The 72,089-nt window shown below is 39.9% G+C and overlaps 1 protein-coding gene and 1 long non-coding RNA gene across 2 annotated transcripts; both read right to left on the bottom strand.

The window, feature by feature from the left end:
- Positions 1-17,739: 17,739 nt before the first annotated feature.
- On the bottom strand, positions 17,740-22,949 carry LOC145072305 (uncharacterized). The gene is made up of 3 exons (XR_013690972.1): positions 22,689-22,949; positions 18,050-18,724; positions 17,740-17,963 (listed from the first exon to the last, which is right to left on the bottom strand). It is a non-coding gene; the product is annotated as an uncharacterized LOC145072305 (long non-coding RNA).
- Positions 22,950-23,454: 505 nt separating this feature from the next.
- LOC145072304 (ABC transporter C family member 3-like) lies at positions 23,455-29,593 on the bottom strand. The gene is made up of 8 exons (XM_079018706.1): positions 27,078-29,593; positions 26,912-26,998; positions 26,219-26,824; positions 25,684-26,143; positions 25,382-25,596; positions 24,300-24,605; positions 24,144-24,207; positions 23,455-24,042 (listed from the first exon to the last, which is right to left on the bottom strand). The coding sequence occupies exons 1-8, from the start codon at positions 29,439-29,441 to the stop codon at positions 23,690-23,692; spliced, it is 4,455 nt and encodes a 1,484-aa protein (XP_078874832.1). The 5' UTR covers positions 29,442-29,593; the 3' UTR covers positions 23,455-23,689.
- Positions 29,594-72,089: the final 42,496 nt, after the last annotated feature.

The following is a 72,089-nucleotide window of genomic DNA, read 5'->3' as shown; positions in this document are numbered from 1 at the left end:
CAAGGTTGAGGTTGTGATGCAGTGGGAAGTACCAAGGAATGCAATAGAAATTCGTAGCTTCTTGGGCTTAGCAGGCTACTATCGGAGATTTATCCCGGATTTCTCCAAGATTGTTGTGTCATTGACCCGCTTGACCAAGAAAAATGTGACTTTTCGGTGGGGTGCGGATCAGCAGATGGCTTTTGAGACGTAGGTTATGCAAGGCTCCGATTCTAGTACTACCTGAGGGGTTAGATGATTTGGAGGTGTACTGCGACGCGTCGATCTCAAGGTTAGGTGCGGTACTGATAAAGAGGGGGCATGTTATAGCTTACGCCTTGAGGTATTTGAATCCTCATGAGGCGAACTACCCCACTAATGACCTGGAATTAGGGGCAGTGATGTTTTCCCTCAAGATTTGGAGGCACTATTTATATGGAGTGCGGTTTATATATATACCGATCACAAGAGTCTGAAGTATCTGATGGATCAGAAGAACCTTAACATACGACATAGGTTATTAGAGGAAGCGCACAAGTCCAAGCTCTCTATACACCCAGGAGCTACGAAAATGTATAGGGACTTGAGGCTGAGTTATTGGTGGCCCTACATGAAGCAGGAGATCGCCTAGTTCATGGAGCGGTGCTTGACCTGTAGGAAGGTCAAGGCCAAGCATCAGCGGCCACATGGCAAAGTTTAGCCACTACCCATTCCCATGTGGAAGTCGGAGGAAACTACCATGGACTTCATCACGAAGCTACCCAGGACGGCGAGGGGTGTAGACGCTATATGGGTGATTGTAGATAGATGACGAAGAGTGCCCACTTCATTCTGATTTCCGAAAGCATATTTGCGGAAAAGTTGGCAGATATATATTTACGAGAGGCGGGGGCTAGACACGGGGTGCTGGTGTCGGTGGTCTCCGACAAGGATGTCCGGTTCACTTCCAGATTTTGGAAGAAATTCCATAAGGAGTTGGGCACTCAATTACATTTCAGCATGGCATACCACCTGTAGACCGACGGCCAAAGTGATAGGACGATCCAGACGCTGGAGGACATGCTTAGAGCATGCGTGCTGGAGTTTGGAGGGAGTTAGGATACATACCTCCCACTAGCAGAGTTCTCGTACAACAACAGTTATCATGCTAGTATTGACCGATCCCCATTTGAGATGTTATATGGCCGAAGGTGCAGGACCCCAGTGTGTTGGGACGAGGATGGACGAGGGTCATGGGGAGCACTGAGGTAGTGCTTAAGACTACCGGATTAATTCAGCATGTGTGTGACCGGTTGCAAGTTGCGCACGGCCGTCAGAAAAGTTATGCTGACTGACGGCGTTCGGATCTCGAGTTTCAGGTGGGGGATTTTGTATTGCTGAAAGTGTTTCCCTGGAAGGGGATTATCAGGTTTCAAAAGAGGGGCAAGTTGGGGCCCCGGTTCATAGGCCCGTTCAGGATCACAGGTCGAGTGGGCAAGGTGACCTATCGTTTAGAGCTGCCAGAGGAGCTTAGGCAGATTCACAACACCTTACACATGTCTTAGCTTCGGAAGTGTGTTGCTGACGAGTCTGCGGTTATCTCCTTGGATGACATTCAGGTGGATGGGAGCCTGAATTATGTTGAGAGGTCGGTCGTCATCTTAGACAGGAAGATAAAGGGGCTTCGGAACAAGGAAGTGAAATTGGTAAAGGTGCAATGACAACACCGAAAGGGCTCCGAATGGACTTGGGAGCCGGAGGAGGAGATGCGGGAACATTACCCCGATCTGGTTACAAGTATGGACTTCGGGGACGAAGTATAGTCCATGTGGGGGAGAGTTGTAACACCCTAAATCTGGTATGTCTTGAAACCCTCAAGAATTGCATTTTAGCATAATTGGTCCTTTAAGTATGTTGGGTGTACTTAAGCGTACGCTTAGCGTACTATGCATGAATGGTCGCAGAGGAACTAGAGGTATGTTGGGCGTACGTGCCAGGGGTCGAAAACCCTAATTTTCGGACATGAGACATATTTAAGCAACCTTAAGTCCCTTGGACTTAACCCTAGAGAGCCTCCACTATGTTAGAACGTCCTTACACTCCAGAGAAACTTGTGAGACGATTTTGAGCTTTGAAAAGTGCATTTGTGACTGTTTTACTGTTCATTCCAAGAAAAAGAGGTAGTTACACAAGCTTGGAACGAGTTGGTGCTTCAAGATCCTGCATCATAGTCATATTGCAAAGCTTCTGGAGGTATAAAGCTTGGATCTTTCATATTAAATCTCTAGATTTAGCTAGGGTTTTCTACCTTGTCCCTTTTTGGTTGATTTTGGACCTCTATTCTGAGTTAAGCAACTCCAGAAGATGGGAAAGACAGATCTGAGGTCCCTTGGTCCTTTAGAACCATAAAAATTGAGTCTTGATGGAAGTTTTGGCCTCATGCGTGGGTTAAAGACCTTGGAAAGGTCTTAATGGAGGTGTTGGGTGTATATGAGACATGCAAAGGCATAAAGTTGCCAACTTTATGCCTTAGGACGTCTTATTAAACTTAGATATGGCTTTTGGACGTAAAGGAAACGAGTATTAAGCACTTAATGGAGAAAGTACTCAAACTGGTTGTACGCTGGGTGTAACCCAGTGTACGCTGCGGGTAGTCCTAAATCCCAGTACGCAGCGCGTACCAGGATGGTACACCGAGCGTACATAGTGCAGATGGGCCGAATCTGTTTTGGCCCTTTGAAGCTATTTGGGCCTCATTTGATTATTCGGCGTGGTGTATTATGTGAGTTATGGGTTATTTTATCTGTTATGGCACATGGATATATTGGTTGGGCCTTATTGGGTCAAGAGGCCCATTAGTGATTTTGGACTTGGATTTTTGGCCCATTAGCAATGGAAGGATAATTGGGCCTCATGGATGGGTTTGGAGTTTGGGTTTTCCTTTGACTAATCTAAGGTCCTAACGTTGATTAATATTATTATTTAGCTCGGGAGGTTTTAGACTATTAGAAGAGCAACTTTTGTATTCAGTAGACAAAGGTGAGTATCCTCACCATACCAATGGGTCTAAGGAACCAAGGTCGATCCATTATGTGATCATGATATATGTGTTAGTTATTTTGTGTTTGATATGCTATGTGATTGTGTGTTTTGTATGGAAGACCATGGGAGAGCCCATGGCACTTGGATGTAAGACCATGAGGAGAGCACATGGCTTTCTTATCAAAGACCATGGGAGAGCCCATGGCACTTAGGTGTAAGACCTTGTGGGGAGCCCACGACATCCTGGAGTAAGACCCTAGGGACAAGCCCACAACATCCTTATCTATGTATGCATGGCTTATGTGATATGTGTGTAGCTTTAATTAGCTAACAGGATATGTGTATGTGTAGTGTGTGATATGCTATGCAGAACTCACTAAACATTTCGCTTATAGGTTGTTGATTTGTTTCAGGTACATCTGAGCCCAAGGGCAAGGGCAATGCGTGATGGCGCGGTGTGCTCTCTCTCTCTCTCTCCCATTGATACATTTTAGGGACACTCTGATGTTTTTGAATAATATTGTATTGAACGTGGTTTTGAAAACAATTGTGTTTGGATTTCATGATTATGCAAATGTATTTGACTAATTAAAAATGAAAAATTTTCTTTGTAAAATTTGGGTCGTTACAGATCACTAATTTAATTCTTGATCAATACTAAATAAATAATATGATTTCATATTAATATATTTGAACTTATAATATATTAATATAAATCGTAACTATCATGTTTCTCATTTTGTCTATCCAATTGTTCCGATGCCATGCAACCCAAATGGACCATGCTACTCTCAGGTCGAGTACATACCAATAATAGTTATGGGCTTAGACATCTAATCCAACGCTTAATCCATTAAGACCTTCTACAATATACATGGAGAAAAATTAACCAATGGGACTTCATTTTTATGACTTAGGACCCATTCTAGGGTCTGAAAGGACAACTTAAATTGTCAAGAACATGTCATGCTTAAGATGAGACATTTAGGAGCAAAAAGTACATGAAATCAACACATAAACAAGATCTAGCAAACTAGCCATCAAGGTATAAACTTTATACCTTGAAATTATAGATAAAGGTGCAAAAATTCTAGATCCAAGATTTGCTTCAAGCTTCCAAGCTTCACCACCACCTTTTTCTTCTCTTGGAGCACTCAAAAACTCACACTCAACCTTCTGGGGACTCAAATGTGGCTAGGGTTACGACGAAATACTTTTTCTGCTAATGGAGGCTGAAAAATAGGGAATGAATGAGACTTAAGTATGCTTAAATACTTGCCAAACCCTAAGAATTAGACTTTCCCCATTTAGGAAGTACACCCATGCACGTGTATTAACCCTTTTATTGAAGTTGTAAAGTTAGAACTTGGATTTGGATCCCATTGAGCCATGCAAAAGCTCAAAGTTAACGACTTTATGAATTAAGTCATGATTTGGAACTAGATTTGGGCATTGGACGTTTTGGCTTAAGCGATTAAGACCTTTTCTAAGTGGAATGGGAGCAGGGTGTGTATGCAGGGTGTACTTCCTAGTACGTAGCGTATACTAAGTCAAGCCGATGTACACTGAGTGTACTCAGTCTGTTGGGTTTTTCTTGATGTGTTGACCTTTTTGACCTTTTCCATTGATGAGAAGTTTTACCAGGGTTAACCATTGGATATTATGGGCCTTTTAGGATATCGGATCTTCTCGGTTAGGCCCATGATGGGTTATGGGCTCAATTTGGATATTTGGGCCTTATGGTGCCATTTAAGGGATTTGGACTCATGATGCTAGTGGATTGGACTTTGGATTTTAGCACAGAATGGAAAGGGGTAAAATAGACTTTTACCCTGAAGGTTTGGGCATCGATCTAGAACTCTTGTTTGGGTCGAGAATCAATTATTGATGGAATGTTATTTGATCCTGTTAGTGCGAGGATTTCGGTAGCAGTAGCTCGAGTGTTCGGTTATCTTGGCTTGAGGTGAGTCTCCTCACTGTATCTATGGGTTGAAGGCACCAATATCGACCCATTGGCTTATGTATTGTTGAAAGACCAAGGAGTGGCCCTTGGCATTGTATGACAGACCCATAGGTGGATCCTGGAAAATATGTATGAAAGACCAGGGTTCGCACCCTGGCGGTTAAGTAGAGTTTTAGTTGTAGAATGTATGCTTGATGTCTTTGTGATGCTTGCATGGAAGACTAGGAGATGGCTCTTGGTACTTGTCTGTGAGACCTAGGGTTTTGGCACTGGGTTGACAAGGAAAGACCATGATATGGCTTGTGGCATAATGACAAGACTATGGCCGGTACATAGCATTCTCTATTGTATGTATGGTATGAAGTATTTTGGGGAACTCACTAAGCTTTGTGCTTAAAGTTTATTTTTTATGGTTTCAGGTACTTTTGGCTCGAAAGGGAAGGGCCTGGCTAGATCTTAGCATATACACCCATGTTTTTCCGTAACTTTGGGTTTTAGGATTGTACTCCGGCAACTATTTTAATTAAAATACTTCTAAATGTTAGAGTAAAAGATAATCGGGTGTTTTGATTAAATTAAAAATAAAATTTTTACCTTGAAACTTTGGGATGTTACACTGAGTGTGACATGCGCCTACTGGACCAATAAAAACCCTTCAAATTTCATTCATTCTCCTTACAATTCACTCCAAAATTCTCTGGAAACAAGACACCCTTTTTATCCTAAATTTTTGGAGTTTCTGAGTATTTTAGTTGGGATCTTGTGTATCTAGGAGTTTGACGAGAAGGAGTATCCGGTTCGGAGTTCTGCCTGTGTAATTCCTGATTTTAGCTAAAACAAATTTTAAGTTAAACTGCACTTACCTTGCTTCAAGTGTAACTTATGTTTAAGTTCATTATCGTTATTATGAACCTATAAACAAGATTTATAAGTGATTCCATGTCATAATACTAATTGATCTACTTACGGGAATGATGTATAGGCTAGATTTAGTGAGGTGCTTAAAGTGACATTTCCAAACAGTATATTCTGTATACCAAACGAACGCTACCTTCGATATGATCTTTCATAGTTATTCCTTACTTGATAGATCTTAATGTATACATTGAAATTATTGAGGAATCTAGACTATCACTAAGGAATATAAGGATTAGACTTAGTGATAACTATATCTAGGTATTTCCAAAGGAAAATATAAGATGTTCGGCGGAGCGCTGCCCAAATCACCAGTCATCCACTTTTAACAAGTGAATGCATAGTTACTTTCAGTTTACACATATATATCAAGTATTTAAATTTTTTAAATGCCCTATGTGCTTATGTGTTCCTAATTAATATCTGTACTAAGTGAGATAATGATTTTTACTTGAAATAAATCATATATGTATTTTTATCATATTTATATTGTATTAGGTAAAAATGGTAGAAAGAGATATGAGATAATGTTGAGAGACCATGCCCAACATAGTACTACTATTCCAATGTGACCAATGCCCAAAAATGTACTATTATACTACTGAGAGCAGACATCTAGCAGAGTATTGATGATGAACACAGACTCTTCTGGACAGTCCAATGGAACACTAGCAGACTCGCAATCTATATGTGTTAATGAATCATATTATCTGGGAGTATGGATTGTGTGTTCATTCGAGTACTTTATCCTCCCTCATGGTTCCCTTATTGACATGTATTGATAAGGAATCCTCAAGATAGTATTGTCTATCTATGTTATAGAGATCTTTTAGGACAAGTCCCTTGAGATTATCATGTTACGATGAAAGAGTGAGAATAACAGGAATGGGTAACTGGGATTAATCTATTTGTTGTGATATATATATATATATATATATATATATATATATATATATATATATATATATTAAAACATCATGATACTGTGGGTTGGAAACCTTATGTGCTCACCAGGCTCCCGAGCATAACCCGCTCAGTTTCTTTGAATCACAGGTAGCAGTATTAAGGAACATGGATAATGATGTTTGGATCTGATGAGAGATTCATGGATATGTAGCCCATTAGTATACTAAGATGTTGTAAGGCCTGTTAAGACAGGTTTATGCTTATGTATTGTATCAGTTATGACATCCCAAGTTGTAAATTTTTATGAAAACGATTTCTTCGGAAATGCTTCGACATTGATATTATATCACATTACAAATGTTTTGGGAACAAATTCCATGGTAACAGCGTGTCATTGGAAGAACTTATAGTCTCGCAAGTAAGTTACGGGGAAGAGATCTGTACTGATTTGCTCATGGAACCGATGTTAATTGAGATGCGAAATAAATTAAAGGTTTCTAGGAGGATATGTCGGGGTATGTCGTCGATCATGGGCACATACACTATAAAGGTCGTTTAGTTGGTTTGCAGACATCCAAGTGTGTATTACAACTCTATCATGTGTGTCATAGAGGGGTAAATGGGGGACACGAGGGAATGCAGAAAACTTATCAATGCCTCGCCAGAGAATTCCTTTGGGTGGGGATGAGAAGAGATGTGGCTAGATTCATTTTTGAATGTGTTGTTTTCAACACAATAAGCATTCAAACTTGGTTCCGACAGGTCTATTACAACCTCTAACATTACCAAACCAAATATGGAGGGTCTGTCAATGGATTTTGTAAAAGGCTTACCAAAATCAGCGGGGTATAGTTTCATTTTTATGGTGGTGGATTGCTTGAGCAAGGCAGTCCACTTTATTCCTTTGAAACACCTATTCACGGCAGGTTCAATGGCGGCAAATTTTATTCATGATGCGGTGTATTTTCATGGAATACCCCACACTATCATATCGTACATAGATAAGGTGTTCGTGAGCTTGTTTTGGAAGGAGATCTTTAAGCTTCAGGGTACCACTTTGAAAAGTATTACCGCCTACAATCCCCAAACGGATGGTCAGACGAAAGTAGTGAATAGAAGTTTGGAAACTTATTTGAGGGTTTTTTTGTCATCACAACCGTAAGAATGGGTGAAATGGATGCCTTGGGAAAAATATAATGGGTTTTGAGCATTCTAACACTCCTAAGCTGTACATGCAACCCTAAATACACTGGAACTATGTTTTCTCTATTATACATGCAAACTTGAACTTTCCAAGGTATTACCCTAACTAGCATACAAAACTTTGATACTTGGGTAATAAAACAAGTTAGATAACATACCTTTTCTTGTAGCTTGTTGGAAACCTCGAACCTTTTGCCTTTAAGAGCTTAGCACCAATAGTATGAATGCCTCAAGTGGAATCACAACACATCTAGAACAAAGGATAAATTGAGAAGAGATTCCTTGCACACACAAATCGGCCAGCCCTCTAGTATTCCACTTAAGTGCCAATTTCATGAGCTAGAGGAATTCTTATATAGTGTGGAAAACTAGGGTTACACCATGTAAACCCTAATGACTTTCCATATCCCTCGTGCTCCATGGGTTAAAACCTCCATGGAGCATCCATGGGTTACCACATTGGTTTAGCCCAACATGAAGAACTATGGATCATTGTAACACCATGATTTCCAAAAACAAAATTTTCATTTAAATAATCAATTTAATATTAAAAACACTCGTTAAAATCTTATTCACATTCGAATTACAAAACATAGTTTCATTTTCATTATAATAGAAGACCAGGATCCTCCAAAACACAACTCTTTCTTCGGTGTGTACAATCGAACCGTTGCCATCCCGCGTCACTGTAAGAACCTGAAACAACATAACATAAACAACGTAAGCACGAAGCTTAGTGAGTTCCCCAATATACCTTACGCACATACGCCTTCCGGCCCGGACCTTTCGGTCCACATAACATTGCCTTCCGGCCCGGACCTTTCGGTCCACATAACATTGCCTTCCGGCCCGGATCTTTCGATCCATGTGTCTCAGGGGACTTCCGTCCCTGCTGGGTAAACCTTCCGGCCTTACCCACGCCGACCTTCTGGTCCATCACACATCATATCGCCTTCCGGCCCATAACATATTCGCCTTCCGGCCCATAACATACATAGCACATATAACATATAACATACCACATATAGCATACATATCACATATCATATCCGACCTTCCGGTCACACAGTCAAACCCTTCCGGGCACAGTATAGTGAGAAGACTCACCTCGCGAACACTGGAAGATAGCAACTCCTACAATCCCTTGCACTTGATCCTTCGAGCTACAAGCTCCCTGTAACATCACATGTCCCTTATTAATACTTCTATCTTCCACGTTAACTGACCCTAAGAAGTCACACCAGTCAACTCTGGTCAACAGTCCATTGTCAGCTCGACTGGACTCGGCGAGTTCCCTGGCGACTCGGCGAGTCTGGTCGTCCTTCAATCCTCTAAGATTTCCCTTCTACTCGTCGAGTATCCTCTTTGACTCGACGAGTCACTCCTGGAAGAATCGCGGGGCCACCCCGACTCCACTCGCCGAGTCCGAAGAACAACTCGGCGAGTCCCAGTGAATCTTCAAGCTACTCGCCGAGTCTGATCATCCGACTCGGCGAGTCCACGCCATGCAGTCGATCAAACTGCTTCCTGAGATACATATTTTCCCGAAATACACACTCATGGGACTACTGGACCTCTAATCATCCTATTACTAGGGTATAAACTTTTGTATAACAACATAATAATCCATCAAATCACCAAATGGGTTTCATAAACCCTAATTCCATAACACATCAACATAGCAGAGGATAATTCGAGTTCTTACCTGAATAATGTATCCTCTGTGTCCCCAATCCTCAGGATGTGACTCCCTTGCTGCTCCTCTAGCCAATCCCTTCTCTTCCTTGCACAACAATTCTTCCAAGATCAACAATGGCCCTAAGACTTTGCTCCAGATGCACCCACTCGATTTAGGGTTCTTCCCAGAAGGCTAAACTGAACAATGACGGCCAATGAGTGCCTCTTATACGTCCCAAACCTGAACGGTTAGGGTTTCTGCTGAACAGCGTCGACTCGCCGAGTCCATACCTGGACTCGTCGAGTCCAGTCGCGAACCCGCGACCAAATCTGCGACCCTACTCGGCGAGTCTTGCTCCAACTCGCCGAGTCTCCCCTTTAAAACACCCCAAAATGCAATTTAACAATACTTGAGATTTTGGGCTGTTACAATTCTCCCCCACTAGAATTAGACTTCGCCCTCGAAGTCTCACTCTGAAAATAGCTCTGGCTGTTGCTCCCGCATCTCATGTTTCGGCTTCCCTAGACACTACCGATCTCTCCCGAGACCGCTACTGAACCAATACCAGAGGTACCTCCTTGTTCCTCAGAACCTTGATCTTCCGATCTCCGACGGCCACTGGCCTCTCGACGTAACACAGGCTCGCATCCACCCAATCGTTCTCTAGTAGAACCACTGCTGACTCATCCGCTATACACCTCTTCAACTGCGACACATACCAGTGCCATGGATCCGTCCCAATTCCGTTGACAGCTCCAAACGATAGGCCACCCTTCCTACCTTCGCACCTTCACGAAAAGACCCAACATACCGGGGCCCCCCATTTACCCCTCTTCCTAAATCGAAGCACCCCGTCAGAAATATGAAGTCGCTGACCTGAATCACATACTCGTAACGGCGTCTGCCTGCATAACTTTCCTGTTAACTCTAGACGATCACTAACTCTCTTTAACCTGCTGAGTCTGCTTTGCCAACTAAAGTACGAACTCTGAACTGCTCATCACTCTCTGTAATCGGAAATTACCCAAGATGCACTCTGCTCCAAATCTCAACGATCACTCAACCCATAAGGGTTAGGAAACCCTGAACCACCGCATCCCCGATCCAAAGCCCACCTTGCCCATTCCGGACTGACTGAGAGATCCGTCCTCCCTCTCAGATCAACTCTCACAAGTTCCCTCTTGCCATCACATACACCTACTGAACTAGTCCCAGCACCCGCAGGTGGAAAGACCCGATACACTGATGATATCCTCGAACATCTCCCAAGATGAACCACTACATCCACCCTACACTCTGATCAGATTCACACTGAGAATTTAAAATTTTCTCTCTCCATGCATCCCTTCTGAGCCTCAACAGACATCCCAACCGGATGGGTTCCTACTCCACTGCCGCGAACACGACGCTCAAAACCATACTCGAAATACTCTAACCATAACTCTGCTCTGCAGCTTTCACTTTCGTGAACTTGCACCCCTTCGGAGTTACATATCCTCCTCTTTTCCTTTTCCACGGAACTCTCTTGAACATAATGCCACTCCAGCCGGTGCCACGGTGCTCGCCCCAAGCGACACCACCCTGTTTGCGTAACTGCTATTCACATACTCTGGTTCTCATTGCAGGGGCTCTCAATCCCATGCACTCTCTTCACTCATCGAAATCACTGCCTCAGCTAAACAAGATCAATAACCCGGGGCCAGACCTTCCAATGCAATCACACTGCAACATACGCGATCCGCAAATCTCGAGCTAATCCAGCAATACCAACAGAGTCTCCAGTATGACTGGACCGACTCTCATAACACATACTAGCCACTCGAGGCTATATCTCTGTGGGTCCGTACACCCAAACTCTGCGAACCCTCAGGTTCTAACTCTGGGAACCTTCCGGTTCCAGCTCTAGAAATATGCACATCATAATCCCGTGGGATTAATGCAGTACAACCCATCACGTACCTCAAACGTATCAATACTCTGATCGCGAAATTCCGATTACTTACTCAAGCTTGATCCCGACCTCCTCTCAGGCCTCCACAATCAAATGCCCTAGGTCTGTATCTCGCCCCGCATACTCAACACTCGCTCTCGTCGGCCTATACTTTGCGCTGACAAACACTGCTGAATCCCAACAGCTAAGCACCCTTACATACTCATCGATCTCCCGGAGAATTTTACAATTCTCCCCCACTAAAGCACTGACTAACTGCCACCGATCGTCATTAACGACCTTGCAGAACAATCCTGTACAAAGAGAACAATTACACACTGACTGCTTCCCACAAGCACAAGCAACCCTCAGCAAAACACACCTCCTCCCTGATCAACCCACTCACAAGAATCTAGTCCTTCAATCATCCACTCCCCGACTGTAGATGCTACCCGACTATCAACCCAGTGCCGCATCTCCACTAACAACCCCCACGAACGATAACCAACTGAATTCTCAACAATAACCCATAACCAAACTCACAATCTGCCCAAAGGATGAACACCACATCGAAAACCGCACAAGACTACTGACACTCAAACACCAATTATAACCATACCCAACCATCAGGGAATAACGAATGCCAAAGCGAAAACCTGAAGCACCAATCCATAACCATGCCAGACCCGCGAAACAACGAATACCACATCGAAATCCATACAAGATACCAGCACAAACAATACGACAAATCAATGCCAGACAATTAAGACATCATGAAAGCATCATACACGCAGCTGTCTCCGGCACTGCTCCGTCTCCCCCTGTCGCACGCAGATAAACACGACCCTGAGCCCTCTGGGGCTCCGCTTCATCCTGTCCTCCTCAAATCCCAAATTGGCACTGACTGCCGACAATCCCGTGCACCATGCCCCTCCTTTCCGCACTTGCGGCATGCACCACTGAGCCAACAAGCTCCGGTGCCATCTCTCTCACACTTCCCACAAGTGTGACCGCTCCGATCCCCCATTCTAACGTCTACGGTCATGGACCGTTTCGGCGCCGACTGCGACTGCATCGGGGCCTGCCTCATCTCACGCAACTGCAACTCGACCTCTAACTCACGCCACATGGCGGCCTCCTGCGATACCAACACGGTCTCGCGCCTCTGCGCAGACACGAACTGTCTGATACCCCCCCCCCCTTGAGCATGCTCGGATATCGGGACATCTAAGCCTGCTCCGAAGCGAACTCAGAGCAAAACATCGCCCTCTCAATAAACATCCCGGTGCTCTCAGTCACCGACTCTAAATCCTGCTTCAGCTTAAGGAACTTCCGAGCCAATTTCCCCTTTTCATCCCGCGGAACATAGCGAGCACTGAACATCCCTCTGAATTGATCCCATGAAACCGCAGCCCTCTGCGCATCGGAAAATGACCTCGTGGTCAATCTCCACCAATCCTTCGCCCCGAGCCTCAACAGGTTCAGAGCACACCCCACCCTCTGATCAGCAGGGCATAAACTCGTGGAGAAACACCCCTCCATGTCAGATAACCATCTCATAGCAACAATCGAGTCCTGAACTCCATCGAATGTGGGAGGCTTCGCATAATAGAAGTCCCGATACTGAAAACCCCGACTAGCCCCTTTCTTTGCCGTTGCTACAGCCGCTGTAACCGCCGCGGCAGCCGTCTCTGCGAAAGCCGCATATCGCTCATCAAACTACTTCAATCATAGTGGTCCTGATCGACCCAAACAATTCTGGCGACTCAGCCCGCAACAATGCAGCAACCTCATCACGCAGGATCTCGCGAATCCTCGCATCCCGCTCGCTCGTGCTCGTCCGATCGATAACCGGATAACAAGATAGCCACAAGCATCATCCACTACGAACCATGGTACTCATCCCATGACGTCCCTTCTCAACATGCTTCGGTGTATGGTACCTGAACCATAGCACCACTCCTCAATCTGCTCCAAGGTATAGTACTCGAACCACAACATCTATCTCAATCCGTTCCGATGTATGGTGCCCTGACCATAACATTACTCTGTATCCGCTCCGATGTATGGTATTCGAACCATAACATCACTCCTCAATCTGTTCCTTAGGACCTTCAGAATGCCCCCTGTATCAAGTATGGGTCCTCTGCTTTCAGTAGTACGGGCCCATACTACCTGCCACATCTACCCATACTTTCCACACGGACCATCCCAGAGTTCCTAAGTAGCTGATAAACCTGCTCTTTCACCCATCTCATCGCGCGTGCTCGCTTTCCAGCGAAATCTTCTACTCTACCCGCGCACTCATCTGGCTAGGTTTACTCCCTAGTCCCTTCCGCCGTCCTCCCACTTCTTTGCTATCAGCTGCTGAAGAGTTCCTAATGATGCCAGCCCTCTACCTCCTGAGTATCGTCATACTCACTTAGTAGCTAACTCCCATCATCGACAACTCCACAAAGCACAAAGCAAGCAGCATTCGAGCATTGAAGCATACATAGGACTCCCCATCTGTGGTAGCTCCACCTTCTCGGCTCATCCTCGGAAGTACCTCTGTACCCCGTAGCTTTACCCCGTGTGCGTTCCAACTGGATACTCTCACTCATCACATACACACAAAAGCATAACGCACATATAACAGCAAACCCTAGACTAAGGCATCACAAATCAGGCCACTCTAGTCCTAAGATGTGAAATACCTAGCCTGTCTCTAGCATGCAATAATATCTCATAAAGTGCATAATAGATATTTCATAATACAAAAGTAAGGGTATTTTGGGAAATCACCGTGTGGCTCTGGCTGATTGTACACACTGCTCTTTCTTGCTTTCTCTTTGAACTCTTATTCACTTTTAGAAAACCATTTATTTGGAAAACTTTTTCTTACTTCCTCAGTTTGAGTCCAGATTTACCCGTAGGCGCGTCCGAATCCCTCAAACCAAGGCTCTGATACCAATTTGTAACACCATGATTTCCAAAAACAAAATTTTCATTTAAATAATCAATTTAATATTAAAAACACTCGTTAAAATCTTATTCACATTCGAATTACAAAACATAGTTTCATTTTCATTATAATAGAAGACCAGGATCCTCCAAAACACAACTCTTTCTTCGGTGTGTACAATCGAACCGTTGCCATCCCGCGTCACTGTAAGAACCTGAAACAACATAACATAAACAACGTAAGCACGAAGCTTAGTGAGTTCCCCAATATACCTTACGCACATACGCCTTCCGGCCCGGACCTTTCGGTCCACATAACATTGCCTTCCGGCCCGGACCTTTCGGTCCACATAACATTGCCTTCCGGCCCGGATCTTTCGATCCATGTGTCTCAGGGGACTTCCGTCCCTGCTGGGTAAACCTTCCGGCCTTACCCACGCCGACCTTCCGGTCCATCACACATCATATCGCCTTCCGGCCCATAACATATTCGCCTTCCGGCCCATAACATACATAGCACATATAACATATAACATACCACATATGGCATACATATCACATATCATATCCGACCTTCCGGTCACACAGTCAAACCCTTCCGGGCACAGTATAGTGAGAAGACTCACCTCGCGAACACTGGAAGATAGCAACTCCTACAATCCCTTGCACTTGATCCTCCGAGCTACAAGCTCCCTGTAACGTCATATGTCCCTTATTAATACTTCTATCTTCCACGTTAACTGACCCTAAGAAGTCACACCAGTCAACTCTGGTCAACAGTCCATTGTCAGCTCGACTGGACTCGGCGAGTTCCCTGGCGACTCGGCGAGTCTGGTCGTCCTTCAATCCTCTAAGATTTCCCTTCTACTCGTCGAGTATCCTCTTTGACTCGACGAGTCACTCCTGGAAGAATCGCGGGGCCACCCCGACTCCACTCGCCGAGTCCGAAGAACAACTCGGCGAGTCCCAGTGAATCTTCAAGCTACTCGCCGAGTCTGATCATCCGACTCGGCGAGTCCACGCCATGCAGTCGATCAAACTGCTTCCTGAGATACATATTTTCCCGAAATACACACTCATGGGACTACTGGACCTCTAATCATCCTATTACTAGGGTATAAACTTTTGTATAACAACATAATAATCCATCAAATCACCAAATGGGTTTCATAAACCCTAATTCCATAACACATCAACATAGCAGAGGATAATTCGAGTTCTTACCTGAATAATGTATCCTCTGTGTCCCCAATCCTCAGGATGTGACTCCCTTGCTGCTCCTCTAGCCAATCCCTTCTCTTCCTTGCACAACAATTCTTCCAAGATCAACAATGGCCCTAAGACTTTGCTCCAGATGCACCCACTCGATTTAGGGTTCTTCCCAGAAGGCTAAACTGAACAATGACGGCCAATGAGTGCCTCTTATACGTCCCAAACCTGAACGGTTAGGGTTTCTGCTGAACAGCGTCGACTCGCCGAGTCCATACCTGGACTCGTCGAGTCCAGTCGCGAACCCGCGACCAAATCTGCGACCCTACTCGGAGAGTCTTGCTCCAACTCGCCGAGTCTCCCCTTTAAAACACCCTAAAATGCAATTTAACAATACTTGAGATTTTGGGCTGTTACAATCATAAGCCCACTTTATAAGAATGAATGATTTACCAAATCAATCCCTAATATTTAATTAGTCTCTTTTGATCCCAAAATTAATTCAAAATTAATTCTTGATCAATACTGATTAACTAATATGATTACATATTAATATATTATAAATTATAATATATTAATAAACCATAAATAACTTCTTTTCAAAAGTCATTCCTATCAAATTGTCATGATGATATGCAACCCAAATAGACCATGCTACTCTCGGGTCAAGTACATACCAATTATAGTTATGGACTTAGAAACTAATCCAACAGTCTCCTCATTATCATTTTCATGAGTCAGAGAGAAACCTTATGACACTTAGATTTTATGGTGTATGTGTTCCTATCCATGTGAATTTGTCATAACCATAATCACAAGACAAGGTTAGTGACAAATCCATACTCATATGGACTGAACTTGTTCAATCTTAATTTCTTGCCACTTGGCAGCATAAGGGCCTACCATTGCTTCCAAGTAGTTATCCAAATAACTGAGAACTCATAGAACCCACATGCATAGTCAACTTTAACTAGAATGGACATAAAAGCAAAAATATGTCAACACTATAGGTTACAAACCTCAAGTCGTGTGCTAGTGTTTAACAATAGGTTTATTCTTGATTAGTTCTTGAACCTTTCAAGATCTTTAAGACTCCCACTGACCTCTTGACATATAAGATTCTCTTGTCATGATCCATTCCTTAACAAACAAATTTTCAAGAGATAGTGTGGATTCTTATCAAGATTAACACCTCACACAATTGGCCTTAGTTGGTCTTTGTTTTATCCAAAACATCACAACTTACCAATTTCAAATGTACAAGAGTAAAAAAAACATATTACTCTATATTTGATAAGTGTTATCTACCTTCTTAATTTAATATCACTCAACACATAATCTTGGAGTATGACTCTAAGACTTGTTTTTGGAACGAAGTATGACTCATCTTCTTGATTTAACCATTTCAACAATTCAGGATTCCTCTTATTAGCCATACAAGTGCACTATGGTGTCCTTAGAGGATCAATTGTGATATGGTTTTACATAATCATTAAGATGATCATAAAACATGATACTAAAGTACTCTCCCAACTTTTTAGATTGGAGAAACTTTTATCTTTCTGCCTAATTTGGTTCTTCTTATTTGTCCTGCCATACATTGAAACTTTTCTAATGTTCCATAATTATACTTAAACTTGTAAGCATAACCATGCTTACTAAACTTTAGTAAATCATGACGAATAGTCGTATCGATCTTTGTGGTGGATCTTGATCAGCGCACACCTAGTATACCCGATCCCATAGTCCTTCACTTGAATCACATATACATGTGAACAAGGAATTAGTGTTAATTTGCCAAAGATGAAAATTCTCATTCATCATACAATAAACTTTAGTAAATCATGACGAATAGTCTAATTGAAACTTGGGTGATGAGAATTTTTACCTATTTGGAAAATACCTGACACTACCACAAACGAAAGATCAAATTCATATTGCTAACATAAGAACATACAAACATCAATTTTCACAAATGTCATTGTAAGGAGATAAAAAAATAAAAACAAAATTTTATTTATTTATAAAATGCGGAAAAACTTTTCCTTACAATGCAATTACAAATGAAAACTATGTTATTACATATTTCCTAGCAATCTATCATAACTCCTAAGCAGCAGCTTAAAAATCGGATCTTCAAACAATACGATTGAAATCCATCTTCACGACCAGATTCAACATTCTCTTCCTTTAAGCTTCCTTCTCTCTGCATGATCCTAAAAAACATTAAAATGCAACATTTTCACATCATGTATTAAGAATCAGCAATTAGGAAATTAACAGAGTCAGACAGTAGACTTACCTGAAGTAGAGTCAAACTTTTCGATTCTACCTTTTCTCATTTCAGGTAGTCAGGGCAGCTTCGCAACCAATGTCCCTTCTCTTGGCAATAGAAACATATAGACTCTTTGGGAATGGTACATGGGACAATCTCATACTTAGCCTTTCTCTTTCCCTTGGAAAGAGAAATCTTTTCTGGACTTCCAATGTTTCCATTGTCAATGTCCATGGAAGTTTGGGGAGTGAATCTTCCAATCAAATTTGCTTTTCCAGTGCGCCAAATCATTGTTGATTCAGCAGCAACAAGCAAATAGGTATGATAAAAAAGGGTCATGTCGTGGTCTGTCACATAGTAGTCCTTAATGAACTCACTATATGAATCGGGAAGTGATTGAAGAACCCAGTAAACCATCAACTTCCTCGAGACAACGACACCCAATACATTCAGCTTATCAGTATGTGACTTCATCTCCAAGACGTGAGTACACACAAGTCTTCCATCTAGATGTTTCGTTGCAGGTAGGGCTTGAGTGATCTTAAAATTTTCAATTCCTTGAACTTGTGGGTTAGGGAGAATTATTGGAGGAGGTGGAGGAAGTGAAGTATGACTTCCACGATCCAACCGCGGGACATCATCTTCAAGAGGAAAGCTTGTTCCAAAGGATTTGGGAAGACCACAATTGTCTGAACTAGACATCTACAATGGGAGAAATTCAAGTTAGTTGATTTAGTCCTTAATATAACACCCAAATGAAATATTAAGGCTAGGACCCAACATAATATTATACAATTTGGAAGAGGGATGCTGTAATCCAAACTGCAAAAGTATTTGAAGGTAGGTAAATGACAATTTACCAATTTCCACCACAAAAAACGAAAAAGAATTTTAGGTGTTAAGTGAATTGAAACTCCTAGATCCTTTGAGATTCATTGAACAATTCAATGGCATGTTTAAATCCCGATTGTGCCCTTCAAGTTTGTGACTGGGATGTCGAGGATCACAAACAAGGTGTGAATAAACATGCAAATTAGCTTGGTACACCCAATGTTACAACCACCTAATCAATGTGTCGGTTAACCGCACACGCTCCATTGATCTATGACTAACATCAAGCTACCCTTTGTCACACACTGTCAGTCCAGATTAGTGTGTCGGTTAACCACACACGCTCCACTAACGACTTAACCAGGTGCAAAGTGCAATTTCATGGGTTAGCACGATATTCACATTTTCCTAAGTAACTATGATTTGGGAATTTATAAGTGTTTAGTTACTTTATATTTATCATCATACTTCTAATGAAAGGATAATTAGAGTCCTATCCTACCCATTTGGCTAACGACCCTCCAGCAGTCAAGGAAACGGTGGGTGACAGTGGACACCCATTAAACTGTCATTTTATAGGCAATAACCTTATACCCCCCTTATAGACCAGCTTCGTGAATGAGGCCTACTAACGGTAACACTGAATTTACTCTTATACATATCTATTAAACCTATAATAGTATAATAGTATAAGAGTAGAATTTTAAACTTTAAAATTCTAGGGTTTGGAATTAAATGTTTCAAAAGTTAGACTTTTAAATTTACAAATTCCAAAACTTGAGGGAAAGTTTTGTAACTTTCAAAACTTTTTGGAATCCATGACTTGTGAGTTTAATAAAGATTTTATGAAAAGACTCTTGACAATCCATAACTTAAGGAAAAATTATGGAGTTCATAAAAATATTTATGGAAAAAGACTCTTCAAGTTCATAACCTATAAGTTTAATGATCTCTTTAAAAGAAAAACTTTTCATTTTCCATAACTTGAGGACAAGTTATGGAATTCATCAAAACATTTAGATCAACTAATGTAACTTACAAAAACGAACAATTTTGTCTATGATCTAAATCAAACTCATAAGAACAAGACAATTCATATCAAACAAATTTTATGTAATTAGCCTAACCATATAAACAAATACAAAACATGAAACTTTAACAATTATCTTATAAATTGGATAAGCATGATCATTACCACATTAAAAACGGGTTCATAAGTTCAAAAACAGCTTAGGGTAATGATCCTAGTCCAATTCTAGCCAAAAACATCGAAAAACTGCATTCTGGAGCACTAACTCGTCGAGTGTAGGAGTTGACTCGACCAGTTGAATGAATTTGTGCTTGGACTCGGCGAGTCCACTGTCCAGAAAGCTGAAATTTGACATTTAAAGCATTTCCAAGCAAGTGGAATCAAGTATAACTGAAAACAAACCTAGGCTCTGCTACCACTGATGGGTTTTGAGCATTGTAACACTCCTAAGCTGTACACGCAACCCTAAATACATTGGATCTATGTTTTCTCTATTATACATGAAAACTTGAACTTTCCAATGTATTACCCTAACTAGCATACAAAACTTTGATACTTGGGTAATAAAACAAGTTAGATAACATACATTTTTTTGTAGCTTGTTGGAAACCTCGAACCTTTTGCCTTTAAGAGCTTAGCACCAATAGTATGAATGCCTCTAGTGGAATCACAACACATCTAAAACAAAGGATAAATTGAGAAGAGATTCCTTGCACACACAAATCGGCCAGCCCTCTAGTATTCCACTTAAGTGCCAATTTCATGAGCTAGAGGAATTCTTATATAGTGTGGAAAACTAGGGTTACACCATGTAAACCCTAATGACTTTCCATATCCCTCATGCTCCATGGGTTAAAACCTCCATGGAGCATCCATGGGTTACCACATGGGTTTAGCCCAACATGAAGAACTATGGATCATAAGCCCACTTTATAAAAATGAATGATTTACCAAATCAACCCCATATATTTAATTAGTCTCTTTTGATCACAAAATTAATTCCAAATTAATTATTGATCAATACTGATTAAATAATATTATTTCATATTAATATATTAGAACTTATAATATATTAATAAACCATAAATAACTTCTCCTCAAAATTCCATCCAATCAAATTGTCCTAATGATATGCAACATAAATGGACCATGCTACTCTCGGGTCAAATACATATCAATTATAGTTATGGACTTAAACACTAATCCAACAAAATATTGTACGTCGTATCATTCGTCGATTCGTATAACCCCGTTTAAGTTGTTGTGTGGATGAGACCCTCTGAAATTAGTTTCTTATGATGGGGATTAGCTGTTACATTTATGGTGGATGAATCCTTGAGTCAGAGGGATCAATTTCTCATGGAACTTAAGGGTTGTTTGCTTTGGGCCCAATAGCTCATGAAGGCTCAAGCGGATGGGAAATGGCATGAAGTAGAGTATGAGGTGGGGGATTATGTGTATCTGAAGCTCTGACCATACTGATGGATCACTGTGGGGCACAAACAAAACGAAAAGTTAGCTCCGCATTTTTATGGGCCTTTTGAGATATTGGAGACAGTCGGAAAGGTGGCTTACAAAATTAGAGGTTGTTTCTTTTTTTAGAAAGACAAAATTGCAAGAAAGGTCCCTATGGTATGTCAAAACTAGCAAGTTTGGTACAAACAAGTTTGGACTCGCAAGGATGGTCCAAAAGTTTCATTTTGTTGTGATTTGGTCCATTTTGTTTTGATTTTTTTATAAAATGATGATTTTGCCTTTGGTATTTTCTTTTTTCAGTTTTTTTATTAAAAAAAATCTAAAAAGAAAAGAAAAAAGAAAATACTCATCTCTTTCTTTCTCTCTCTCTCTCTCTCCTCTCTCTCTCTCTCTTGTTTTGACCTCTGGTGAAGGAAGGGAATGAGGAACCGACGATTTCACAGTTTCTCACTCTTATCCTATCGAATCACCACCCCAAACACCCTCAATTGCTGCTATTCTTGATTCCCCTCTCCCTCTTTTCTTCCTTGATTCACTAGATAAACAAAACAGAAGGAAGAAGGTTGTTGCCTTCATTCCAGCCACCCCTCCTCCTGTTGTTGAGAAATCCCACGAAACCCCCACCTACTGTCGTTTCCGTTCTCATTCTTCTTTTTTTAGTTAGATCGAGAACTGATGGTGCACTCCATTGGTCGACTGTTGTTGTTGTTTCCTTTTTCGGTTCGATTGCTGTTGGAGACGAGGTCGAAAAAAGGATCGCTGGAAAAACAGGCTCCCTTCTTCGTGATTCCCCAACCACCATCGATCCACCTTTGTTGTTGCTTCCGATCGTGTTCTCCTTCTCGATTCACTGTAACGAGATGTTCAAATCTCGACGACGGCTTCGTTCTTCAATTAGGGTTTTCGTCTTCGTTCTTTAGTTAGGGTTTTCTGCTTTAGACCCGTTCATCAATCTGTAGATTTGTTGGGTTCTTGAGTTCTAAAAAATGTTTTTTGTTGTTGGAATCGGGTTAGAAAACACACACATAGAAATGTTTTTGTTCCTGAAGTTATCGATTCTACTGTGCTCTTGATGTTGTGTGTATGAGAGAGATGGAGTGTATTGAGTATTTTTGATTTCCAGATCACAAGAACACACGCATGTTGTAGTTTTATCTCCAAATCGAATTTTTGAAAATCGGAGCATCAAATAAATGGATTTGCAACACACACACAAGGTGACAAGAACACATACAAGAAATCTAGAACATGAACACATACATATACAAGATCTAAACTCAAGAACTTAGATTTCTAATTTTTTGTAAGCAAAGAAATGGATTGGGTTACCGAAGGAAAAGGCGATGTGGGAAAAGTGTGACTTCATCAAAAATCAGTTTCTGGAGCATCACCTTGAGGACAAGGTGATTTTTCAAGGCATGAGTGTTGATATGAATCGTCCTGAAAAATGGTCTAAAGTGCATCAAATGAGAGGGAAGAAAGTATCATGGGGTGTTTAGTCTTTTTTTTTTTGGCTTTAGTAGTTTTTAATTCTTTTTTATAATTATTTGGTTGGATATTGGTGACATATTTTGGAAGTCATAGTTTTCGGCTAGGGTAGGGTTAGGAGGGCGTCACCTGCCTGTCGGCGTGTTGAAAATTTATTCTTTTTCTTATTTTGTGTGGAGATTCCTGAGTTCACTTCATATCATAAGGCTAAAGAACGTAGTGTCGCCCTTACCATATATAGTCTTTTCCATTGAGAGAGAGAGAGAGAGAGAGAGAGAGAGAGAGAGAGAGAGAGAGAGAGAGAGAGAGTATCATGGCAATCCATTGCCGATTTTTCTTCTAATGTCGTTCATACCATGGACAAGGCATGATGTTCACCAGAATAAAATATGACAGGTTCATTCTTACCACACCCTACACCGTATATTCCAATTGGCCTAGTAGAATGCAAATGGGTTTGCTTGATCCTTCTTTTTCATAATTCATCAAATAATTTCCCCAGAATTTAATCTCAAACGTCAAGTCTAAAAGGGATTAAAATGTATTAATACTCAAAGAGGAAGCCATTAATTATCAGCTCTCCGCAACTAAAAACTCAACACCAAAGTTGATCAAACAAACATCTTCGATTTTAAGCATGCTCTTCAGCAATCTTAACAGCTTACTATAAGAAACTAGTTACGCTTACACACATTGAAAATCCAGAAAAACAGTAAGAAATACATTAAACTTATAGTAGTAACCAAAAAGTGCGACCCTGGTCCACCAAATCCATTTAGCTTCCTATGTGCCATGATCATATCATCAAGCACTCCCCTTGTTAGCAACACATTACATTGATGCTAATTTTCAAAATTTGAATTAGATCTCATACTATACTCAGCAACAAGCTTTGCAAACGAAGACGATTTATCTTCCAGCAACTTTGTTGGAGAATCATATTCATCAATCAGACCTTGTTCTAGAACCAAAACCATGTCACTATCAAGCACAGAAGTGATACGATGAGCAATCATTATCACTGTGGAATCTGTAAAGTGGCGTGCAAGTGTTTGCTGAATCATTCCATCAGTTGCTGTGTCAACTGATGCAGTAGCCTCATCAAGAACCAAGACTTTGGTTTTCTTGAGTAGCACACGCCCTAGACACACCAGCTGCCTTTGACCCACACTCCAGTTCTCTCCATTCTCAGTCACTATAACATTTTATATCAAAACTGTTAGTTAGATACATAGAGTCCAAGATTTTTTGGAGCTTTTAGAAAGAGAAGGTAGACTCCAACAGTCTAACATATACCTGATGAGTCAAGCTTCCCTTCCTTGCTCCTCACTTCATCTCCAAGCTGGCACTTATCAAGAGCCTGAAGTAACAAACATTGTTAGATTCTACTTCCATTCTAGCATTACAAAACGTTTGAATGCAGTGAAATTTATGTTTGTAGTTAATTGCTACCTCCCAAATCTTATCATCTGTATACTCTTCAAGGGGATCCAAGTTGCTTCGAATAGTTCCTTCAAACATGGTAGGATCTTGAGGAATTATGCTCAACTTTGAACGAAGATCATGAAGTCCGATTGTTGATATGTTAATTCCATCTATGAGAATCTCTCCAGCTGCGGGGTCCACAAGGCGGAAGAGTGTTTGTATCAGAGTTGACTTCCCACTACCCGTTCTTCCCACAATCCCAGTCTTCATTCCTCCCTTGAAAGTGCATGTAAGACCTCGCAACACAAGTGGCATATGTGGTGCATATCGAACCTTTAAGAAGAAATAGAAACTTATGAGGACTTAAGTTGGCAAAGTACAAAAGTCAAGGACCAAAGCCATGCATAGAAACTTAGGAGGACTTAAGTTACCCAAACAAAAAAGTCAGGGACCAAAACCATGACAAGCTAAATACTTAAAAATAAGCACGAAACGTTAAAAAAATTATGCCGAAACATACACAAATCCGAATTTATACCGACACATACATAAAAAAACAAGTTTTTTTTTTTATAAATTAACAAACGAAAGTTCTAAATTTACGTTGAAACGTTGACCATGTCGTATTTTACCGACATATATATAAAAATAAACACGTAATAAATTAATTTTTTTGAACTTAAAAAGTTTTATAATGTTCAAAGCCAAGGGGTTAAAGTGATATTTTAAAAAGTCAAGGGGTTGTAACTGTAGGAGAATCAGATTATGTATACTATAGGGGTAAACATGAAAGTTTAGAAAATGGAGGGGATGAAAGTGAAATATTAGAAAGTTGAAAGTTGAATGGGTAAAAATGACATTTTAAAATGTAGAGGGGTGCAAAATAGAGGGGGTGAAATGGACATTTTAGAAAGTTCAAACTTGAGGGAGTAAAATTGACATTTTACAAAGTATAAGGGTGGAAAATGTTGTTTTACAAAGTAGAGGGGTGGAAAATAAAAAATATACAAAGTAGAAAAAGGTTATAACCAAAGTGGAAAACTCCACTAAATATTTGGAACATATATATTAGACAACTGTAATAAACATTTATTTATTTAATTAAATACCTCTAGATGACGGATGTCAACTTCTCCTTGTGATGGCCATTGATCATCAGGCCTATTTGATTCTATAACAAGAGGAGGTTCACTAGGGATAGAAGAATACTGAAATATTCTTTCAACCGAAATAATTTTGTTTTCAAGATTTGTAAGTGTCCAAACTACCCATCCATTTAACGTGTTCAAAGTAAGCCCATAAGTAGCAGCCAATCCCGCAATACCTTCAGAAATATACAAAAAAAAAAAAAAATCCCATCAGTCATGATTCATGAATTCTTTGTTATCATATGTGACATGAAAGGACTTACTAGGATCAATAGTTCCTTCGGGAATAGAAACCAAGAAAATTAGAAACACAGCAAAAGTTAAAGTCGACAGCATGTCCAAACGTATGCCTAACCATTCCATGGCTGCAGCAGCATGAAACTTTGGCCTTGCAAAATCATCATTCAGTTTCAGATTCGTGTCTTGAAATCTTCCTTGTTGATCAAAGCTTCTGATTGTAGTTGATCCTGATATTGTTTCAGCAAAGTTTTGTATCACAGGGCCTTTACAAACTCCAACTAAACGTGCCATTTCTCTTGCTGAAGGCAAGTAATATTGCTGTAACCAGATGCACATTACACCCACAGGAATGAATATAATGATCACTTGCCAAGCTGCTTGTGACATAACTGCAATGATGCCAAGAAGTTGAATGATAGCAAATACAAAGGATCCAACTTGGTAAGGGATTTGCATGTCCACTGCACTTTGATCTGTAGATGCCTATTTATAGAAACCAACATTAAAAAAAATGATAGATTGAGAATTTGAGAATTTGAGAAGATGTTGTTGACTTACTCTATTGAGTATTCGTCCACTTGGAGTAGAGTCAAAGAAAGACATGGGAGAACGAAATATTGACAAGTGCATTTTGTGGAAGAGAATAGTGGCTGCTTTATAAGCAACAGTTGCTAGAAGTAAGCCTCTTGCTAATATGCACAATGCGCATCCAACTGCTAAAATTACATACACCATGATTAGAGTTGATCCATTAACAGGAGCTGGATCACTTTCTGAAACTGGAGAACCCCAAGCCATCCAGTAATTGCTTCCAATTTGAAGAATTTGGAATACAATTTGTGCTAAAACTATAAATGGCGCAAGCGCTCCTCCATAAGCAGTTGTTATGTACTTCCAGTAGACTGAAAACCCTACTTTTCCTTTTTCTCGTTCTTCTTCTTGAACAAGCTGTGCTTTTGAACCTGAAATATCGTCTGTTTTACTATTTTGAGTTTCGTTTGTGATCTTCTTGGAAATCGTGGTTCCTTGTTGAACATTTGCCTCCATGGAATCGATTGCTGATAATGCGTCTTTGTGTGCACCTACGAGGTCCATAAATTCGCTTCCTGAATTGAGGATATCGTTGTACTTTCCGGCTTGTGTGATTCTTCCATCTTTCAAAACCTAATTGTGATGTTAATTATATGGAGTGAGCTTCAATAATTGTTCATAGGTAAAACGAAATTAAAATCAAAGAGTTAGACAACTCACCAGAATCAGATCCGCAGCAGGTAGGAACTCGATTTGATGTGTAATGTAAATCACTGTCTTCGACTCCAGAAATTGCAACATGCATTCCTATCATACAAAAACACCGAATTCACATTCAAATGATGTGACTGAATATTTGGTTCAAAACTGTTGAAATATTGCTTACTTTGAAAAGATGACTTCCAGTATGAGCATCAACTGCACTGAATGGATCATCAAAAAGATATATATCAGCATCTTGATAAAGAGCTCTTGCAATCTGAATCCTCTGCTTCTGACCTCCACTCAAATTAATCCCTCTCTCACCAATAACCGTTTGATCACCAAAAGACAAGATTTCAAGATCTTTCTTCAAAGAACATGCTTCAAGAACCTTATCATACTTCTCTCTATCCATCTCTCTACCAAACAAAATATTATCTTCAATCTTTCCACTTTGTATCCATGGTGATTGAGCCACATACGCCTTTGTCCCTTCAACTTTCACACTTCCAGATATCTTCGACACTTCTCCCAAAATACAAGAAAGTAAGCTTGATTTCCCTGAGCCAACAGTTCCACAAACAGCAACTCTCATGCCATGATTCACTCTAATGTTTATATCTTTCAGTGTGAGATTAGAAGAGGAAGCATTTGCATCCCATGCGAAGTTTCCATTGATTATCTCAACTGCCACGTCAGAACTGCCAGGTGGCACCTTATCTATCGCGTTGGAATCTATGTCTGTGAGGCGAAGGTATGTGGCAATTCGGTCAAGTGAGACTTTAGTTTGGAAAAACACTGAGATTGAATCGGGAAGATTGTAGATAGGCTCTTGAAGTATTTTGAATGTGGCTAATGCAGAAAGTACTTTCCCTGATTCAAGTGGAATCCCAAAAAATAGACACGTGGCAAAAGTGACCACAGCTACAACAATAGGAGCACCCCAGAATATGAAAGAAGTTAGGGATAAAGTGTACATGTATTTCTTCAACGCGTTTTCTTCTTCATCACGAAGTTTAATGATTTTTGAAAGAAACTTCATCTCCCAACCTTGAAGTTTAAGAATCCTCATGTTTCTCAAGATTTCGGATGTTGCTTTCATTCTCTTATCTTTAGATTTCATCAAGTCATCTTGAAGCTTTTCTTGTATGTTCCCTAGTGGAAGATTTGCTAACAACACAACTATTGTAGCAACTAATGAAGCAATTGCAGCAAGTCCTAAATTTTTATATAAAAGTGCTAAAGCAACACCTACTTGGATAAGAACTAACCAAAAATCATGCATATACCATGCGTAATCACCTACTCTTTCAGCATCAACAGCCATGAAGTTGATGATTTCTCCGCTTGAGTTCCCTTGCTTTGACTGGCCGGAAATGGTCAAACCCTTTTGGTAAATCATGGCGACGATTGCTGACCTGGCACGAATTCCGGCTTGTTGGAGCTTGAAATACCAGTGTCTTTGTGTGAAACACCCCACCATTTTTGAAACGAAAAATGCAGCGACTAAAACAAAACCTTGGTTTTTGTAAGCTTTGTGTCCATTAAGGTATTGAACGAATTCGTCTATGAGGTAAGGGCCAACAAAACTAGTTAACGAAGATGCTAAACCAAGGAATCCAGTGATTACAACTTCTTTCCATACGATGTAAAATAAAGCTTTTGTGAGACCGAATGTCGTGATTTGGTGATTCTCATCGTTTAAAGACTCGATTTTTTGTAATAAAATAGGAAAGACTTGTTTCACGCTATCGATATCTGCTAGCTGTGGGACGTCTTCAAGGTCTAATGGTTTTTTATTTCCTTTCGCGATTATCGCACTCATCCAAGAAAATGTCAGCAGACTAAAGAAACTTGCGTTTTCGTAAGTTGATGGAATCTCAACCCTAACTCTATCGCTGCTAGAATTCAAAAGGGGTTCTTCAAGATTGTGATTTTGACCTTCTTCTTCGCGATTGTGAGACAACCCCACGAAACAGAGAAACAAACCCAGGAGACTAGACACGGAATCGGACAGGATGAACATGGAAGGTGGATTATGGGTTCTTTTGTAATTGATGTAATCTACCACAAGGGAATAACAAGAAACTGTAAAGAAAAACACCCACCAAACCCTTAAGACCAATGGGTACTTTGAAGATTGTGTCGACGAATTCGAGACGAGTGTGTGCAAATACACAGAAACGAAGGACCAAATAAGTGTTCCAAGAACAGCATGCAAAAGGGTGACAATCTTTTCATCAGACCAGCCATTTCTATACCAATAAAAATTGTTCAAGAAACACAAAACTAGGTTGAAGAGTGAAAGAAGAAGAGAACAAAACAGAGTTTGTTTGAGAAACAAATACCCAGAACTCTGTTTTGCAACCACAGTTTGATCAATTTTGAATCTTTTCCATACACAAGAGATTGATATGAAAAGCAAGAACAGAAATTGTATGGAGGCAAAACACCGATGTAAGAAAATGGGGTTTAACAAGAAATCGGTAGGAGTGTTCATCGAGGAATTGTAAAACATACCAAATCTTGAGACATTTTGAAGCTCCATTGATTATCGAGTGTGTATTGAAAGATGTTCTTGTTTTTGCTGTTTTTGGTCACCACTCACTCGTCTAACAGTGGCTGATAAAGCAAGAGTGGTGATGGGTTTTGGGGTTTATGGGTCTTCGTTTTATAGTCTTTTTTCCATGAAGAAAGGGAAGGTGGAGAGAGTCAAAGATGGGTTTATTGAAAAAATAACGTGGAGGCCAAGAATTAGGGAGACGAAGACAACAACATTAGAGACAATTGCGTTGTGTGGAATTCCGAGTTGGAGATTTAAATTTTGTATTTCGAAAGATTCTTTAGGTAATATCTTGGAAGAAGATAACAATGAAGCATCAAACTAGAATTTTTGTTGTTACAGTTTATTAATTAATAATTACTCTGTTGGCTTGTTCCATTTCTATAGAACAAAAGTTAAAAGATATAATATAAGAAATTAAATTGTCTTATTTTTTAGGCTTAAAAATATTCTACTCTCTATAATAATCTATAATAAGCATTGTCATTTTATGATTATTTTAATTTTCTAACTAGATTATGACCCGCGTAAAACGCGGAGAATATATATATATATATATATATATATATATATATATATATATATATATATATAAAGATATAAAAAAAGTTGGCACTATAAAAAAAATAAAGTAATAGAAACAAATTTAATGTTATTGATAGCATTGAAATATCTGAAAAAAAAAACAATGAAACATTTGAATATCTATAATCGTTGAAAGATCTCTTTGTAGACATAACTTTTTGTTTTATTAGTTGGACGACCCTCGTCATATATGAGTACTTTCAGTCCTTTTTCACTTGTGACACGAGAAACAAAAAACATATAACTGACAATGAGTGAAGACGAACCTACGCAAGTATAATCCAACATTTGATAATTATTGTAATTGACTTTTGTTAATGGCCATAACAAAATAAACAACTATGGGGAATTGCCTCCACTAAATACGGAATGAGATTCTTTTATTAGACGGAGTTAACTTCATGCAATGTATATAAGTAGTCTCATTGAAGAATCTAGCATATATGATTCAGGCTTCAATAACATGTCTTCCAATCCTAATAATATGTAACCTAGTACCATTGCATGGTCCATTGGTTTGTTCGATATTACAAAGTAACATGACTGGAACACCTATTTTTAGTGTAAGTTTATGGTTGGAAATTCTAGACGCCTTAAAACCATTCAACACAACTGAAGAGTAGATTGATTCCTCAAAAAAATCTGGTAACTTTATCTCACATAAAGAGTTTGAACTCATATATGTTTTCCCTTCATCTTTCATCAATCCTAAAATGTAGTCATTGGTAGCATCGAATTCTTCATTTGTAGGTACCAAAATAGCTTTATCTTGAAAATATAATGGATCATCAAGATGGTTTTTAAATGATGGATAAATGGTGGATACAATTGAATGAATATGGTCACCTGTAGAGCGAACAACAACATCTTCTGGAATTCAACTTCAACTTCACCATCATTAGGGCCACTAGTATTACCTTCAATGGTTTTAAGAATCCACTCATCAAATGCTTTTGTCTCATTCAAATCATTAGTTAGACAACCAAACTAAAGCCTCATGTTTGCGGTTAAACGTAAAACTGTACATTCACGCCATAATTGAACAAGGGGAAGCTAAACAATTTATGATATACCTAAATAATCAAATGCATATCAAACTCGATAACATTAATTGACAATGTTCAAGGTTTAACGTTGGAAGTTTGATGTACAATTTAGGAATTGATTTTAGATTTATTACAGTTCAAAGTTCATTGTCTGTTTTGGATGATTACTCAAATTACATTGTTAATCTCAGTGGGGGTCACTAATATGGTTGATGATCTGATCTTGGTCGATGTGATGTGTTCTTCTCAGTCATGAAATCAATGTGGATAGTCCGCAGACCATGTGTCGAGTAACACCTAAGTGAAACATTTTAACACATTTAGAACAACATAAATCCATTAACTTGCATGGGATAGTTGGGTAGGGTCAATCAACTATTATAGGAAGACCTTATTACAATAACTTAAGAACATTAGGTTATGAATATGCAACATTGTTTTGTATATTGATCACATTCTTTCTGGTAAAAAAATCCTTCAAATGTTTCCTGGTAATGATCATTAGAAAGTACAAAACATGTCAAATAACATTTTAGCTTTATTACATCTCGAAGTTATTTCATATGCTATTTTGAGAGCATCTAAATGGTGTGTAAGCTACTAAAATGACTAAAGATTTTGAATAAACTGGGTTAGTCAAAACTGGGTTTTTTTTCTTGTTCGGGTTGTCATATCAGGATTTTATCCTTTTCCAAAAAGATTTCTCCACATATGTTCATCAAGGTAGGCATTCAAGGAATCTACCTGCAGTTAAATAATTCCAAAAAAGGTATTTTTTAAAAGTACGATGCTATTAATGATTTTTTTTTTGCAAAGTTCAATGCTATTAATGAAATTCGCTTCCAAAACATTGTCCTACAAATGAGCTTCAATGTTGGAAAACATGAAAAGTTTCAATATCATTTAAAAATATTCTAAAATAATATATTTTTTAAGTACAATGCCGTTAATAAACTTTTTTTTTTGCAAATTTCAATACTAAAAACAAATTTTCCCTAGAAAATTGTCATATTAATGACCTACTAATTAACATTTAAATTTATATATTACATAAATTGTCATATTAAACATTTCCATCAATACCCAAAAAGGCATATAAATCATGCCTCATTCTGTAATTAATTTCAATGCCCCACAATGTGGAATCCTCTCAGTGGCAGCATTTCAGAACTCAAACCACAATGGATAATCAATATGAAGAGTAGCTGTAATAAAAAAATACTAATTGTCACCATCTTATACAAATATTATAGATTATTGGGGTGTTAGATAGCGTAATAACTTGCCAACAAAAAAAATACCAACACCTTGTAGACATCACCTGTACAACATTTAATAAATATACAAAAAAACATTGTATAAAATAAACTATGGTTATGATATCTCTTCTAGGGTACATATGATGATTGAAATTAATACCAACAAAAATCTTCAATATTTAAGTGGCTCTAAATACAATTACCCTCCAGTTTTTGGGCCCTTGACTTCACCCCACTCCCAAGCAGAAACAGTCCCTCAAATACTTTAAAAAAAACTTGAAATATTAAAATATACACACAAAAATATGAAAATGGTAAAATGAACTTTCAAATATAACAACAATATTTTATAGACAATACTACAAACAAGTTAGAAACATGCAAATAGAGATGGAAGAACATCATTATTATATTAACACCATACACTCATTTAGTCTTATCTTTCCTCTTCCCTTATAGGAGTTTATAAAACATTTTCTATTGTATGATGGATTTCTAAATTACTTTTTTTGAGATATGTGAGATTGCAAAGAATGGAACAACAAAGAAATGGAATGGATAGGTAATCGTAAAAGCAAGATAATGAAATAAGTAATTCCATTCCAGAAACATATTTGTGAGGCATGGAATGGAACAATGAAAATTTCATACGATTTTTATGTTATATATCGCAATTTAAATTATAAAGATAATCCTTCACATATCTTTGTTTAGTTATTATTATGTAATTAAAAATGGTTTATATTGCAACTTTTATACTAATATCTTCTCTTATTTCTGAGAAAACCTTGATACTCACAATGTTACCAACCCTATTTTCAAGAGTGCAGGGTGAACCCATTTATCATTGAGAAAGTAAACTCAATAAGAAGATTCAAACAAATTAAACGAAGGAATAAGGTTGTGCAAGGTTCTTACTATGCTTCTCGGCATGCCCAGAAAACACAAGTTAACCAAAAAAAACCTGCTAATTAACCAAAATTAATCAATCCCAAACATTTTCCAATAATATTTATCGATGTAATCTGTTTACATGGTATACTAAAACTTTGTCTTTTTTTTGCTATTGAATCTAAAAGATGTTTTTTTATAATATTAATAAAGGATAAGTAATAACTTATTTCTGAGAGCCCACTTTGTATTTTTAAAGATGTTTTTTTACAATAAATCAAACCACATATCACTAGTGGGTTTTGCTAAGTTGTAGAATATGTGGATCACTCAATGGTATGAGGGTTTAAATTTCATCTCCAAATCTAGGAAGGGGTCGAATGGGTAAAACATTATAGATATTGACTCGAGTATATCTTCCATTCACGACCTGGTAAGCCACAAAAAATCATTGACTAAATGAATGTACAAAAATATAAAATAAAAAAGAAAATCGACATATACAAATTTACTACCTAGTGGACATATCTTCCAAATTGAAGCAATGGATGAGAGGTAGTGTGTTGTTGTGTCCATCATTTTGCTCTCCAGATATCTATAACTTAAAAAATCAAAATCAACAATATAGATCATAAGAATAAAAATAGAAGCAAATTAAAAAAATGTAACCATTATGGATTTAAACTTAAATCGGAAGGTTTTATAGATTGGAACTTCATAGTTGAAACAGAATAAAAGAAACATAATCCAAAACGTACTCAAAATCGATCTAAAGTACGACCAAATTAAATTAGAATCCAAAGAAATTTATCTTTATATCATTCCTCCTTCTTTAATAATGATTGAACACAAGACTAGTCTACACAGATCGAAGCCGACATATATTCTATTTCTTCTTTCCCCATTTTCTTCCTCTCTACAAAACTTAGGTTAGATAAATTATGTAAAAAAAAAAAAGGGAGAGAGTGTAGGGGTACTGGTAATGAGGGATGGGACGGGACATTTTTCATTTTATTTTTGGTGAGATTTAATTGTCATTAATAGAATTCCCAATTTAATTCTTTTTATTTTTGGTGAGATTTAATTGTTATTAATAGAATTCCTAATTTAATTCATTTTATTTTTGGTGATATTTGATTGTGATTAATAGACTTCCTAATTTAAAACGTAATATATGTTTTATAAAATTTGTGGACAAAAATAAAAGGGTTGACAAAGATGATGTCAGCAAATAATCCAATGGTGGAAAATATAAGATTGAAATGCAATCAATGACCCTGATTTCTTCAAGTTAGAATTAAAGGTTCTCTTTTAATAATATTTAGAGATATATTAGAGATATATCAAATAAAATAAAATTAAATCATGGAATGAAGTAAGAACACGAACTAATTATATATATATATATATATATATATATATATATATATATATATATATATATATATATATATATATATAATGCGACCTAGTCTCTGACCACCTAAGCTGTTAGTAAGGATCGTCGGAGGGAAACCTGAAAGGTCACAAGGAAAGGAAACCGTCAACCACTCTCCGGGGGGAGGTCCCCGAAAAACGCTCTGACGGTCAAGTCGGTAGGATGGATGAATGTGAGGGTCAAGGACCGGAGAATAATAGCTTACCCATCAAGGCAGGGCGATGGTCCTTTTATACTGAGGATCCTCCTCGATCCGTACGAGGGACAAGGACTGCGATTCCGGCAAGATATGTCACCTTATAGGTGGATTGTGTTCCTCGTAGTGTCAGAACCAACGATTGGTTCAAGCGATAATGCTCTGGATGTGCTCCTTGTCGCCTGGAGCCGTTATCCTTAGACTGTAGCGAAGGACAACGTGTGGCATCCCCATTTTCACTTCTAGAAAAAACCGATTTTGTTTATAATTTATAAAAATCAGAGTACCTCTTTTAATAAAAATGTTACGGAATTTGTTCCCAGTAAAACATGATAAATACATTATCAAAGCATTTTCGAAGAAAAATATTTTTATTCATTTTAAAACATTTGAGATGTCATCGTCAATACAGAAACATAAGCATAAACAGAACTTACATTCATTATCACTAGTGATATATATCTCCTTAATCTCTTAGTGTAATGTGACTTCATATCAACACTTGTGATATAAATAAACTGAGTGGGTCAGGTTGGGAAACCTAGTGAGTACATAGGGTTTTCAACCCATAGTAAATAAGTTTATCAACTTTATCAAACCAAACAAACCCGATTACCCGTTCCTGTTATCCTTACTTTACGTCCCTAAAACATCTAACACAAGGGACCTAGTCTAAGGACTTTCATCAGGGTGACAACACATGCTTCGGGGGTTCTTCAGCAATTCATGTCAAATAAGGCAACCATGTGGGGGATGGAGTACTGCTGGTGAGCACACAGTTCAAATAAACACCTATAGTTTGCGAGCCTGCTAGCGTTCCACTGGACTGCCTAGAATAGTCTGTGGTCGTCATCTATACTCCGCTAGATGATTGGATCATCAAAAACATCTATATCGAGGCCTCTCCTTATTTTATTTTGTCACACAGCAACTAATACATCTACCCATGTTTTACCTAACACATTTTGTAGATATAAAATACATATACAATTTAAATCATTTAAAACATGTATAAGAATCTTTCATCCAACATAGATAGCAAGTATTCAAACAATATGCACACATAGCACGTAATTTATATAAAATACATCATATTTATGTGTAAGATGAAAGGGACCATGCACTCACTTGAAAAGGTGGTGACTCGACACTCGGACAACACTTCGTTACTCTTAACACAATTTTCCTTTTGACAGAACCTAGTATCATTACCACTAGAGTTTAGTCTAATATTCACCGAAACTAATTAATAGTCTTGTTATTATTACTATTATATAAGCACGAAACAATATTTCTCAACCACTATATACAGACAGGGGCCAAACATAAAACACCAGAGGGCAGGACCATTTTGGCATATAACACTTATGAAATCCAACAACCATATGCAGCCCTTTAAACCAGATTCCCCATACCACGAGTGTTTAAAAAGATATTATAACGACTCTTATATAACTCATAATAATAGCTCAAATACTTATTATAAGGCCCTAATAACATTACAATATTAAAACGTAAGATATACTAACGATATGGTAGGCGTAGTTCACTTACAGCGGGTTTTTTTTCGCAAAACCGGACTTCGTTGGAGCAACGTTTCTGAACCGAAAGTCTCTTTTTCTCAAGGCTTCAGGAGCCTCGGGATTCCTTTGGGTGCTAGGGGGTTTACCTAGACTTTGGGGGGTTGGGTTAGGGGGCTTAGAGAGAGAAAGTAGAGAGAGAGAGAAGATGGGAAGGTGTGGGAAATAGAGGAACCCAACACCTCTATTTATAGGCTGAATTCCTGATGGACTCGCCAAGTCGGTGCCACTTGTCAGCTTTCTGGTGGCCACGCGTGTGTGGTCTATATTGTGCCACGTCACCCGTTTTGCAGCAGCACCCTGCCGACTTCTAAACCCCGTAACTTTGGCATACGAGCTCCGTTTTCGACGTTCTTTTTATCCACGCGTAGGTAAAAATGAGATGTACAACTTTTATTTAGACTCTGTCGGCTAACTCTTGACTGATCTTAAATTTAACAGTAGGAGGAGAGTAGATTGTTAAATGACCGCGAAAAATTCGTAACTCCTTCATACGGACTCCGTTTTTGTCTGTCTTTTTATCGTTGAGTTACTATTAATAATATCTTCAAATCACATTTAGGTCTTGTAAGCCAAAAACCACTCGAACTAAAATTCGAGTTTCGGGTTGTGCACTACTAAGCCAAATTTTAGAAAATTCATAACTTCCTCATACGACGTCAGATTTGGGCGTTCTTTTTTTGTATGTTCTCAGTTTAATGTATACTACAAATTTTTTTAGATTAATAAGGCCAAAAAGTTCTCTATCGTAAATTCACTATTTACGTCTCCCGATGTCGTGCCGGTTCCGTCGCGAAACTTCGACGAGTCATAACTTCTTCGTTATAACTCGGATTTCAGCGTTCTTTATATGTACGGAACCCTTGTAACATATTCTACCATTTGGTTAAGATTATTCCTTATAAGTAGTATTCCATCAAAAACTCATGTTAGATGATCTTTGTCTCTAAAGTGACTAGCCCAGATTTACGGGCGTTACACAACGTTTAGCGAGGGCGGGCCTCTTGCGTGGTCGCCCCGATGGAGTCCCTAATAATCAGGATGGCCGAGTCAGGCTCGGTCGGGCCTCGTTGGGAATTCCTTGTCAAAGGCTCTCTTATTTCTGGCCCGCTTAGAGGGTCGTGTCATCAAGTCGCCCAATCCAGTAGTCATATCGTATGCTAGCTAGCTATAATGTTTTGGACTTAAGTGTCAGTATACGTGTCGTGTCCTCATTTGGTTGTCGCTTCATATTCGGTGATATGACCGCTCAACATGCGCGGCGGTTACGTCAGCCGTGTCAGGAGTTTTCGTAAATCCTGATCTTTTTCCCTTTATAGTTTGTGAGCAGATTTTCCCTAGTTTCTACCTTCTTCTCTCGTTTCCTTCTCCTTTTCTTCTTTTCTTATATCTCCTTTATGGCTTCTTCCATGAGTTTGATCCCCAGTTCCTCCGAATTCACCACTCTTCAGGAGGCTTATAGCCTTACTCCGGCCGACGAAGTGGAGTTTCTGGCTGCTGGAGTTGTGATCGCTTTACCGCTGCCTAGGAAGGTGGGTGTTTATCAAAAAACCTTCGATGTCGGCCTCCGTCTTCCACTAACCGGTTTCCAAGAGCAAATACTCTAGCGCAATGGATGCAGTGTTCAGATGTTGACCCTGGTGTTGTCCACAAGATAGTAGCTTTTAAGATGATAAGTCGAGATAATGGCATCGTTCCTGACTACTTCGTCTTAAAGTTCTATTTCCGGTTTGCTGCTACTAATGACAAGTACACTTTTTCTGCTCATCGGGGTGGTCATAATCTTGTCCTTAACAGCAAACCACCAAAGAATTGGCAGGACAAGTGGTTATGGGTCAACTGGGAACTGTTTGGCCGGGAATACCATCAGTGAATGCTTTGTCGGATGTTACTCCCAAGCTATTTCCTCATAACCAAGCGATTGTTGATTTATTGCACTCTTCAAGTGGACATTGATACAATGTCCGAGGTGTTACTTGTCGGGGTTGGAATGAGTCCTAGCTGGCATGCCCGGGGGGAGATGTCTGTCTTCTACACTGTCTCTAATGGTGAGTTGTTCTTGCTTCTCCTCTTCTCTCCCCCCCCCCCTTTTTTTACTGGTGTAGGGGATGTTTTATGCTTGTTCTTTCTACTTCCTCGTTTTATTATTATTTCTATTTTTTATTTGTCTTTGTTTTACAGGTACTGAATACTCTGTTTCCATGGACTCTATTTTGCGAAAACGGTATCAGGGGAAGTTGGAGCACCGGGTGGTACCTTTGTATGAGACTCAGCCTCCGCCCCATCACTTGAATTTCTCTGTTGCGGCATGAAAGACCCACACTTTCATATTTGACAATTGTTACTCTAAAACATGCTACATGCATATTCATAAAAACAAACAATATATTTACATTAATAAAGTGAATACAAACCGACTATTACAAAGTGTTATATATTACACAACTACCCATGATACTATAGTTTTATACATACGTGAGTACAAAATACAATAGTTTTAAACTATTCAAAATCTTCTATCAGTATATAACTATACTGGATGCTTATCTCCTGCAATTGTTAAACATTGAGAGGGTAAGCGGTAACGCTTAGTGAGTTCAATAGATACAAAATAACGTTATGTCGTATATATACTTCAATATGGCAGAAGCAAAGAGGAACAAGGAACAACAAAAGCATATGTGAATCATGTGACAAGCTTTCCATATTAATCAATGATTTTGTTTCAAAGATATAAAATTAATGAGACATAACAATTTTAATACTTGATATACATCAATAAAGCTTCGGCCCAAATGGCACTGAAGACATACACTTTCTGATTAAACATTTCAGTAGATTTCAGACTTTCAGCCCTGTCTAATCTTCTGCCAATGCCATAGAATAGAAGTCATTTTCTTACGAGACATGCTCTACATGGCCAGAGGCTACATACCAGTACCACCGTGAATCTAAGTCCTTTCGCTGATCACATGGTCAAAGGTATAAATTTGATATCATAAATAGCAGAAATAAAAACAACGGAAAAGCACATAGCACATATAACACATAACATACAATTGTTCCTATATATTGAACTTACCGTGAAAATACTGAAGGAATAAATGATAAATTGGGCAGCACTTTGACTCTAAATATGACTTTCTGTGATGAAACCGAGGATTTTAGTTGAAAACTGACCTTACTCGGGCAAAGTTTCGGCTAGAAAATATGATTTTCTTAGGAACTTTGGGGTGTCGGGACTTGCTTCGGGCGTCGGGTATGATACCGGAGCTTCGGGGGTGTTAGAGGGGCTTGAGAGAAGTTAGAGAGTGAAAGAGAGTGAGAATTTGTAACCTAAAACATGGCAGCCTCGCGTCTCTTTTATAGCTGGCCAAAGCCTTGGAGTACGCTGGGCGTACTTCGGTACGCAGAGCGTACACGGCGTGGCAGCTGCTCGGTTCCCGGACTCGGACGTGGCTGATACGTGGCTCGCATGTGAAGACCGACGACGTGGCTGATCCGAGACCCTGCAAGCACGAAGTATGTTGGGTGTACGAAGCGAAGTACACTAGGCGTACCCTTCGGATAATCCTTGGATTTTTTATTTATTTTTATTTAAAAACTTCAAAAATTCGTATCTTTTGCATACGAGCTCCGTTTTTGACGTTCTTTATATCCACACATAGGTGAGATTATACTCTACAACTTTCGTTTAGACTCCGTCGGCTAATTTTGACTTCATTTTTAATATTATATTTTTAACGGGCCGGGACATGAAAAGTCCGTTAAAAATTCATAACTTCTTCATATGACGTCTATTTTCTTCTGTCTTTTTACTGTTGAACTACAATCAAAGAGATCTTCGATTCTCATTTAGGTTGTGTCGGCTAAAACTCACTCGATCTTTATTTCGAGTTTTTTAGTTGTCTACTGCTATTCTTAAACTTATAAAAAATCATAACTTTCTCATACGAAGTCAGATTTGGACGTTCTTTTTATGAAAGTTCTCGGTTTAATAAATACTACAACTTTCATTTAGATTATATAGGCTAAAAATTAGTTTATCAAAAACTTCACTTTTTACGTCATTCGGCTTCGTGCCGGTTCTGTCGCGAGACTTCAAATAGTCATAACTTCTTTGTTATAACTCAGATTTCGATGAGGTTTTCGCCTAAATATTTATAACAGGATTCTCTACAATTTTTAATAATAAAATTTTACTTATTTCAGATTTTATATTTTCGTTAAATTTCAATATTAGATTGGAATCTCATAAGACTTCCAACATTTTCTGAGTGATTCTAAACATAGTTTTACTTTATTTCTAGTAAAAACTATCTGTTAGAACTCAATACTCAATATCACATAATATTTCATAATATTATTTATTACAAAAACACGCTTTCGAAACATGTATGTTACAAATACCTCATCCTTTTGAGGATTTCGTCCCCGAAATTACATCGATTAAAACAAATGGGGATATTTTGCTTTTATCTCATTCTTATTTTCCCAAGTATAATTTGGGCCTCGATAGTGTTTCCACTTGACAAGCAGCAACTCCAATTCTTTATTACGTAGCTCAGTCGTTCTTTCATTTACGATTTCTTCAGTTTCTTCTACATATGTTAACTTATTATCCAGTTTCACCTCGGATAACAGAACCGCTTCATCATATACGCTTAAACATTTTCGCAGATAGCTTACATGAAACACATCATGAAGACCTGCCAAATCTTCCGGTAATTCCAAGCGGTATGCTTGTTTACCAATCCTCTGTGTGATTTTGAAAGGACCAACAAATCTAGGACTTAGTTTTCCTTTCTTCCCAAATCGCATAAGGCCTTTCCACGAGGATACCTTCAACATTACGAAATCACCCACCTGGAATTCAATCAGTCGTCTCCTCTTTTCTACATAGGACTTCTGTCGATCCTGGGTCGCTTTCATTCTTTCTCATATGATTTGAATCTTGCCGGTGATGTCTTGAATCATTTCAGGGCCTCCAAGGATTTTCAGTCCTAAATCACGCCAACATAGTGGTGTACGACATTTACGACCATATAATGCTTCATATGGTAGCATCTTCATTGAAGCGTGGTAATTGTTATTATATGAAAATTCGACAAACGGTAAGTACTTGTCCCAGTTACCACCGAACTCCAAGACCCATGCACGAAGCATATCTTCTACTGTTTAGATTGTTCTCTCCGTCTGAATGGGGATGATAAGCTATGCTGAGAGCAACTCGAGATCTCAATTCACGTTGCATACTCGCCCAAAAATGAGAAGTGAAGCGAGTATCAAGATCAGAAATGATCTTTAGTGGCACACCATGTCTCGTAACAATTTCATCCAAGTATACTTGTGCATATTTCTCCATTGGAGCCATTTCACGCATGGCGAGAAAATGTGCACTCTTAGTCAGGCGGTCGACGATTACCCAAATTCCATCATGCTGTTTAGTAGTCTTTGGTAATAAAATCTAGGGACAGTTCTTCCCATTTCCATACAGGAACACTAGGACTTTCTGGGGTTCCATAAGGCTTTTGGTGCTCTGCTTTGACTTGTAAGCATACTAAGCATTCCTACACATATCTTCCAATGTCTCTCTTTAATCCAGGCCACTAGTAATCAGCTCTTACATCATAGTACATTTTACTTATACCAGGATGGATTGACAATTTAGACTTTTGGGCCTCATCCAAAATCTTCTGTCTTAATCCACCAATCTTTGGAATCCATAGCCAATTCTTAAATACCTTCAATCCCCGTGGATCATCAAGTAAAACATTAGTATAATGTATCATCCCTTCTTTCTTCACATTTTATGGCTTTAGGGCCTCTACTTTCCATTTCTCTAATTCATCAAGAATGGTGAACTTTATTGTAGTGTGAGTAATAGTATAACACATACTATTATGATAAACCTTTCTGCTAAGTGCATCAGCAACTACATTTGCCTTTCCAGGATGATACATGATTTCATAGTCATAATCTTTGATCAGCTCCGTGGCTCGTTGTTGCCTCATATTCAAAGTTTGCTGACTGAATATGTACTTGAGACTTTTGTGGTCGGTAAACAATTGACATTTTTTACCAAAAACATAATGCCTTCAAAGTTTTTAGGGAAAATACCACTGCATCAATTTCAAGATCATGAGTGGGATAATTCTTTTCATAATCTTTCAGTTGTCTTGAGGCATAGGTTATCACTTTACCACACTGCATCACCACAAAACCGAGTCCCAATCTTGAAGCATCTCTATATACGGAGAAATCATCATCACCTTCTTGAAGTGATAAGATTGGAGCATGAGTCAAAAGATCTTTTAGAGTTGAGAAAGCTTTTTCTTGGGCTTCACCCCATTTGAATTTCACTTCCTTCCGTGTAAGACTCGTGAGAGGTATGACTATACGAGAAAAGTCTTTAATAAATCTCCGATAATATCCCGCGAGACCCAATAAACTGAGAATTTCGGAAGCATTACGGGGCATTTCCCAATTTTGAATAGCTTCGATTTTAGTAGTATCTACAGATACACCATCACCAGAAATAACATGGCCGAGAAATTGAACTTGACGAAGCCAAAATTCACATTTCGGGAATTTAGCATATAGTTTCTCCTTTCGAAGAAGTTTTAACACGAATACGAACATCATGATAGCTTCAGATTTGGAATAGATTAGAATATCGTCAATGAATACAATGATAGATTTATCGAGCATTGGGCGGTATACCCGATTCATCATATCCATGAATACGGCAGAGGTATTTGTCAAACCGAACGACATGACAAGGAATTCATAATGTCCATATCGAGTACGAAAGGCAGCCTTCAGTACATCTTGCTCGTGTACTTTCAATTGATGATAGACAGATCTCAAATCAATCTTCAAGAAATAACTAACACCCTGAAGTTGATCGAACAAATCATCGATGCAAGGTAATGGGTACTTGTTCTTTATAGTCACCTTATTTAGCTCACGGTAATCAATACACATTCGCATTAATCCGTCCTTTTTGTTGACAAACAGTACTGGAGCACCCCAAGGAGAGGTACTTGGTTGAATGAAGCTGTAACACCCCAAAATACGACCCAAAAATTTTTGTTTAATCATTACTAAAATCATTAGATAAATACCATAAAATAAAAACCCATACGTTAATATCTCAAAACCCTAACAAAGTATCACGAGAAAACTGTATCAAGACTGTATCAAATCATATCTATGAAAAGCTAAATCAACTCCTAGGACAAAAACTGAAGCTGTGGTGTGTGCGATGCCATCATCCCGAGCTCTTCCCTTTACTTGTGGAAGTACCTGAAACCAAAACTGAAACTGTAAGCATGAAGATTAGTGAGCTCCCCCAAACTACCACATACCATACAATAACATATAAAACACATACTGGGCCTTGCCCACTGCATCGGACCGAAGTCTGGAACTAACCAGGGCCTTTCCCTATGCATCGGACCGAAGTCCGGAAACTGCATCGGACCGAAGTCCGGAACTGACTGAGACCTTGTCCCTTGCATCGAACTAAAGTCCGGAACTAACTGCATCGAACTGAAATCCGGAACTGACTGGGACCTTGTCCCCTGCATCGGACCGAAGTCCGGAAACTGACTGAGCATAACATAACATAGCATAAACATATCAACTAGCATAAGCACATATACTGCATACTGCATCGGACTGAAGTCCGGAACACATAACACAAAACATGCTTGAATCACAAAGACATCAAGAAATCTAACTATTGCATCGGACCGAGGTCTGGAACTACTGCTAACTAAACGGGTCGACATTGTGGCCGTAGACCCATTCCTACTGGAAGGAAAACTCACCTCGTAGTCTCGCTACTGAATGAACTGCTTTAGAATATGTCTGTTGCTGCTCCAGAACTACTGCTAACTAAACGGGCCGACATTGACCTGACTCGTCGAGTTGGGCCACCAACGCGTCGAGTCCCTACTCTCATTTCTCAATTCTGCTTACTTCTACTCTTCGAGTTTGGCATAGACTCGACGAGTTCCTCTTTAATACTAACACTTAGTCAATCTGCATCCGACTCGCTGAGTTGTATAAACAACTCGTCGAGTTCTCCTTCAACATATGAACACTCCGACTGTGACTCGCCGAGTTGTATGAACAACTCGCCGAGTCTGTTCTTGAGATATGAAGATTGCCTTGGACTCGCCGAGTCAGGGCATTGACTCGCCGAGTACCTCCATGAATGAGTCCGATCTCCGACTCACTGGGTCCACCAATAACTCACTGGTTCCAGTCGGCATAATACATGAAAGGGGGAAAACTCGGGAACTCGCGACTCGACTCGCCTAGTCTGAAGAACGACTCGCTTATTCGGTTGCATGCAACTTCTAAGCAGTTGATTATGCTCAAAACCAATGCATACAACTTATAGATATGGGTTCTTAAGGCTTGGTTACCACGTAAAGTTTCCAACTTTACATGTACATATGCATGAAAAGGAATTTAAAGGCTCAAAAGGCACTTAAAAGAGTAGATCTAGGGCTTTCATGCAAAATGGCTCCATAAGGTGTTAGATATAAGTTTTTGGAACTGAAACATGGCTAGATCCGAAGGCTATTCAACCTAATGCGATCTCTCTACTATAATCAAGCTAAGAATGGATAAAATGGCCTAAATGTGATTAATAATGGAGAATCAATCATAGAAACAGAAGGAATCCGATTAGTACCTTAATAAACTTTGTAGTGGGTGCAAGATCTTGGATCTCCTTCTACTCCTTTGGACCTAGCTTCTTTCTTCTCTTCAAAACTTCAAGATTCACACAAGAAATACTCAAAATGCTCAAGGAATGGTTAGGGTTTTCTAAATGATACTCTAAGGGTGAAGGAGGCGAGTTTGGGGCTCATAACATGATTTAAATAGGGTGCAAAACCCGTGGATCTAGGGTTTCTTCCAGACTGGCGGACTCGCCGAGTCCCGAATATGTTCTCGTCGAGTCGCCTACTTACACGTGCTCGAAAACCCGTCCCTACTCGATGAGTCGGGCTACTGACTCGTCGATTCCTTCTTGAAAACTCGAAAAAATAAACATTTAAATAACATACCAGAATTGGGTGTTACAGAAGCCTTCGTCAAGTAATTTCTGCAGTTGGATCATCATTTCTTTCATTTCAGAGCATTGGGCGGCATACCCGATTCATCATATCCATGAATACGGCAGGGGCATTTATCAAACTGAACGACATGACAAGGAATTCATAATGTCCATATCGAGTACAAAAGGCAGCCTTCGGTACATCTTGCTCGTGTACTTTCAATTGATGATAGCTAGATCTCAAATCAATCTTCGAGAAATAACTAACACCCTGAAGTTGATCGAACAAATCGTCGATGCGAGGTAGTGGGTACTTGTTCTTGATAGTCACCTTATTTAGCTCACGGTAATCAATACACATTTGCATTGATCCGTCCTTTTTCTTGACAAACAGTACTGGAGCACCCCAAGGAGAGGTACTCGGTCGAAAGAAGCCTTTGTCAAGTAATTCCTACAGTTGGATCATCATTTCTTTCATTTCAGCTGGCACAAGACGATAAGGAGTCTTTGCAATTGTAGCAACACCAGGTACAAGATCAATTCGGAATTCTACTTGCCTGTCAGGAGGAAGTCCAGGAAAATCATCGAGAAAAACATCAGGATATTCGTTAGCAATGGGAATATCATTTACATTTTTCTTCTCCTCTCTTGAGATATCAATTGTGTAGGCTAGATAGATACGGCACCCATTCGCTATGAATTTACGAGCTTTTAGAAAAGAGATTATTTTTAAGCTTCTTCGTTCACCGTAGACATAAATAGGATTCTCCTCTTCAATGGGAATGCGTACTATCTTTTCATAGCATAAGAGTTCTGTGTGGTTCTTTGACAACCAATCCATGCTGAGAATAATATCAAAGTTGGGCAAGGAGATAGGAATCAGGTTAACAAGGAAATTATAGCCTTCAATTTCTACTACACAATTCCTATAGATTTTATCAACAAGTAATGATATACTTCTCACAGTATCTATGTGAAATGGTTGCGCGAGTGCATAGCAAGCAGTTTGAAAAGTATGAGCAAATTCATGAGACATAAAAGAATTTGAGGCACCATAATCAAATAAGATGTGACCAAGTCTAGAGTTGACAAGAAATGTACCCGTCACAACATTCGAGTCCTTGTGTGCCTCTTCTGTGGTAATCTGGAATGCACGACCCTTAGCTTTTGGCACCTCTTCCTTTTTATCAGGAGTATTATTTGGTTGTTGAATGGTGTTTCCTTTATGTTGGTCTGTGGTGTGGTTCGATATGACCAGAGGACTTCTGGTAGCTCATCTACCTAATTACCCTTTGCTTTGCCCAACCGCTTTTTGATTCCCTGTACCAGCATCCTATTAGACACCTCTATTTGTCCATTGCCTTGGGGGTGCGCTATGGATGTGAACCTTTGTTCTATTCCTCTTTCGACACACCAATTTCTGAAAGGGTTCTCGGAAAACTGCAGCCCGTTGTCACTGACCAAGACTTTGGGTGTCCCAAACCTTGTTATAATGTTTTTCCACATGAACTTAATCATTTGTTTTCCAGTAATTCATGCATATGGTTCAACCTCTATCCATTTCGTGACATAGTCAACTGCCACGAGTAAGAACTTCACTTTCCCTGGTGCCTCTAGGAAAGGGTTGACGATGTCGATTCCCCACTGATAGAAAGGCCATGGACTAACTATACTTGTCAACTTGGTTGAGGGTACTCCTTGCGCCGGCGAGAAGGTTTGTCATTCCATGCACGTCCGAGTTAGTTCGATGACATCGTGATGTATGTCCGACCAATAGGGCCCCATGCGTAGTACTTTGATTTTGAGTGCCCGTGCTCCCTCGTGGGCCCCAACTGACCCTGTGTGGGCTTCTTTTAGGGCCTTTTCCTTGACTCGCCATCTATGCATTTAAGCCATGGGGCCGTGTGGCCTTTTCTATATAGCGCTCCTCCCAAGATCGCGTACTGGGGGCCCATATCCTTGTTTTTCATGCCTCTCCATGGTCGTCAGGAAGTATGCCATGTTGTAAGTAATCTATGATTGGCGTCATCCAGTTGGGTTGTGCCATAGACAGGGAATCAACTTGGCACTCATTGATGATCGTCTCCTTTAGCACCTCCACCAATACCTCCTTAGAGAGATGCCCAAAACATGTTGATGCGAGCTTGCTAAGGGCGTCCGCCCGTCTATTACTTCCCCTTGAGACTTGCTTTATGGTGAAACTCTTGAGCGGGCTTGTGATTCGCTAGAATGCTTTGACATATCTTTCCATTCGTTTATCCTTTACTTCAAACTCTCTAGTGACTTGGTTGGCCGCCATACGTGAGTCGGTCAAAGCTATGAACCTTTCCACCCCCATTTTTACTGCTAATCTGAGGTCGGATAATAGAGCTTCGTATTCAGCTTCATTGTTGGAGGTGTAAAAGTCGAATTGTCGAGCGTACGTGATTTCTTCTCCTGTGGGGCTGGTCAGGATTAATCCTACGCCCGAGCCTTCCTTGCTGGAAGCTCCATCCATGTAGAGGGTCCATTGTTGATCAGTCTTTTCTTCTGGGTATCTTTGTTGGGCCGTACTGGTCATTTCTTGTTGGAGTTCCCCCAGGATTTCCAATAGGAAACCTATCAAGGCCTGCCCTTTGATGCTCATCCTAGGATGGTAGCTGATGTCGTGCTCTCCTAGTTCTATAGCCTATTTTACGAGGTGTCCAAATGTCTCCGGTTTCAAGAGTACCTGCTTGATCGGGCAACTGGTTAATACCTTTATTTGATGGGCTTGGAAATACCAACAAAGTCACCGTGCCCCATAGATTAAAGCGAGCATCATCTTTTTGATGATTGGCTAGTTAATTTCTGGCCCCTGCAGGGCCCGACTCATGAAGCAGATTGGGAGTTGTCATCCTTGCCTTTCGACTACTAGCACTGATGAAATAACGTCCTTTGATGCTGATAGGTAGATTGGTAACGTCTCACCTGATACTGGGCTGGCTAAAGTAGGGAGCGTGTGTAATGCCTTTTTTATTTTCTGTAGCGCGGATTTGGCCTCTGGTGTCCATCGGAAGTGGTTCTTCTCTATGCATCCCTTGAGTGTGTGGAATAGGGGCATGGCTTTCTCAGCTGACTTAGAGATGAACCGATTGATCGATTTTAGTTTTCCATTCAACCCTTGGGCATCTCTTAGCGTGTTCAGCGAGGGTGTCTCTTCAAGCTCGCTGATTTTGGCTGGGCTTGGTTACATTCCTTCCTTCATCACGTAATATCCCACGAAATATCCTTCTTCTACCCCAAAAGTGCACTTTCTTGGGTTCAAATTCATCTTAGCTTTCTCCAAAGTTTGTAGTGTCTCCTCCACATCGCGTAGCAATCTCCGTTCTTCTAGGCTCTTGATGACCATTTCGTCAACATCAACTTCAATGTTTCTGCCGATTTGATTGGCAAACAGGGAGTCGACCAATCACTAGTAAGTTGCTCCCGTATTCTTTAATCTGAATAACATTTTTGTATAGCAGAAAGTGTTGTGATATGTGTAAAAGGTTGTTTTCTTTTCATCATTTTTGCTCATTAGGATTTGGTGATATCCCTTGTATGCATCCAAGAAGCATTTCCACTGGATACCCTGTTGGGATTCCACCTTCTGGTCTATCTCCAGTAGTGGGTAACAATCCTTGGGACAAGCTTTATTGAGATCCGAATAGTCGATACACATGCGTCGGCTACCATCATGCTTCTTCACCATTACTGGGTTGGCACTCCATGTGGGGAAAATCGATTCCCTAAGGATCCCAACACTGGTTAACTTGGACACTTCTGAATTAATTGTCTTGTTTCGATCTCCTCCATGGACTCGCTTCTTCTTCTTTACTTCTTTAGCCCCTGGTTTTATCATTAGCTTGTGTTATATGATCCCTTGGTCGACCCCCACCATGTATGTGGGTGTCGAGACGAACACATGTTTATATTTGTGTAATAGTTGAACTAAAACTTGCCTTGTTACCGTGGGGAGGATCATTCCCACATTTACTTGTTAGTCTGGGTAATCTCTGTTAATTACTTCCCCCCCCCACTCGACGAGTCTGACTTTGGTCTCTTGGCCTCGGCTGAGATGACTTTTGGTTGCATGATCTCGTAGCATTTGAGCTCCCTTGGAGGGGTGGTTAGGATTGTACCTAGGCCCCGGCTCGTGCTGAATTTCACTATTCTGTGGATTACCGACGAGATTGCTCCGAACTTTAGTAGGGCAGTCCGTCCTAATATGACATTGTGTTCGGATGGATGTCGTATGACCCTAAAATCTACAAGGACGGTTCGTTGCTTGGTCTTTTCTTTACTGGTTAATGTAAATGGTAAGTGAATCGTACCTAGGGGCCATGTGCTATGTTCTGTGACCCCTGTGAGCTGGACTGCAGTTGGCCTTAGTCCTTCCTTGCATGCGTCTGGTAGCAGCCGGAAGCAATGCTCATAGATGATGTTTGCAAAGCTTCCTGTGTCGACGCATACCCAGTGGATCATGATGTCTCGAATGGATCCCTGGATGGCAAGGGGGTTGTTCCCTTTCCAACCGGTTAGGCTTGGGTCGGTCAAAGAGAACATTAGCCCTTTCATGGTTTCCGTAATGCTGCATACGCCGGTCGTGTGTTCCGCTCTCTCCCTTTTATGGTGAATCGCGAGGATTTCTTGCCTATAATATGTTATTCCAGTGTCGTCTTTGGGATTCTCTGCATCGAATTTGGCTCGCAGACTCTTGGCGATTTCTGTCACATTTCCTTTCAATTGTTTCTCTTCCATTTCCCTTATTAAGACTGAACAGTTGACCGTATCGTGTGTCCTACTATTGTGGTATTCACAGTATCACGTCTTAGTGCCCTTTGCTGCTGGTTTTTCGGCGACAATGTAGAATTCTGCTCGTCTCCCCACCTCTCGTATTTGATGAAAGGTCTGAAACGTCCATGCGGTCGTCTATCACGTCTCGAGAACCTGCCTCCTCCCCGATAATCGTGGTGGGGAGTAGACTGGTGGTGTCGTTTCTCAGCTGAAGAGGACATGGTGTTGAGGTATGCTTGCTTCGACGCTTCGCCTTCTTCTTGGCGTAAGAATCGTTCCACTCGCTCCTTTGGTTCTGCTCTTGTCTGGGGTTTCTTGCCCATGAGTTTCTAAGATAGCGAACCTGGTAGTAATCCCCAAGTGAACGCTCCCACAATCAACCCCTCATCGTGTCCTAGGACGTCTAGTGTTGCCTTGGTGAATCTGGCGAAATAGTCCTTGACCGTTTCCCCCTCCCTTTGTTTACATCCAATAATGGAGTGACAATCACCTTTGTACTTCTGAAGTTGCACGAAGTTGGTTAGAAAAAGATAATTCAGTTGGCTAAAATTACGGATGTTGCCCAGGCACAGTGTCTTGAACCACATCCATGCGTTGCCGTCTAGGGTAGTGGGGAAATATGTGCACCAGAACCGTTCTTCTAGGTTGAGGGATGTCATGGTCCACTCGTATGTGTCAATGTGGCTATCTAGGTCTGTGGTGTCGTCGTACGTTTTGAGGTGGGGTAGTTTGGCGGTGTTAGGGATTTCGTATTCCAATAATTCTATGACGAACGACGACGTGACTCTTCGTGAAAGGCAATATTGGTTTGGTGTCCGTTGAGCAAAGTGGTACCCTGGTTGTTGATTGCCAAGAAGGGTTGTACTAGCATATTATTGTAGGCTGTAAGGTCTGGTGTTGATGGGCCATAGAAACTTGATGGCTGAAATGGGATAGGAAGCTTGTGAGCTATGGGTATTTGTTGGTAAGGCATGAATGGTGGTGCTGACATGGTGCCCGTCACCAATGGCGAGTGGTTTTGTGGTTGTGATATGATGCTTGGTCCGGTTATGGTGTTGTTCGTCGGTGTTGCATGTATGTATATGGGAAATTCATTTACCGATGGTGCTATAGGGGTTGTTTGTTGTAGGTCGTTAGCAGTTTGGGCGGATGGTGGTAAAGAGCTGTAGCCGGTGTTTTTAAATCCAATGGTGTTAGGAAAAAACGGTGACAGAGAAGGTACAATGTATGGATTGGGTACGCTGCTATTTGGGAATGGTGGAGGAGTTGCGTAAGTCAGCGTGGGTAGTGGTGTTTGGTGTTGGATTAGGTGTCTAAGCCCATAACTATAATAGGTATGTAGTTGACCCGAGAGTAGCATGGTCCTTTTGGGTTGCCTTCACCAATGCAACTTGATAGGATGGACTTTTGAGAATAAAGTTATTTGTAATTTGTTAATATATTATAAGTATAATATATTAATATGAAATCATATTATTTAATTAGTATTGACAAAGAATTAATTTGGAATTAATTTAGTTATCAAAAGAGACTAATTAAATATACAGGAACTGATTTGGTAAATCAATGATTCTTATAGTGTGGGCCAATGATCCATGGTTATTTAGGATCGGCTAAACCAACATGGATAGTCCATGGAGGTTTAACCCATGGACCCTAAGTAATATGAAGAGTCATAGTGCATTAGGGTTTGCATGGATGTAACCCTAGCACTTGTCACACTATAAAAGGAACTCCCTAGAGCTAAAATCGGTTGCCACATACATTCTTGGAGAGTGTGAATGGATTTTTTTGCGCAACAACTTATTCTCTCAAGCCTCCTTTTGCACTTGGTGTTTTTGACACATTAGAGGCATCACATTTGAGGTCCGAAAGCTTTTAAAGGCCACGAATTACAAGTCCTATTAAGAGGTAAGTTATCTAACTACTTATGTTGTTCAATTGTCAAATTGTATGATAGTTAGGATGTATGCTTTGGAAAATCAAATTGCATGTATAATTAGAGAAAACATAGATCCAAAGCATCTGGGTTGCATGTGCACCATAAGGTTGTTAGAGTGCTCAAAACCATTCAGTTGTATCAAAGCCTAAGATTGTTTTCTGTTATACTTGATGCTTATTAATTTTTTAAGTTGAAAATTTTGATTTTTCTGGCCTCTGATCGTCGAGTCCACTAGCTGACTCGATATGTCCACTCAGTAAAAGACCAACTCGATGAGTCAGGATCATGCACTCGTTGAGTTGATGGCTCTGGTTGCATAATTTCGAGTTTTTGGCCAGAATTGGGTTAGGATCATTACCACAAACTGTTTTTTGAAACATAAAATCTGTTTTCTTGAAATGGTAGTGATCATGCTCATCTAATTACAAGATAATTGTCAAAATTTCAAGTTTTGTATTAGTTTATATGATTAGGATAATTTCTTGAAAATGGTTGATATGAATTATCTTGACTTATGAGTTTAACTAGACCATAGATAAATTATTTGATTATTTTTTAATTAAAATATTGATCTAAATGCCTTTAATGAATTCCATAACTTGTCCTCAAGTTATGGAAACTGAAAAGTCTCATTTTAAAAGTCATTAAACTCATAAGTTATGGAAATGAAAAGTTTTGAAGATTTTCAATACTTGCCCTCGAGTTTTGGAATTTGTAAAGTCACACTTATGAATACTTCAATTCCAAAGCTTAGAATTTTAGAAGTATCAAATTCAACCCTTATACTATTATAATATTAAAAGTTTAATAATTATTTATATGTATAAGAAAATTCAGTATTACCGTTAGTAGGCCTCATTCACGAAACCTGTCTATAGGGGAGGTATAAGGTTATTGCCTATAAAATGGTGGTTTAATGGGTGTCCACTCTCACCCACCGCTTCCTTGACTGGTGGAGGGTCGTTAGCTGAACGGGTAGGATAGGACATTAATTCTCATTAAAAGTATAATGATAATTATAAAGTAACTATATGTTTTATTAATTCCCAATCTTAGTTACTTTAGGAAAAATGTGAAATTGATGCTAATCCATGCAATTTCACTTTGCACCTTGCCAAGTCGAACCGACACATCAACTTGGACTAGTAAGAGTGGGAAATGGTAGCTTGATGTTTTTCATAGATCAATGGAGCATGTGTGGTTAACTGACACATTGATTAGGTGATAAATGACATCGAGTGTACCAAGCACATTTGCATGGTTATTCACACCTTGTTTGTGATCATTGGTATCCCAGTCACAAACTTGAAGGGCATAATCAATATTTAAACATGCCATTGAAAAGTTTAATGAATCTCAAAGGAATCTAGGAATTTCAATCCAATTAAAACTTAATAATCAATTTTGTTTTTCATGGTGGAAATTGGTAAATCGTCATTTACCTACCTTCAAATATTTTGCAATTGGATTACAACATCCCTTTTCCAAATTGCAGAATATTGTGTTGGGTCCTAGCCTTAATATTTCATTTGGGTGTTATAGTAAGGAATCTTATCTAATCTAAACTTTGTCTTTCTTTTTTCAGATGTCTTCCAATGCTGCTTCTGGCTCAAACCCTACTGGCTCTTTCTCCCTAATGAACCTGTATGCGAGAGTTATCTTTGATGGTTCCAACTTCAATGAATGGATTAGGAACATCAGGATGGTTACTAGTTATAAGGACATGTAATATGTTCTCGACAAAGAGCTTAAGGAAATTGATGAGTCGTCAGCTACTTCTGAGGAGATTGTTGAGTATAGGACTCATTAGAAGGATGCCACCAAGGTGTCTTGTATCATGTTGGCTACTATGACAGCTGAACTCCAAAATTCCTATGAGGACTATTACCCTTTTGAGATGCACCAAGACCTGATGGAAAGATACCATCAGAGTGCTTGTCAAGAGAGGTATTAAATCATTACCTCCATGATAACAACAAAGATGAAGGATGGTGAATCCATCACGACCCACTTGTAGAAAATGCAAAGGTTTGTGTAGCGCTTGCTGAAGGTGAATGTGAACTTCGATGAAGAGTTGTCCAAAGATATCATTATACACTCTTTACCTCCATGTTATGATTAGTTCCGTATGACCTATCATATGAACAAGGAGGAGGTCACTCTTAGCAAGCTTCAATGGTGTTTTGAGGACTACTGAAAGTAGTCTCAAAGGTAAATCAGTTTTTTCTACTCCTACTGCTACTGCCCCTGTCTTGGCAATTGGACATAGGAAATGGAAGAAGTGGAAGGCTCCCTCTAAGAGCCGCAAGGGAAAGTCTCTTGATGGATCCTCTTCCAGTGGGACCAAAGCTGGTTCTGCTAATCCCTCTACCAAACCGAATGAAGCAGAGTGTTTCTATTGTCATGATAAAGGGCACTAGAAGTGAAGCTGCCCCAAATACTTGCAGGATGTCAAGGATGGGAAGGTTAAACCCACCCATGCATGTATTTATACTATTCTATCTAATAACTCATCACATTCTTGTTCTTTGGTCCTTGATGTAGGTTGTGGATTTCACATTTGTTCTGATTTGTAGGGACTAAAAGAAATAAGGATGTGGAGCACGGGAATATGAACTTGATCATAAGGAATAGAAAAATGTCGTCTGTCACCAAGATTGGAGTTTACTATTTATTACTTAGTAGTGGGTTTAAAATAGATTTGAATAATTGTTTCTACTCGTCTGATAGGGCGAGAAATATTATTTCCTTTCATGGTTTGTACAAACAAGGTTTTAGTTTTTCATTTGATAATGAAATTGGTGCTAGTAATGCTTCTTATAATAGTGTTTTTTATTTTAAAGCATTGCCTTGTAATGGTGTATATGAAACTGTGATGGTTGTAGACAACTTAGGAAATAATATGTTTCACATTGATTCTTCCAATATTTTGGATAAGGCATGCTTGTGACATTGTCGTCTTGGACATGTCAACGAGAAACGTATAGGCCAACTCCAAAAGGCTGGAGTCTTAAAGTCATTCGACTTAAGGTCGGATGCCACTTGCGAATCTTGTTTGCTTGGAAAGATGACCAAGTCACCCTTCACTGGTTCTTGTCAAAGGGGTGAAGATTTGTTGGATCTCATACACACCGATGTGTGTGGACCATTGAGAACCACCACAAGTGATGCTAACCGCTTCTATGTGACTTTTATTGATGATTGCAGCAGATATGGCTATATCTACTTAATCAAACATAAGTTAGAAACCTTTGAAAGATCCAAAGAGTTTAAACGAGAAGTGGAGAATTAATTGGGCAGGAAGATAAAGATGATCCGATCTGATTGGGGTAGTGAGTATCTTAGTATCGAGTTCCAAGACTATCTTAAGGAATGTGGGATTGTTTCACAATTGATGCCACCTAGGACACCACAGCTTAATGATGTAGCTGAGAGGCGTAATCGAACCTTGTTGGACATGGTTCGTTCCATGATGAGTCGAGCTTTGTTACCTATCTCATTCTGGGGGTATGCCTTAGACACTACCACCCATATCCTTAATCTAGTCCCAACTAAGAAGGTTGCCAAAACACCTCACAAGATGTGGACATGGAAGGTTCCCTCGTTAGCACACATCAAGGTTTGGGGTTGTGAGGCTTTCGTGAGATGCGAGACTCACGGAAAGCTCGAACCTTGTAGTGAGCGGTGTATTTTCATCGACTACCCACATAAATCCTTTGGACATCTCTTCTATAGACCGAGTGAAAATGTTGTCTAGGTTGCAAGGAGAGGAGTCTTTTGCGAGAGAGAACTCATAGGCCTAGGAGACAGTAGGAGGCAAATTGACCTTGAAGAGCTTCAAGAGTCAAGTGATGAAGGAACCTCAAACACTAATAATCAACCTAAGGAGTAAACTCCTATTAAACCGGTTGACGAGTCCGTACCTCTGAGGCACTCCAGTAGATTTAGTGTTCCACCTGTGTTATATGGTTTCTATATAACATCTGAGGGTGATATATTTATCATTGATAGCACACTGGTAAATTTGGATGAACCTAATAATTACAAGGAAGCCATGGCAGGCCCCGAGACTGCAAAGTGGGAAGAGGCTATGGACAGTGAGATTCCGTCCATGTATGACAATCAAGTTTGGAACTTGGTTGACAACGTACTGGGTCGTAAGACAGTCGGGTGCAAATGGATCTTCAAGAAGAAGACTGTCATGGATGGGAAAGTACACACATATAAGGTGCGACTGGTTGCGAAGGGCTTTACTCAAACTAATGGAGTTGACTATGATGAGACCTTGTCACTAGTAGCGAAGATTAAATATATTAGGGTTAAGTTAGCCATAACTGCATTTGATGACTATGAAATATGGCAAATGGATGTCAAAACCGCTTTCCTTAATGGGAAGTTGGCTGAAGATGTTTACATGAGTCAGCCGGAGGGTTTTGTCAAAGCAAAGTACCCCAATAGTGTGTGTAAGCTTGAGAAATCCATTTATGGATTGAAACAAGCATCTTGCAGATAGAATCTTTGTTTCGATGAGAAACTCAAAGAGTTTGGATTTTCAAGAAGCGAGGACGAATCCTATGTTTATGTGAAGGCTAGTGGGAGTACAATTAGCTTTCTGTTGTTGAATGTGGATGACATACTACTCATAGGAAATGACATTCCAACCTTGCAGGAGGTTAAGTCCTAGCTTGTGAAGTGTTTCGCTATGAAGGACGTTGGAGAAGCTGCTTACATCCTAGGGATAAGGATTTTGAGAAACAGGAGTAAAAGACTAATTGGACTTAGTCGAAGTACCTACTTGGACAAGGTCTTGAAACGGCTCAGCATGGAGAATTCCAAGATGGTGACTTACCCATCTAAGGCAATATCAAACTTAGTAAGACTCAGAGTTCGAGTATAGAGGCTAAGATAGCTAAGATGAGTCGAGTACCATATGCTTCTGCAGTTGGCTTGATCATGTATGCTATGACTTGTACTTGCCCAAATGTGGCATTTGCTTTGAGCATGGTCAGCAGATATCAAAGGAATCCTAGTAAAGCTCACTGGAATGTGGTAAAGAATATTCTTAAGTACCTACGCAGGACTATGGACTGGGTCCTTACTCTTGGTGGGGGTGATGACTTAAGAGTCACAGAGTATAGTGACACCAGCTTTCAGACCGATAGATATAATTTCCGCTCTCAGCCGGGCTGGGTTTTTACCCTGAATGGAGGAGCAATAACTTGGAAAAGTTCCAAATAGGAGACTGTAGTTGATTCAATGTGCGAATTAGAGTACATAACAACAAGCGAAGCGTCGAAGGAGGCTATATGGCTGAAGAACTTCATTAGGATACCAGCTATTAAGGAGCCTATGGAGATTTTTTGTGACAATGAGGGTGCTGTTGGATTAGTTTCTAAATCGATAACTTTATTTGGTATATATTTGACCCAGTTCTAGCATGGTCCTTTTGGGTTGCCTTCACCAAAGCAACTTGACAAGAATGATTTTTGGAGAGATAGGATATTGTGGTTTATTGATATATTATATGAGTAATATATTAAAAGAGAAACCATATTAGTTAATTAATGTTGATCAAGAATCAATTAAGAAATTGCTTTTGTGATCAAAAGAGATTAATTGAACTAAGGGGACTGGAATTGCAATTATAAGATAATTGGATTTTGGGCTGTGGATCTCTTGGATTATAGGGTGGACAATTTTAAGGTGGAAGTCCACATAGAAATCATCCAAGGCCTTGTTCTGGAGGGTTCCATTGGACTGCTTAAGGCCTAAGCTATCCAATTAGGGCTTTGACTGAAACCTTAGCAGCACACCTATATGAAGGACCCCAGGGCTTCATATTTAGGCAACCCCAAGAAACCCTAGAGATCTAAGAGCAGAAATTAAGCCTCCATTCTCTCTCTATAAGATCATCTTCTTTCCTTGGTGTTTGTGAGCCATTAGAGGTATTACATTTGTGATACTAAGCTCTTGAAGTTGAAGATTCTTGCTACTATCAAAAGGTAATCATCTCAACTTGTTATAGTCATAGATTTCGATTTTATAGTATGCTAGATTAGGGTTTATAAGCTTTCGATTAATTTACATGTACAATAGAGAAACCTAGATCCAAAGGTTTCGGGGTTTGCATGTGCACATAAGAATGTTCTTTTGCTCAAAACCCATCAGTAGTATCAGACCCTTGCTTGGTTTCTATTGTATTTGATGCATTGTGTGTTAATTCATTGCTTGAAATCATTTTTTCTACCTTCTTCCCGACAGACTCGTCGAGTCCCAAGATGAACTCGACGAGTCAGGTGAACTCGGTGAGTTCTGTAAGGGACTCGACGAGTCGGGGTGTCAGACAGATGGATTTTTGGGATTTTGGCTTATGTTGACTTGGGATAATTACCAAAAATGTTTTTAATTAATAAAATCCGATTTTTATTGATTCTATGTGATTATCCTTGTCAAAATAACAGATATTTATTAATTAATTATATAATTATTGCCTTATATGATAAACCTTAATTATTTGATCAATTATCTTGCATGAAGTTGGATTAGGTCAAAATTAGATAGTCACCAATTAATTGTTTAATTATATTATTTGAATTTTGATCTAGATAGTTTTGAATAGTTTCAAAACTTGCCCTCAAGTTTTGGAATTTAAATTTTTGATTAAAAGTTTAATTTTGAAAGATTTAAACTCTAAACCCTAGAATTTTACAAGTTTAAAATTCAACCCTTATACTACTATAATATTATAAGAATAATGATTATATATGTGTATAAGAAAACTGCTAGTCTTACCGTTAGTAGGTCTCATTCACAAAGCCAGTCTATAAGGGGGGTATAAGGTTGCTACCTATAAAATGGCAGTTTAATGGGGGTCCACTCTCACCCACCGCTTCCTTGATTGGTGGAGGGTCGTTAGCCGAACGGGTAGGATAGGGAAACTAATTCCTCATTAAAAGTGTAATGATTAATAAAGTAACTAAATGTTTTTATTAAATTCCCAATCTTAGTTACTTTAGGCAAAATGTGAAAATGATGCTATTCCATGAAATTACACTTTGTACCCTTGCCAAGATGTTAGTGGAGGATGTGTGGTTAACCGACACACTAATTTGGGTCTAGCAAAGGTGGAAAAGGGTGACTTGATGTTTGTCATAGATCGATGGAGCGTGTGTGGCTAACCGGCACATTGATTAGGCGACTGTAACATCGAGGGCACTAAGTACATTTGCATGGTTATTCACACCTTGTTTGTGATCCTCTGTATCCCAGTCACAAACTTGAAGGTCATATCGAGATTTAAACATGCCATTGAAAAGTTCAATGAATCTCAAAAGATCTAAGAGTTTCAAAACATTTAAAACTTAGTTGTTTTTTTTTTCATGGTGGAAATTAGTGAATCTTCATTCACTTACCTTCAAATTATTTGTTGTTTAGATTACGGCATCCCTCTTCTAAATTGTGAATAATGTTGTTGGATCCTATCCCTAATTTCTCATTTGGGTGTTTAAATGGGGAATCTTTTCTAATCAAACTTTGTCTCTTTTCTTTTCAGATGTCTAACCCGAACAACAATGCTTCCGGATCAAACTCTTCTGGCTCATTCTCACTCATGAATTTGTGTGGGAGGGTGATCTTCGATGGAAACAATTTTAATGATTGGATCCCCAACATACGAATGGCTACCCGCTACGAGGACAAGGAGTATGTCCTTGACAAGGAGCTGAAAGAAATAGATGTCAACACTGCTACTCCCATGGAGATCGTTGCCTTTGAGGCTCACGAGCGTGATGCTACGAAAGTCCATTGCATCATGCTCGCGACCATGACTGCTAAAATCCAAAACTCCTATGAGGACTTCTATCCCTATGCGATGCATCAGGATTTACTTGATAGGTACCACCAAAGTGCCAGGCAAGAGAGGTACGAGATCATCACTTCGATGATCACGACCAAGATGAGGGACGGAGAGTCTGTCACTGCTTATCTATAGAAAATGCAGAGATATGTCGACCGCCTGCAAAAGTTAAAAGTTTAACTTCGATGAGGAGCTAGAGATTGATATTATTCTCCACTCCTTGACTCCTTGCTACAAACAGTTCTGCATGACCTACCACATGAACAAAGAGGAGGTCATGTTGAGCAAGCTTCAAGGCCTGTTGAGGACTGCGGAGAGCAACCTCAAGGACAAATCCGTTGCACCAACTCCTAATACTACTGCTACCCCCGTCTTGGATATTAGGAAAGGGAAGGGTAAGAAGAGGAAGGCTCCTTCAAAGAGCCACCATAACGAAAAGTCCCATGATGGAACCTCTTCTAGTGGAACCAAGGCTGGTCCCACTGCACCCTCCTCGAACCCGAATGATGCATAGTGTTATCACTACCACGAAAAAGGGCATTGAAAATGAAGCTGCCCGAAATATCTACAAAATATCAAGGATGGGAAGATCAAACCGTCCTTCGTAGGTATTTATTCTATTCAATCTAATGATTCATCGCATGCTATTTCTTGATTTCTCGATACAGGGTGTGGTTTTCACATTTGTTCTGATTTGCAGGGCCTAATAAAAAATAGGGATGTGGAGTATGGGAATATAAACTTGATCATGGGGAACAGAAGAGTGTCACCTGTCACCAAGATTGGAGTTTATTCTGTAGTGCTTAGTAATGGATTAAGACTAGATTTGAACAATTATTGCTATTTTCCTGAAATGGAAAAAAACATCATTTCTTTTCATGGTTTATATAAATAAGGATTTAGATTTTCGTTTGATAATTAAAAAGATTCAATTAATGCTTTCTTTAATGGTGTTTTCTATTTTGAAGCATTGCCTTGTAATGCAATATATGAAACTGTGATGGTTGTAGAAAAATTAGGAAATGATGTGGTTTGTATCGATTCTTCCAAAGATTTGGATAAATCATGCTTGTGGCATTGTCATCTTTGACATGTTAACAAGAAGCGCATAGCCCAACTCAAAAGGATGGAGTGTTGGAGTGATTTGACCTTAGGGACAATGATGTGTGCGAGTCTTGTTTACATGGAATGATGACCAAGTCACCCTTCACTGGTTCTTGCAAAAGGGGTGAGGATTTATTGGATCTCATACACACCGATCTGTGTGGGCCCTTTAGATCCACCATAAGGGATGCAAGCCGCTACTATGTGACTTTCACCGATGATTATAGCAGATATGGGTATATCTACTTAATCAAGCACAAGTCAGAAACCTTTGAAAAGTTCAAAGAGTTTAAGCAGTAAGTGGAGAATTAGCTGGGCAGGAAAATCAAGATTCTTCGATCCAATCGAGGTGGAGAGTAGGGATGAAAGTGGGTCCAAACCCGGACCCGATGGACCTGGACCCGGAAAACCCGGAACCGGTTAACGGGATTTTATAGAACCGGAAACCGAACCGGTATATAGGAACCGGTTCCGGTTCGGTTCCGGGTATGGTTCCGGGTAAAGTGGGTCTAGAACCGGAAAACCCGGAAACATCAAAGTGGGTAGGTTGGAACCGGATAAAGTGGGTTTAGACCCGGAAAACCCGAAAAAGCCGGATTTTTTTGGTAATTACTTACAACTTAGTGGGTTGAACTTTGAAAATTTTCATATTGATATCCCCACTTTGGGGGGCTGTAACTTATTGAATATGAAACCACGATTAACAAAATTAGAGTCTAAAATCATGTACAAACTCTAAAATACACTCTGGAAAAACCCGCATGTCAATCCGAATTTAAACGAATGAGATATACTTGTGTTAATATTTTCACATAATACAAAGTACAAAAACAAATAGCTGAAAAGTTGAAAATTTTCAGTTTTGATATCCCGATTTCGGAGGACTATAAATCATTGAATGTTAAACCAAAAATGACAAAATTATAGTCTAAACTCATGTACAAACTGTAAACTAGAAGTTGGAAAAAACCACATGTCAATCCGACTTCAAACGAATTAGATATGCATGCTTTAAAACTTTCACCGAATACAAAAAAACTAAAAAACTAAAAACTTTCAGCTTTGGTATCTCAACTTTTGAGGACTGTAAGTTAATGAATATAAAACTAAAAATGAAAAATTTATAGTCTAGAATCATGTACAAACTCTAAACTACATGTTGGAAAAAACCGTATATCAATTGGAGTTGAAACGAATAAGATATGCATTTTGTAAACGTTTCACAAAAAGTGGTTCCGGCCCTAAAAGTGGTTCCGGTTCCAAAAACCGGTTCCGGATTTTAGACCCGGTGTACCCGGACCCAATGGACACAAACCCGGATTACCCGGAACCCGGATAAAGCCAATTTTTAAACCCGGAACCGGACCCGGTTCTATATATTCTGGTTCTAACGGGTCCAGTTTCGGTTCGGTTCTGGTTCCGGTCCGGTTTTCCGGTTCTAAATCTCATCCCTAGTGGAGAGTACCTTAGTCTTGAGTTACAAGACTACCTCAAGGAATGCGGAATTGTTTCGCAATTAATGCCACCTAGGACACCACAATTGAATGGTGTGGCTGAGAGGCGTAATCGAACCTTGCTAGACATGGTTCGTTCCATGATGAGTCGTGCTTCATGACCTATCTCATTCTGGGGGTATGCCTTAGAGACTCCCGCCCATATCCTTAACTTAGTCCCTATAAAGAAGGTTTCCAAAATAGCTCACGATATGTGGATAGGGAAAGCTCCCTCATTGGCACATATTAAGGTTTAGGGTTGTGAGGCCTTCGTAAGACAAGAGACTCATGACAAGCTTGAACCTCGTAGTGAGTGGTATATTTTCATCGGCTATCTGCAGAAATCCTTTGGATATGTCTTCTATAGATCGAGTGACAATGTTGTCTTCATTGCGAGGAGAAGGGTTTTTCATGAGCGAGAAATCATAAGCCAAGGAGACAGTGGGAGGCAAATCTATCTTGAAGAGCTTTAAGAATCGAACGATGAAGGAACCTCAAACACTGGCACTCAACTTGAGGAGGAAACTCCTGTTGAACTGATTGGAAAGTCCTTACCTCTTAGACATTCCAGTAGAGTTAGTGTTCCACCTATGTTGTATGGTTTTCATATAACAAGTGAGGGTGATACGTTTATTAGTGATAGTACACTAGTAAATTTGGATGAACCTAACAACTACAATGAAGCTATGGCAGGCCTGGAGTCTGCAAAATGGAAAGAGGCCAGGGACAGCGAGATTCAGTCCATGTATGAAAACCAAGTTTGGAATTTGGTTAACAATGTGCCAGGTCGTAAGAAGGTCGGGTGCAAGTGGATCTTCAAGAAGAAGAAAAACATGGATGGGAAAGTAAACACTTATAAGGTGCGATCGGTTGCGAAGGGTTTTACTCAAACTCCTGGAGTTGACTATGATGAGACCTTCTCACCGATTGCAAAGATAAAGTCTATAAGGGTTATGCTAGCCATAGCAGCATTTCATGATTATGAAATATGGTAGATGGTGTAACAACCCGAAATTTCATATCACATCTTGTAACTCAAATTGTAATCCAATTCGACCAACCAAAAGTCGTTTCCAAATTCATTTCCGATTTCGCCGTTTAATTAAATCATTAACTTGTATTGATCTAAAATGACTTAATGGGTGTCTTATTTCCATTTGAAATCATTCTAACACCCCATAGTAGTTATCGGAATAATTCTAGAATCGACCATATCGGGTTACGACAAATTGGTCGGGTATGACCAAAAGCCCCACTTAATGCCGGTATCGGGTAAAATTCCGTCGTGTCCAATTCCCGAGCACTAAATAAATGATTCAAAGCTTTCATTTGAAGCTTTTGGCCATTTCTTCCATAAACACTTCCAACTTCTCTCCTCATCTATAATCAAAGGTCCAAAAACAAAGATTTAAGGCTCCAAATCAAAGAGGTAACATCCCTAACTTGTTATCTAACCTCTTTAGCCTTCAATTTGTGTTTAAATTGAGTTTTAGGACCTAGAACATGTGTTTACGGCCAAGGATCAAGCTTGGGCCGTAAACACCTAAAAATGGGGTTTTTAAGCCAATTAACCCTTCCAAATCATTGTTGGGACTTAGATATGACCTTAAGGCTTGCAAATTGGGACTTGAAACATTTAAAACATGAATTTTGAAGGACAAAAGAGAGTTTACGGCCAAGGCTTGTTCTTGGGCCGTAAACTCCTCAAACATGGGGATTTAACACCTTAAAACATGTCAAAATGCCTTGTAACTCAACCAATAGCTTTGTGATAAATCCTAGATCCATCTAAAAATAGTTTAGGGGTTTGTAACATATCAAAATGCCTCATATAAGAGTTTACGGCCTAGGCACATACCCTTTGGCCATAAACTCATAAATCTATGTCAAATGATGCCCCTAATTCACCCCAAAGGCTTGGAAAAATTTCTAGAATCACATGTGATTGTTTTAAGTGTCAAAAACTAATTTTTCATGAGCATAGAAGAGTTTACGGCCATAGAACATGCTTCTAGGCCGTAAACTCCTAAAAATATGTTAAATGGTGCCCTAAATTCATAACAAGGCTTGGAAAATTAACTAGAATCACATGTGATTGTTCTTTGTACCTCAAATGAATTATTCTTGACCATAGTAGAGTTTACGGCCGTAAACTCCAAGTTTAAGGCCGTAAACTCCCTTTTAAATGGTATCAATCCAAACAAATTAATCCAAGGCATTTTAGAAGTCCATTCCAACAATCCCCATGTCCGTTCAAGCCATTAAACCCTCAAAATCACACCAACATGAGTTTACGGCCGTAAAATCATGTGTGTGTGTGTGTTTTGTGCCTGTAAACTCCCTAATATGTTTACTCTTGGGGAGTAAACTCAAGTCCTAAGTCCCTAGTGTCAATATACGTCCGTAGATGTCACCCGGGTCACTCCAAACGCTCGTTTTGAGGTGTTTAACCTCGTTGGAGTGTAATGTTCCATATGATTAGTGATTGTAAATCTAATTAGTTATATGTGTACATTATTACATTGTACATAGGGACATCGCGAGTAATCAAGCCCCGAACCAACATCTAATATCCAAAACCCTCGCATTTCCGAGTCTGGTGAGTTCATACCCCTACCCTTTTTTTTTTTTTTTACTGTTTTCACTGTTTTCAGGGGGGAACACAAGCAAAGTACAAGGGTTTTCTTGTACTCAAAACTTATTTTCGTATGTGTGTGTTTCACATTTCATATGCTTTTAATACTGATATACACAACTGATAACCAGTAGAACATGCAGATCACGTAAACATTTATTTGTGAAATGGGTTTTATAAACTGTTATGTTTTATATATTTCACAAATGGTTTTCCACATTTTATCAGTTAAAAGCATGACATTAGAACACATGAACAATATAATTTGTACACTGTCTTGTCCTCGGTAACATTCCATAGAGATACGCGAATGGAGGATTATCATATTATTACTAGTAAATTTGTTATTCCTGTATGATTGGAGACACGTCCTCGGCGAACACTCCACAGAGATACGCGAGTGGAGGACTACACCCGTAACCAGAATCTCTGGGATTTAGAGAGCGTGACTTGAGTGTATAGATCTATACGGGGCTGACTACCCCACACCTGGCTGCTAGCTACAGGTGAACCGAAATGGTTCAAGGGTGACGAAAGTCATAAGGTTGTGGACTACTTATTGCCACAGGTTCAGTCTTTAGTATGGTTATGGAACTCGCAATTAGGATAACAGAGATTTACTTATAGTAATAATGAATAACTTATACATCTTTTACATTGATAACCAACATTCAGGAAAGTATGAGACTTTCCTGGGAAACCTTGTACATAACCAGGTCTAACAGAATACATCTTTACAATGAAAACCAACATTCAGGAAAGCATGGGGCCTTCCTGGGGAACACATATACTTAACTAGAAAAGTGTAACAAAACAGATGACATTACATCTTTTACAAATGATAACTCACAATCAGGAAAGTATGGGACTTTCCTGGGGATACATTGGAACTCAAGCAGAACAGTTTAACAAACCGGAAAATCAAACTATACATTTTTCACATGAGTAACATGTTTTTAGTGTACAAACCTACTATACTTTGTAATTGTGAAACAACAATCAACTTTTAAGAAAATGTGGGATTTTCTTGGCGTGTGTTACATTTTTCAGAAACAGAAAGGAAGCATGAACACTTTCACAAAACAAACTACTTATGAACTCACCAGCGTTATGCTGATTTTCAAAACCGCTTGTGTTCTCAGGTCAACGTTAGAACAGGTACCGAAGATCCTTTTTGCTCGAAGTTGGAGTGCTCAGAAGACCCGTTTTATTTTGTTTATATATATATATAATATGTATCACAACTGTGCAACTTTACTTTTGAAAACAATTGTAAAACTTTTATATGTAATGTAATGGTTGTTCTACTTTACTTACTATGTACATTGGATTTGATACTCAACGTGGAGTCAACCCCAGAAATGTTTCCGCCTTCGGTTTTCGGGGTGTGACAGATTGGTATCAGAGCCCTTGTTTATAGTGAATAAAGTATACCAAACCTTACATGGTATAAAACTATAAACACTAAAGGGCCTAAGTGCTCTGAAATAAAAGTATTTTCAAACTATAAGTATTTTCAAAAGTATATAAGTATACCGAGCCGTCGAGATCCGTAACTATAAGTAGAACAAAACATAAGTAAATGGGTGTTGTGTACTACGGTTAAACCTGGGCAGTTATGTAGTCGTGTCTAGGATCAATATAGCCTGGCCAACTGTATTCATTCGAGACACGACCAACATGTGTTTGGGAGTGACTGTGGTATGCGGCATACCTAAAACTTACCTTAGTACCACAACCAACACGCGCTAGCGTCGTAACGAATTATGAAATACTATGGGAGTATTTATCGAATCAATCTTTTGTAGAAATCCTCGTTCACGTATAGATCCTAGATCATTCCATTAGCGATAGTTTACTTGCTTCGATAACTCTTCTCCGTTTTATTGCTTACTTGGAATTAATATTTGTCATATCTCTCGATTCAATTCAGAGGATTTACCATCCTCTCTTTCTTGATCTTATTAGATCAAGATGCCTCCCAGAAAGAGACCCAGCTCAAAGACCAACAACCCTCCGCCACCACCTCCTCCTGAAATTGATCTCGTGTTATTCCAAACAGCTGTTACCGCCGCGGTGGCAGCTGCCATGTCCCAATTGAACACCGGTAGTTCCGGTGGTTCAGGAGGTGGTACTCAAGATCAAGAAAGCAATCAGGGACATCGAAGTTCCTACAAGGATTTCATGAATGCAAAACCAACATCCTTTGATGGCACTGGAGGTGTCATTTCCCTATTCCGATGGTTCGAGAAAATCGAATCCATCTTCAAAATCTGTGCCTGTGCTGAGTCCGATAAGGTCAAATTTGCAGCCTGTACCTTCATTAATAAAGTCCTGACTTGGTGGAATGGCCGAGTCAAATCCTTGACCCTACCCGTAGCTAATGCCATGGGCTGGAACGCCATGAAAGAACTCCTCCTTGCCGAATACTGTCCTCGTGGTGAGATGCAGAAGCTAGAGCATGAGCTCTGGAACCTGAAGATGAAAGGTTCCAACATTGCTGCATACACTTCTCGATTCGATGATCTTGCCCTTCTCTGTCCTGGTTTGGTCACTCCTGAAAGCAAAAAGATCGAGAGGTTTATTTGGGGGCTAACCAATCCAACAAAAGGTCATGTTTTGGCTGCTCGCCCGGACACATACGATAGTGCTAAGACTTTAGCCCAAGCCATAATCGACCACAGTGATGATGTCGAGGAAGCCACCACTGCCCCTGAGTTGACTAAAAGCAGTGGTGAGAAAAGAAAATTCTGGAAGAAGAAGAAGGGTCAATCTTCACAAGGATCCTCCAAAAGACATCAAACAGTAGCAGTCCATGCTGCTACTACCCCCGTTACTGCTGCTTCTGTTGTGGGATCCACAACTCCAACTCCTACCAGCCGGTATGCTGGTAATCTCCCTCTCCGTGAAAAGTGCAAGTATCACCACAATCTTGGCCCCTGTCGAGAACTTTCCTGTACCAATTGTGGTAAGAAGGGGCACACAGTCCGATTTTGCAAAGCTCCGGCCCAATCAGCCAATCAATCTTCTGGAACAGGTGTCGGTCAAGCCTGTTACAATTGCGGTGAAGCTGGGCACTTTAAAAGGAACTGCCCCAAAAAGTCTATTGCTGATAACACCGGAAGGGTCCTCGCCATGGGACGGGAGGAAGTGGTCGCCGATCCCACTGTTGTCTCGGGTACGTTCCTTCTCGACAACTCATATGCTAATATTCTTTTCGATTCGGGTGCTGAAAGGAGCTTTATTAGTCATGCATTCAAACATAACCTAAAACATAATTCCCAACCTTTAACCGAAAAATTTACTGTTGAGATGGCGAACGGAGAGAAGGAAAGCGCTAGTGAGGTGTTCGTAGGTTGTACCCTTACCCTGAACGACCATTCGTTTCCTATCGATCTTATGCCAGTATCCATAAAGAGCTTTGATGTTATCATTGACATGGATTGGTTGAGTCCCAATCATGCAGATATCCTTTGTTTCGAAAAAGCCATCCGTCTCAACCTTCCTTCGGGACAAACTCTAGTAATCTATGGCGAAAAACTCGGTTCCAATCTTCGTATCATTTCCTGCATCAAAGCTCAGAAACTCCTGCGAAAGGAGTGTATTGCATTGTTGGCCCATGTAATCAACGAGAAGAAGGAAGTTAAAGACCTCGCGAGCATCCCCGAAGTTTGTAACTTTCCTGATGTATTTCCCGAAGAGCTTCCAGGAATCCCTCCCGAGCGCCAGGTCGAGTTCCGTATTGACCTAATTCCTGGAGCTACTCCCGTAGCGAAGTCTCCGTATCGCTTAGCTCCAACAGAGATGCAGGAGTTATCCAGTCAACTTAACGAATTGCTCAGCAAAGGATTCATTAGACCGAGTTCCTCACCCTGGGGAGCTCCAGTTTTGTTTGTCAAGAAGAAAGATGGATCCTTTCGTATGTGTATCGATTATCGCGAGCTGAACAAGTTAACTGTTAAAAACCGATATCCTCTTCCGCGAATAGATGATCTCTTCGATCAACTCCAGGGAGCCAGTTACTTCTCCAAGATAGACCTTCGATCAGGGTACCATCAGCTACGAGTTCATGAAAGTGATGTGTCCAAAACAGCTTTCAGGACTCGATATGGACACTACGAGTTCGTAGTGATGCCCTTTGGTCTAACCAACGCACCGGCAGTGTTCATGGACCTAATGAACCGGGTGTGTCGTCCTTATCTAGACAAGTTTATCATTGTGTTCATTGATGACATACTTGTCTACTCCAGAAGTGAAGAAGACCACAAACAACACTTGAGGCTAGTGTTGGAGACCCTACGATCCGAGAAGTTGTACGTGAAATTTTCCAAATGCGAGTTCTGGATTCGGAAGGTAACTTTCCTCGGTCATGTGGTAAGCGAGGAGGGTATTCATGTGGATCCTTCCAAGATAAAGGCGATAGAGAATTGGTCAGCACCGAAGATACCCACAGAAATCCGGCAATTCTTGGGTCTCGCTGGCTATTATCGGAGATTCATCCAGAACTTTTCCAGAATCACGAAACCTCTAACCACTCTAACACAGAAAGGTATACCCTTTTGTTGGAGTGATAAACAAGAAATTGCATTTCAGACGCTGAAGAAAGCCTTGTGCAGCGCGCCTGTTCTGTCCCTACCCGAAGGGACAGAGGACTTCATTGTCTACTGTGATGCGTCTAATCAAGGATTAGGCTGTGTGCTTATGCAAAGGGGAAAAGTAATTGCCTATGCTTCTAGACAGTTGAAAGCACCCAAGGTCAACTATACCACACACGACTTGGAGCTAGGAGCCGTAGTCTTTGCGTTGAAGATTTGGAGACATTATCTCTACGGAACCAAGTGCACGATCTTTACCGATCACAAGAGCCTGCAACACATCTTTGAGCAGAAAGACTTAAACATGAGACAAAGGCAATGGGTAGAACTACTCAGTGATTATGAGTGTGAAATCCGTTACCATCCAGGCAAGGCCAATGTGGTAGCAGATGCCCTTAGCCGAAAGGAGAGTGCAGGCCGTAAAGTGAAGAACCAGACGATGACCATCCATTCCAACCTACCCATGCAAATCCGAGAAGCCCAGTTAGAAGCCCTCAAACCTAAGAATGTGTCGAATGAAGCTTTGAGAGGAATGGAAAAGAAACTTGAGATCAGAGGTGACGGAGTCCATTGTTTCATGGATCGGATCTGGATTCCCAAGTTCGGAGGATTCAGAGAGATAGTTATGGAGGAAGCGCACAGAACCAAATACTCTGTTCACCCGGGCTCTGACAAGATGTACTTAGATCTCAAGAAGCAATATTGGTGGCCAAACATGAAGGCTAAAATAGCTACATTTGTGGGCAAGTGTCTGACTTGCGCCAAGGTAAAAGTTGAGCACCAGAAACCCTCGGGTCTGCTCCAGCAACCTGAGATACCCGAATGGAAATGGGAGATGATCACCATGGATTTCATCACCAAACTACCCAGGTGTCCGAGTGGATATGATACCATATGGGTAATTATTGACCGTTTAACCAAGTCAGCTCACTTCGTTCCAATCAAAGAATCATACAAGATGGAAAGACTCGCATGGATTTATATCCAAGAGGTAGTCCGACTGCACGGTGTACCTGCGTCCATTATCTCTGATCGAGATAGCAGGTTTACCTCCCGATTTTGGCAGTCTCTCCAGAAATCTCTTGGAAGCAAACTAGATATGAGCATGGCGTGTCATCCTCAGACAGATGGACAGAGTGAGAGAACAATCCAAACTCTGGAAGACATGCTTAGGGCGTGTGTTATTGACTTTGGAAAGTCGTTGGACGCACATCTACCTTTGATTGAATTCTCGTACAACAACAATTATCACACCAGCATTAGGGCTGCCCCGTTAGAAGCCCTATACGGTCGTAAGTACAGATCCCCTCTATGTTGGGCCGAGGTGGGGGATACACAGCTAGCCAAGAGTCGAGTCCCAGACAGTGCTCTCACTGGTCCTGAAATCATCCGTGAAACCACCGAGAAGATCATCCAAATATGAGAACGACTGAAAGCTTCACGTGATCGCCAGAAGAGTTACGCTGATAACCGTTGGAAACCACTGGAATTCCAGGTTAGAGATCGTGTCCTATTGAAGGTCTCGCCCTGGAAAGGCACTGTACGCTTTGGTAAGCGTGGGGAACTTAATCCGAGGTACATTGTACCTTTCAAGATCCTCGCCAGGATCGGTCCGGTAGCCTATAAACTTCGTTTACCTCACAAGCTCAGTAACATCCATCCCGTCTTCCATGTTTCAAATATCAAGAAGTGCCTATCCGATGAAACCCTAGTCATTCCTTTAGACGAGATCGAGATCGATGAAAACCTCAATTTCGTAGAGGAACCGATCGAAATCATGGATCGAGAAGTCAAACGTACGAAACAAAGTTGCATCCCGTTAGTGAAGGTTCGCTGGAATGCCAAGCGGGGACCGGAATTCACTTGGGAACGGGAAGACTCGATGAAACAGAAGTATCCACAACTCTTTCTAGATCCATGATTTGTATTTTATCTTGTATCTTGTCTTGAATTTCGGGACGAAATTCCCTCTAACAGGGGGATAATGTAACAACCCGAAATTTCATATCACATCTTGTAACTCAAATTGTAATCCAATTCGACCAACCAAAAGACGTTTCCAAATTCATTTCCGATTTCGCCATTTAATTAAGTCATTAACTTGTATTGATCTAAAATGACTTAATGGGTGTCTTATTGCC

Source organism: Lactuca serriola, chromosome 9 (genome assembly GCF_051521515.1).
Source record: "Lactuca serriola cultivar US96UC23 chromosome 9, Lser_US96UC23_V15, whole genome shotgun sequence".
Classification (NCBI taxonomy): domain Eukaryota; kingdom Viridiplantae; phylum Streptophyta; class Magnoliopsida; order Asterales; family Asteraceae; genus Lactuca; species Lactuca serriola.
Note: the sequence above shows the minus strand (reverse complement) of the source record. Positions and strands in the feature narration are given on the sequence as shown.

Excerpts from the sequence above, each read along its gene's own strand:
- LOC145072304 (XM_079018706.1), bottom strand. The coding sequence starts at position 29,441 with ATGGAGCTTCAAAATGTCTCAAGATTTGGTATGTTTTACAATTCCTCG. Across the intron at positions 26,825-26,911 it reads CTGCTGCGGATCTGATTCTG|GTTTTGAAAGATGGAAGAAT; the intron begins GTGAGTTGTCTA and ends CATCACAATTAG. Across the intron at positions 24,606-25,381 it reads TTGACATCCGTCATCTAGAG|GTTCGATATGCACCACATAT; the intron begins GTATTTAATTAA and ends TTCTTCTTAAAG.